Below are 72,089 nucleotides of genomic sequence, written 5' to 3'. Positions count from 1 at the left end.
TTCTTTGGTTTTCTTGCTCCTCTCAAACTCAGTGGGACAGATGGGAAATTACCATTGTATTGTTTGTTTTCTACCAAGCAGATGATGATTATAGGAATTAGTTTCTGAAATGAGAAGGGAAGATCACCATCATCCCAGAGAACAGTAGGCCACTCTGTTATTAGGAGGCCATGATAGCTGGTGAGTTTAATTGCACTAAAGTGGCCTGAGTCAGTATTGAACATATGCAGTAGGCTTTATTTTGCTTCGCAAACCAGCCATCCAGCCAATTGAGTTAACCAACCCCAGCTTAGTTTCTCAAACGTATAAACCCTTCATTATTCAGAAAGGTTCTTTTTCCTAATTATTTCTCAATATATCCCATTTATAACCACAAATGTTCCATAAACTGAGAATACTCTGAGATTTGTCGAAACCAGTAGAGCATCTTTTTTATTATAGATATTTTTATTAGAAATTTAACATTTTTACAAGTTTACAAAAATAAACAAAACTCTCAAGTACAAACATTGATATATAATTAAATCATAAATATAAAATAGCCAAAATTTAACAAAAGAAAATATACCGAGAAAGAAAAAAAAACAAAACTCAACTAACTACTAATCTAACCTACAACTAACCAGAGTGTATATTTAAATCTCTTACATTATTCAAATAAGAGAGCGAAAAAAAAAACAAAAGAAAACAACAAATAACATAGAAATTGGATAGTGAGATACATGCTCGGAATGTGTTAACATCAAATGTAACAAAACCCGTATTCGTGCGGGATTCCTCTCCTAAGGGGCCCCAGACCAACCAGGTTCGTAATCTCAATTAAATAAAAGCCCTTGTTAGGATAGCCGAAATATCTGTATTTATGTAATTCAAGAAGGGCTGCCATATTTTATAAAATAATTCGGTCTTTCGGTGCACCACATTTGTAAGGAAGTCAAGGGGAATACATTCCATAATTAATCTGTGCCAATTTGAAAGTCCAGGGGGGGCCTTCAGCCACCCAAAATATTTTGCCAAAATATTTTTCTTTGCACTGAAAGAGAGAATAGAAAATACTCTCTTCCCGTGCATGTCCAGGGAGGGAAAGTTCGAAAAGCCCAAAAGGAGAGATACAGGGTCCACTTTAATTTCCGTTCCTAGAATTTCTGTCAGGGTACTTGCTACTTTAGTCCAATATCTACGGATCTTATGACAGTTCCATAGACAATGTACAAGAGTGCCCACCTCTATTTTACATTTGGGACACATTGGAGATGCTCCTGCCTTAAATTTTGCCAATCGATCCGGTGCTATATGGGCCCTATGAAGTATCTTCAGCTGGATAGCCTGAGTTCTGTTACAGATGGTAAATCTTCTAGCATTTTCCCAAATATCATTCCATGTTTCTACAGAGATTTCTAGTCCCAAATCCTGATCCCATGTTTTAAGCAGATTGTCCATATCTCCCAATACTTCATGATGTAGTAAATGATAAATAGTACTGACGGAAGATACCCCCAATTGGTCGTAGCACTCTACATTCTCTATCTGATCTATAAAGACTATCTAATAACATAGTCTTCTTCTGTATATAGTCTCGAATTTGGAAGTATCGAAAGAGGTCTCCATTAGGTAATCCGAATTTCCGACGCAGCTGTTCAAAAGACATCAACACCCCATCTTTAAATAGGTCCCCAAGAGATGAGATACCCCTGGATCTCCAGAGTTTAAAAGTGGCATCTGTAAACCCCGGTTGGAATCCCCATGCTCCCACTATCGGCGCATAGGGGGATGTTTTATGTGAGTTGCCCTCATTTTGTCGCATTATATTCCAAGCTTTAATTGTGTTTTGTATTATAGGGTTTTTACAGTGATCCGTAATGATTTTCCTCTTGTCTGAAAATAAAAGGTTAATAAGTGGGTATTTTACTTGAGAAGCCTCGATGTCCAGCCAGATTGATTGTGGATCAGACAAGACCCAATCAGCTATGTAACTTAATAGGGAACTTAACTGATATTTCCTAAAATCTGGGAAGTCCACTCCTCCCCTTGCCTGTGGAAGCTGTAGCTTCTTCAGCTTAATGAGGGGCTGTCTATGATTCCAGATAAAGGAACCCAACCAGCCATATAATTTACGTAGTGCCAGCCTCGGCAGCATCACCGGAAGCATTCTCATAGGGTATAGGAGACGGGACAGGACATTCATTTTAATTAGTGCTATTCTACCCAGCCAGGAAATTGGAAGGTCTCCCCATCGCTGGAGGTCCTGCCTTATCCTTTCCAGTAAATGCACATTAGCCTTGTACAACTGACCAAATACTGGGGTAATAAAAATGCCTAAATATAAGAAACCCTCCAATGAAAGGGAAAAAGGGATCCGATTTTGAAAAATTAATTTTATAGCCTGAGAATGCGCTAAATGTATTAATAACTTGGATTAAGCGAGGTACGGACATCAGAGGATTACTGAGGAATAGAAGAACATCATCTGCATAAAGGGTAATTTTATGTTTACCTGTACCAATCCTTGGGGCCGTTATATTAGGGTCAGCCCATATAGCTTCTGCTAGTGGTTCAATTATTAGCGTAAATAACAATGGCGAGAGAGGACATCCCTGACGGCAGCCCCTACCCACACTGAAGCTATCCGAACCTAATCCGTTGGTAACCACAACTGCTTTGGGATCACTATACAATGTTGAGACCCATTTGGTAAACACCTTTCCAACGCCAAACCTTTCCAATGTGTAAAACAAATATGACCATTCAACCCTATCAAATGCCTTTTCCGCGTCTAATGAAACTACTACTCCTGGTATATTTCCCTGATGGCAGGCTTGAATCATATTCAAAACCCTTCTAATATTATTGGATGATCTACGGCCCTTAATAAACCCCGTCTGATCCTCCTTTATAATATGTGGCAGTACCCTTTCTAGTCTCAATGCTAACGTTTTAGAAAAGATTTTAAAATCTACATTTAGCAAGGATATTGGTCTGTATGACGTACAAATTTCTGGATCCTTTCCTTTTTTAAGGATAAGAGAGATATTTGCCTCTTTCAGCGAAGGTGGGAGACAACCCTGACTATATGCATAGTTATACATGTCCATAAGTGGACCAGCCAATATTTCTGTAAATTCTTTATAGAATTCAGCTTGAAAACCATCTGGGCCCGGTGCCTTACTGCTCTGAAGTTGCCTGATTGCGTCAAGTATTTCTGGGACTGTTAGGGGAGCATTTAAGACCGATACCTGTTCCGGAGTTAGGTCCGAAAAGGTCAATTTTTTTAAAAATGATGGCATCCTCCTAGTCCTGTCTTCACAATCCTGCGATTTATATAAATCAGAATAAAATTTTCTAAAGATTGCATTAATCTTGTTATGATCATGAGTCAAAATACCCGTACTTTCCTTGATAGACGTAATAGTTTGAGGGGCCTTTTTTTTCTTTGCAAGAAATGCTAAGTATCTACCCGGTTTGTCGCCAAATTCATATAACCTTTGTTTTGCAAATAATATTTCCCTCTTAGCCGTTTGGGTAAGCGTAGTGTTTAGAGCTGTCCTAAGGGCTGTAATCCTTTGCAATTTAATCATAGAAGGTCTATCAGCGTATGCTGTTTCAGCTGCTTTTAAGCGAGCTTCAAGCAGACGCTGTTGTTCTCCCTTTAATTTTTTCTGGGTCACTGAGTAGGTGATGATCAAACCTCGCGTGTAAGCTTTGATGGTCTCCCACATCATTGATGGGTTGCTAGCCGTACCTAAATTAATTTCTAAAAAAGTTTTAAATTCTTGAGAGAAGTACTTTACAAATTTACTATCTTTCATTAGGAAGGGGTCCATACGCCAATGCCGAGGGGATGTTCCGTTGTTCCTCGCCTTGGTTTCCATATATACAGCAGCGTGGTCGGAAATTGCTATACTACCTATTTTACAGGATGAAATGGAATTTTAAAAATCGAGGGGGCAAAAAACATATCAATTCTGGTATGACATTTATGTGGATTCGAGTAAAAAGAAAAATCTCTGCCCTGTGGATGAAGACATCTCCATACATCTACTAATCCTGATTCTTTATTCAGATCCACCAATTGTCTGGATCTGGGAGATACTCCTGCAGTACTCTTGGGAATCCTATCTATTTCTGGATCCATAATACAATTAAAGTCTCCCCCTATAATTGTATGACGGGCACCAAAAGCCATCAATTTTGAAAAGGCTTCCGTTATAAATTTAAAGGGGTGCGCCGGAGGGCAGTACAAATTTAAAATCCCATATTCCTCTCCATTTATAAGGGCTTTAATCAAAATATATCGTCCAGATTCGTCTTTTATCTGATTTAGGATTTTCAAAGGGAAATTCTTCCGAACAAGAATAACAACGCCCCTACATTTTGAGCTAAAAGAAGAAAAAAAGGCCTGATCAAATCCACCCTGTCGTAATTTCAAGTGTTCTTTATCCAACAGGTGTGTCTCCTGTAGGAGAGCTATACCAACTCTTTCCTTCTTAAGATTTGATAATATTTTCTTCCTTTTGACTGGCGAATTACTCCCCTTGACATTCCAGGTGCACCACTTAACCGACTGATCAACCATAATCGTCTGGGCAAATCTGAGACCCCTCAGGACGGGAAATCCTATCCAGAACATCCCGAGCATAGAGCATATAAAATTCACAAAAATAAAGGCTCTCTAATGCACTCACAACAATATAATTAAAAACTATTTCTAAATAATAAAAAAAATATAAAACATATTTAAATGGAGATTTTCCCCCTTGTTCCCAGGGGGTGTCACTTCCTTTCCAAAGGTCCATCATATCCTCTCCTAACCAATGCCCCACCCTTGACCCAGGCGCTCCTCAATAGAATGAGGAGAATTCAGATATAATACAAAGCTAGAGTTAACAGTGAGCACCCTACCCCCACACCCCCCCCCACCCCCACACCAACACCTGGATATATTTGGTAGTGTTAATGCCATGTATAGACATATATAATTATAACATTTAAATTACAACCTCAACAAATAATAATTAAATAGAATAATACAAAATAACAAGGGAAAACAACCCTACTCCTAGAGACAGAGGTAAAATAGAATAAGGTAACCACCTCCCCCCACCAACGTTAATTAAAGCCCCCGGCTTTTATATATATAATTTTTAAAAAACAGCCCCAAGTGGGGGGAGAAAATCGTTAAATAGAGAACAAATAAATAAATCCCTCTCCCCACCCCCCAAGATAATATTAAACGGTAAGGTAAGAAAAAAGAAAAAGTGGGGGGATATAAACCGGAGTGGGGGAAAGGCAAACCAACATCCATTATCTTTTACAATTCATCTAAGAGAGTCCAAAAATTCTTTAGCCTTTTCTGGCGATCCGAAGTTATACATGGATCCCTCATGGTTAAAGCATAGCGTCGCTGGGTAGCATAAGGAGTACTGAATATTTAAGTCCCTTAAACGCTTCTTCGCCTCATCGAATGCCTTCCTCTTTCAGACCAGAGCTGGGGAAAAGTCCTGGAATAACATGATCTTGAATCCTTTATAGATCATAACTTGGGAATCTTTTCCAAGATTTCTAGAGGCTTCTAGGAGTATCTGCCTCTCCTTATAGCCTGCAGCCGGAACAGGACCGGGCGGGTTATCGAGGTCATCAATGTGATTCTCTAAGGTCCGGACTCGCTGTTCGAGAGTCCGGACCTGATCCACGGCCGATTGCGCTGTAGTTTCGGAGGTCACGGCCTTCAGCTCCGCCCCTCCGACTCAGAGCTCGATTTCTTTAATGTCTCGGTCGTGCTTTTGCAGCGCGGCCGAGAGTGAGTCCCATCAACTTCGGGATTCTTCGATGAAAGCGTCGATCTTCGCATCCAGTTTGGAGATCATTTCTACAAGGCTCGCCACTGCGGACGCCTCTGCTGCAGCTGGAGAGGGTGGGGGAGGGGTTCCTGTTTGCTGAGAGCTGCGGGCTCCCTTCCCTTTGGTCATTTTTACTAAAGATTAGATTGTTCAAATTTAATACTAAGCAACTAATTAAACAGCTATTTTGAATGATTTGGTGAGTGTGGTCGGGGTGGGTGACCCACTTTACCCAAGTCTTGGGAGGAGCACTATAGACTCAGACTTGCTGGGTCGCCGCCATCTTGGATCCCCCAGAGCATCTTTTTGATCTGCGTGTTCAATGAGACTGTAGTTGAATGTTGTAACAGATAATATTTTAAAGGTATTTTATAAACGTTTCAACACAATTTGCAGAACAAGTTGGTAAGTCCCAAAATTCATCTCCATGATTGTAACTTGGCTACAAGCAACCCTGGCCTCTATTACTGTGTAGATGTTCTCAGTGCACTCCATTGGGCTGAGTACAATTAGTAAGAAAATATACATTCTGGGCAGCTGTTTTTAAAGCTACAGTCACTATAAAAAGCAAGTTGCAGCAATAAACAGCTGTTTTGTTACCATTTCGGGAGAAGCTGCAGCAAGGGAAAGAGGAGCTTTTATGATGCCCTGGATCCAAACCAAGAAATAGAAGGCTAAATTTTCCTAACCCCTGAACAACTTGAACAGTGGGAAGTGAGTTGTGAAAATGTGGCGAGAGAAATTAGATTCTTGACATTGAAAAGAAAAAGTCAAATTTTCAACCCAAACTTTGAACAGTGAAATGAGAATCTCACCAGTGAAAAGCGAGGACAATTTGCGTGCACTAATATCTCATTATTACCTATTCTTGCCTCATATTTCAGCACTTCACTATTCTTCCATGCAGCAAAGAAAAGCTAGATAGTGACAATTTCATCATGGCACATCTCTGAATTACTTAGTGTACAATTTTCCATTTCAATACTGCACTTTGGTAGCTCTGACACATTCTATTTTAATGCGTCTGCCAAGCCACTTTGTCCATATGGACTCGACTCCAGTCTCATGGATTGGAGTGGGGTGTGTGTCAGGGCTTCTCAGCTTGCTCTCTTTCTGCTCACTCACTTTGCACCTACTTGGATTTTCCCAGCATGTTTGCCAGCAAGGATCAGTCAAGGGAATGGACATGTTGCTGGATGGCATTGTACTGTGTCAATGTGATGCCTGCAGCATCTGCCAGCAGCTTACATGACAAATACTGCATATACTTCAACCAAATGGCTATGTCTCAAAAACTAAGGGAAGTAGTCTTCAGTCAGGTCAAGGGGGATTGTCATAAGTCAGGAGACACTGACACAGTATGTCAAAGTCCTTGATAGGTCCAGAGACTTCATAGCCATAGTCAGGCCAGAATAATGACAATAAATTACTGTCATTTCTGGATGTTAGGGAAAGAATGGCATCTCCTTAGTCAGGCCTTTAACATTGTACAGTGTTCAGGGTGAACTGCCTGTGTAGCTGCTGTTATAACAACCATTGATCAGACAGATAATGATGAAAAATGGCAATATATTTATAAATGGAATTATACTTCCAATGACATGTTACCCATTCTATCTATGTATTCTCAGAAGTTTTTCTTCTTCATTTGCCTCCCACTACATGTACTATGACGGTCTAGTTGTGGCTGGCAGCAATTGACTTGATGCAGAGGAAGGCACTAAATATGGAACCGGCAGCAGAAATCCCAGGAAGTCCTAGCAGTGCCGAGTACCACTGCTGCAAGGCAACATGAGTGGCGCAATAGAGGCATGTGCATAAATAATGAGGTGAACAGCATAGCACTGCATCAATTACTTGCTGGTGCTCACAGGGAGAAACCCTCCATGAAATTCTCCAAAATTGTCACTTGGCCAAATTTTGGTTACATTCAGGCACATTTTTCCAGAAGGGAGCAGAAAGCTTAATCCTAGAAAGGATGGGAGTAAGTGGCAATAATTATCAATGCCCAGAGCATAGTAGCATGAAGCTGGCCACAGTGCCATATAATGTTCTGTGTCCTTATTTAAGTGGTCAAAGTGCATGGATGCACAATTAATCTCTCAATCCGCTCAATTACGGGTATCTCCATCAGTCATTAATAACAATCCCTGATAATCATAATGAACTTCAAACTTCCTTACAATGCATACAGCTCACCCTCTCATATTACCAATACCACCAACTACGTACCTCTCACTGCCTCCACATGCTTCCACCATGAGGCAGGCACAAAGTTAAAAATCACACAACACCAGGTTATAATCCAACAGGTTTATTTGGAAGCACTAGCTTTCGGAGCACTGATCCTTCATCAGGTGGTTGTGGAGTATAGTTGAAACTTTATTGCTGGAACAGCACAGCAGGTCAGGCAGCATCCAGGGAACAGGAGATTCGACGTTTCGGGCACAGGCCCTTCTTCCCTGTGCCCGAAGAAGGGCCTGTGCCCGAAACGTCGAATCTCCTGTTCCCTGGATGCTGCCTGACCTGCTGTGCTGTTCCAGCAATAAAGTTTCAACTTTGATCTCCAGCATCTGCAGACCTCACTTTCTCCTCGAAGATTTCAACCTACTGCGAATCCTCTTACAAGGATGCCTTCCTTGAAGAAGCTCTCTGCCTCTCTCTACAAAGATTTCAGTGAGTCCCTCTCTCACTGCACACCCCAGGTCATCTCCTCTGCACAGAAGCTCTTCAGCCACATTCTGAAGCAGACTCGTTACCACAGCCATATCTCCTTTCTCAGCACCTGCCTACGGAACCGACTGATCCCCCATGGACTCCAGATCACCTTCCGACCAACACAATTTGGACCCTACCAGGGAAGAAGGGCCTGTGCCCGAAACGTCGAATCTCCTGTTCCCTGGATGCTGCCTGACCTGCTGTGCTGTTCCAGCAATAAAGTTTCAACTTTGATCTCCAGCATCTGCAGACCTCACTTTCTCCTCAAAGGTTGTGGAGTATAAGATCAGAAGATGCAGAATTTATAGCAAAAGTTTACAGTGTGATGTAACTGAAATTATACATTGAAAAAGATCTGGATTGTTTGTTAAGTCTCTCATCTTTTAGAATGAACATGTTGGTTTCAGTTATTTCATATGTAAATTGCAGAACTTTTTTAAAAGTTACATTCTCAAGTGAACTTTAACAATTGGTGTCATGTCGGCCCAGATAATGCAGTTAAGGTGTGAGCTGCCCCGTGTGAGACTCTCTGTGCCACAATGTTCAAACTGATTCTAATCTAAAAAGCTGGATTCATGTAGTTTTTGAGCAAAATAAAATGTAATTCTGCAAGTACAAATTCACCCTTCAAACTTATATGTGTATGTGTGCATGTAGGTGCGTGGGGGGAGTGGGGTTATGAGTGTCCGTGAGAGAGTGCGTTTATGTGTGTGTGAGTGTAATGGGGTATAAGTCTGTGAGAGGGTGCATTGTGAGTGTGAGAGTATGTGTGACGTATGAGAGAGAGTCTGCGTAAGTGTATGGATCTGTAGGTATGTGTGTATATAGTGCATGGGGTCACCTGTAGTGTGACATGAACCCAAGGTCCCGGTTGAGGCCATCCCCATGGGTACCGAACTTGACAATCAGCCTCTGCTCAGCCACTTTTCGTTATTGCCAGTCCCAAAATCCGCCTTTGTCACCCGAAGGTCCAAGGTCGAATGTCCCAGACCACTGAAGTGTTCTCCAATGGGAGGAAATACTCCTGTCTGATTGTTGTGTGGTGTCCATTCATCTGTTATCATAGCCTCAGCTTGGTCTCGCCAATGTCCTATGCCTCAGGGCATTCTTGTCTGCAGCGTATGAGATAGATAATGTTGGCTGACTTGCATGAGTACTGCCACATACATGGTGGGAGGTGTCTTCACACATAATTATGGTATCTGTGTCGGCACTCTGACACGTCTTGCAGCATCTACCGTGACAAGGTTGTATGGTGTTGTCCTGAAAGCCAGGCAGTTTGCTGCGAACAATGATCTGTTTGAGGTTTGGTGGTTGATTAAACGTGAGAGGTGGAGGTGTGGGGAAGGTCTTGGCGAGGTGCTCATCCTCATTGATAATGTGTTGCAGGCTGCGTAGAACATGGCGTAGTTTGTTGGCTCCTGGGAAGTACTAGACAATGAAGGGTACCCTGTCAGTTGAAGCTTGTGTCTGTCTCCTGAGGAGGTCATTACAGTTTTTCGCTGTGGCACGTCGGAACTGGTGGTTGATGAGTTGAGTATCTTACCCCATTATTATGAGGCCATCCTTGAGTACTTCCATGTGCCCATCACATTCCTCCTTATCTGAACAGATCCTGTGTATGCGTAGCGCTTGTCCATAGGGGGTGGCTGTTTTAATATGTTTCGGGTGGAAACTGGAGAAGTGCAGCATCGTGAGGTTATCAGTGGATTTGCAGTAGAATGAGGTGCTGAGGTGCCCATCCTTGATGGAGATGCATGTGTCCAAGAATGAGACAGATAATGGAGAGTTAGATGGTGGGATGAGACTCGTTGATATCACTGTGTACTTGTTTCAGTGACTCCTTGCCATGGGTCCAGAGGAAGAAAATATCATCAATGTGAAGATCTCGACCCACGGGAGGGGTCTCTCGGTTCCGCGATCAGTCAAAAAACACGAGCAATTCAGATTGGTTCTGCAAGATTTCACACTATTGTCACGGCCGGGCACAGATTGTCCAACAACACGAAGGTTAAACACTACTATGTTCTAGGAGAAAGCTGCGCACACAGCTTAAGACAGACACTTTTATATATTTTTTTGAAAAGAAGTACAGCCATGGTTACAGAACAGATTCAGATAATTACCAATCAAATTTAATAAAATGACATTATTGACAGCAACTTAGCCCAATGTTATTTCCCGGGAACCAACTTTACTTTCCATATTCAAGCACCTTATCTCACAAAACTGTTCTTTGCACCTGCCTTTACAAGGTCAGTTAGGATTGCTAATAATGTCTTTTCTAGTCTAGTTACTTCTATGCTATAAAGAAAGCATTGTCTGCTAATCTTTGTTAAAGCACACTATGATTAATTTAGAAATGCAGCTTTTATCAGGGTTAAAGCCATTTTAGGTCGAATTGTCCCATTTGCAGCCTAGAAGTCATTTTGTCATGTTACTTGCATTAAGAAGCCATATTGTCGCTGCCTATATTAGTAAGAGCATATAATAAATGGGTGATCCTGACAACAGCCTGTACTCAGATTTCAGATCCTCAAATGTACCTGGTGTACAGTGTTGGTTGGAGGTCCTGCTTAGAGAAGAAGTCTCGTTCGAACCTGTGCATGAAAATGTTAGCATATTGGGGTGCAAATTTGGCCCCTATGGGTGTTCTGTGTATCTGGGTGAAGAACTGGTTGTCAAAGGTGAAAATGTTGTGGTCAAGGATAAAGCGGATGAGTTGCAGGACAGTGCTCGGAGGTTGGCAGTTGTTGGTGTTGAGTACTGAGGCTGTTGCCGCAATGCCATCATTGTGGGGGATATTGGTGTAGAGTGCTGAAATGTCCATTGTGACCAGGAATGTTCCCAGTTTGACTAGTCCGTGGGTGCTGAGTTTCTGTAAGAAGTTTGTAGAGTCGCAACAGAAGCTGGGGTTCCCTTGTACAAAGAGTTTCAAGGTGCCTTCGACATAACCAGAGAGGTTCTCACACAGGGTCCCAATGCCTGATACGATGGGACATCCTGATGTGTTGGCTTTGTGTATCTTTGGAAGGCAGTAGAAGTCGCCTACGCGAGAAGTACATGGGATGAGGGCGCGTAGGGAACTCTGAAGGACTGGATCCAAAGTCCTGATCAATGTGTTTAGTTCACAGTGTGCTCTTTGGTTGGATCAGCCAGTAGTTGCCTGTAGTGTTCTGGTTATTCAGTTGGTACAGTTCCTTGCAATAATCTGTTTTATTCTGAATGACGATGTTTCCTCCTTTATCTGCTGGTTTGATGACAATGTTGTGATTGGTTTAGAGAGCATGAATGGCGTTGCATTGTGATTGGGTGATGTTCTGCTCTACCTTGTGGATGCGGCGAAGGAATCTGGCATTTATATATTTCCTGACAGTTTGAGCATACATATCAAGCCCAGGGCACTGGCCCTCCAGTGGGTCCAAGTTGGCCCACTTTGGTCGCTCCTCTACAGATCCCAGAGATGACTGTTCCGGTTCCTCACTGGGTTCATTGGGATCACTAGTGGCATCTAGAAAGAATTCCCAGAGTCTCATTCATCTGATGAATTCATCTGTGTCTACTGCAAGAACCATGGGGTCCATTTTGGTGGTGGGACAGAAATTGAGACCCCTGCTAAGAACTTCAATCTCTTCTGGTTGAAGGGTGTGGTCTGATAATTTGACGATCGACTTCCCTGCGGTGATAACGTTAACCACTGTGGTGTCAGGGTGGGCTTGGCTACTGTTGTTGGTGTTGCCAAGTTTCTCCAGTTTCTTGTTCTTGGTGTGCATGTACATGGTGTAGTTTTGTCACCTTGCCTGTTTGGCAATATCCCGTAACTGTACTGCTGTATCCTGAGTGCAGGCTGAGAGTGTGGATTCTATCTTAATTTCAAGGTTGTGCCATCTGCTGTAGAGTTTGTGCACAAGATGATTGAGGAGTTTGCGAGAGGTGCGGTGGCAAAGTCTCTCTGCGTAGTTTTGTGTTGTAGGTCGACTTGAGCGGGTTCGTGATCCGTAATCCTTTTGGGATCTTTCCTGCATTTCTGTAGAAACTTGATGTCTGTGTCGATATGTGCGATCTTCTTGGAGATCCTCTCCACTTTAAGCTGGCAGTTAGTGGTGTTGATGGTAGTCATGATTTGGAGTGTTCATCTTGTAGGGGGATTCATTGATGAAAGGTCATTGTCTCACAGACTCAATCTTGAACTTCTTGGTAGGTTTTAACCCAATATTTTACTGTAGAAACATTTGAGAATTGAACTATTTATGCTGATGTAACAGTGATAATGCCTTGTGATAATAGTGTTGTGAGAACCAGAATGGAAAAGAATATGATTGAAATTGTTGTAAAATACAGTTAACAATTGTATGTTATATATCTTGTTTCTTTTGTTCCTTGGTTTTGCGATTATCTTTCTGTCTGATAAGAAAACAATTGCAGAAAATGCCTCTCCTAATTTTCTTTACCATGCTTGTGACTTCCTGCAAGGAGTTTATGATTTAAAATTCTTTGCTGTTGAAGTCTCCTCTAGTCTTGCAACCCAAGGAGAACTTTTGATTTTTTCAAACTGGGTCTAGCCTCTTGAGCACTGATTTTATCCTGCCCTCCATTAACTGTGGTGTCTTCATCTATCTAGGCCCAAAAATCTGGAATTTCCTCTCTAAATTCTGTGCCTGTAGTTCACTTCTGTTTTTAAAACCTCCGTGGAGCCTATCTCTTTGTTAAACATTTCATTAGTTTATCTCTCCTGTCAAACAAGTGTTCCATTTTGGATACTGATGAGGGGGGTGGCCCATCAGGTGACAGCAGCAGCCAGAGCAGAGGTGCCATGGCTGACCCTACTGTACAAAGGGGAGGAACAAAACACAGTCGAGCAATAGCAATTGGAGATTTGATAGTCAGGGCCATAGATAGACACGTCTGTGGCCATGAGAGACTCCAAGATGGTATGTTGCCTCACTGGTGCCAGTGTCATGGAGGTCTTTGAGTGGGTATGGGGCATCCTGAAATGGGAGGCTAAACAGACAGAGGTCATTGTCCATATTGGCACAAATGGAATAGTTAGTATGACTAATAAGGTCCGACAATGACAATTCAGTGAGTTAGGTAGTAAACTAAAAAGCAGGACCTGTAGTATAGTAATCTCAGGATTACTCCCCATGTCACATGGTACTAAGGCTAGGAACCGAGACAGAGTATGATTGAACACATCGCGAAAGAGTTGGTATCGGAGGCAGGGTTTTAGATATGTGGATCTTTGGGTTATCTTCCAGGGAAGATGGGACCTGTACAAGAATGACAGATTAAAGCTGAACTGGAGGGGCATCAATATCATGGCAGGGAGGTTTGATAGTCCCACTCAGGAGGGTTTGCACTAGTGTGGCTGAGGGCTAGGCCACCAGAGCAGCAAGTCAGTAAATATAGAGACTGGGGAAGAGCTTGAGTCTAAGGCAAATATAGTTCAGAGGAAGAGCAGTCAGGGAGAGGTTGCTCAGCTTAGTGGAATAGAAGGCTTGGACTGTATTTGCTTCAATTCAAGAAGTTTAACAGGTAATGCGAATGAAATTAGAGCCTGCAATTATGATGCATTACAGAGACTGTGTTGAAAGAGAGATACGACTGGCAGCTTAATGTTACAGGCTATCAATGTTTTAGATGAGACAAAGGAGAAAGCCAAAGGGGTGGGGCACTTGCATGACTGGTTAGGCAGCATATCACAGCTACGTTGAGGGAGGGCATCCAAGAGGGATCTTGCAGTGAAGCATTTTGGGTGGAGCTCAAGAACAGGAAGGGTGCAATCACAATGCTGGGATTATACTACAGAACGCCGAGCTGCTAGAGCAAGAGATATGTAGTCAGGTTCTGGAAAGAATACTGAGATAAGTACACGAATAGGAAAGGTCTGGAGGGATATGGGTCAGGAGCAGGCAGATGGGACTCGTTTAATTTGGGATTATGTTCAGCATGGACCAAAAGGTTTATTTCTGTGCTGTAGGACCCTATGACTCTATAAATGCATTTGTGTAATGTACACTTATTTGGCATTGTTATATGCACTCAGGTGTAGTTGCTGTTAATATAGACAGGGAAACTATTGAATCTTGCACAGGAACATTCCAGTACAAACAGGCCAGCAAACAAAGAGAATGCTCAACAACAGGCAGGCAGCAATGGAGAATTATCCCTGAAGTAGTATCTGTGTTCTCATTTGGAGCTATTGATCCTAATTCCATTTCTACAGGAGCAAGGAAGTATCATGTAACAAAATATTCAACAAAGAAGTTAATCTACCTGTCAGGTTCCATTTCAGCAGAAGGGAAGAGAAGGTTTCACCTTACCAAACATATTAATGTTCATTATATCAGATACTATTACATCGGTTCATGCAAGCTCTTTTACAGGCACTCTGATGAACTTTAAATCTAAAAATGTAAATCCAGGAATGTATTGTATTCATTTAGTTAGCAATACCAGTGATTGTAATACTTTTGAAAAAGGGCTCTTTAAGCAAAAAGATTTGAGAATTGCTACATTACTAAAGTTAATACTGACTGGTTTGGGCAGTAACGTTTGTGTTCAACACAAAGTATCAAAGCAACTCCAATGTAAATTAATGCCACAGTCGGATAGGTGGGGATGCATTAAGTTATTCTGGGAGGTATATGTCAACATCTTTAAGACAAATGGTCATAATAACATCACCTTATCAGCATGTGACCTGAGAGCACAAACGTATTCCATACGTACTCAAATTCCATCATATCTGGGGCCATATGCTGGCTGTTTGGAACCGATTAGTATTAACCGAGGCACTCGTGTTTTACTGTATGTATACATTAGGATCTGTAATAAACAGGTTTGAACTTTCAGTGCAATGCACCTCATGTCCAGTTCTTATGTAATTGGAACTGGCATAAGTATTGCCTCACCAGGTACAAGTACACTGCTATGATTCCACATCACAGTAACAGATCAATTCCGAAGTCTCTTGTGCCATAGACTTTGTTACAATGATTATTTGGTACAAGGTTTGTACTAATTCAATGTGGGCCTGGATTTCATCTCTAGGTGTAATATTAACAGCAAATATTGTAGATGTTCATTGATCTTAAGAAGAGCTGAACCTTTAAACTCATGAAACAGGAATTAAACGGAATGAATTCACTGAGTTAACACCTTCATTGTTGAAGAACCATCGGCATATCATACATGATCATATATTCCTAACCATCTGTTTTCTGCACAGCCTGTTCATGTTTCTAGCTCCTGTCTCCATCGCAGGTAAAGAAACTGACTTGGGGATTGCTGAACTCATTCAATGTTGTTACAACCCACTTGGGAGGGTGCTCTGATTCTTAACCCCAATATTCCTGGAGTCACCACAAATGTTCATGATTTAATTAAGTTACACAAAAAGCCAAATTTTTCAGGATAACAGAAAACATTGGCCAGGTTCCTGTACTGAAGAAAAACTGCTATTTAATATAAATAAATTCTTGTCTACTGATAAATGGAATTATAAACTATCAACATATCACTCCATTGAAACTTTAACCCTCTTTTAAATCTTACACATTTAGACAGACACAAACAAAAAATGGGCATCATGACTGGAGGCAACAAAACTGGGGAAACGTAGTTCAATAGCACCAGTTTACAGAGTTCAATGACATAGAGTCATACAGCATGGAAACAGACCCTTCAATCCATCCAGTCCATGTCACTAAATAGTCTCATCTGCCTGCTCCCAGCCCATATCCCTCCAAACCCCTCCCATCCAGGCACATATCCAAATGTCCCTCAAATACAATTGTATCCACAACCACCATGTGGAATTTTTGCCCCTTATGTCTCCCCCAAGTCTCTCTCACCTTAAAAATGTGCCCCCAGTTTTGAAATTCCTCATCCTGGAGAAAAGACAACAACCACTAACTCCATATATATGTGTCATTACTTATAAACCTCTATCAAATTGCCTCTCAAACTCCTACACTCCAGCGAAAGAAATCCTAGCGTATCCAACGTCTCCCCACAACCCAAAACTCCCAACACCCTGGCAAATCCTTCCTGAACCTGCCCAGCTTGATAATATCCTTTCTCTAATTGGGCGACCAGAACTGGACACAGAACTCCAGAAGAGACCTCACCATTGTTCCATACCACCTCAACATGACTTCCCAACTCCCACACTCAAAGGGCTGAGCATTGAAGGCAAGGATAGAGGTGAGTACAACCACACCAATCAGAAGATATCTGGACAGGTATGTGGACCAGGAAGGCTTAGACGGATACAGGCCAAATTTTGGCAAATGGGACTACATCATTTATTCATCATCTTTAGTCCTTTACTCACCATTGGAAGGCTACTTCACCTTATGGAGCAATTTTGAATGAGATGTCATAGGATATGGGGTAGCAGATTTCAAACAGAGATGTGGTGAAATTACTTCCCTCAAAGCGTCATTAAACTGTGAAATTCACTCCCACAGAGTTCACTGGATGACAGGACATGGAGTAAGTTTAAGGCAGAGATAGACAAGATTTTTAATTAGTAATGGGTTGAAGGATTATGGAGGGTAGGCAGGAAAGTGGAGTTGAGGCCAAGATGAGGTCAGCATTGATGGGATTAAATGGCTGAGCAGGTTTCAGGGGTCTGAATGGTGTACTCATACTTCGAGCTGTCTTCTAAATGAGTTGACTATCGATCTTCCTGCAGTGGTAAACAAACTCAATTTCCTAACCTGGATATAATAAATGTTGTTCATCGGCTTCTGTGGATCATTTAGAGTCATAGAGATGTACAGCATGGAAACACACCCTTCGGTCCAACCCGTCCATGCCGATCAGATATCCCAACCCAATCTAGTCCCACCTGCCAGCACCCGGCCTATATACCTCCAAACCCTTCCTATTCATATACCCATCCAAATGCCTCTTAAATGTTGCAATTGTACCAGCCTCCACCACATCCTCTGGCAGCTCATTCCATACCTGCATCACCCTCTGCGTGAAAAAGTTGCCCCGGAGGTCTCTTTTATATCTTACCCTTCTCACCCTAAACCTATGCCCTCTAGTTCTGGACTCCCCAACCCCAGGGAAAAGACCTTGTCTATTTATCCTATCCATACCCCTCATAATTTTGTAAACCTCTATAAGGTCACCCCTTGGCCTCCGACGGTCCAGGGAAAACAGCCCCAGCCTGTTCAGCCTCTCCCTGTAGCTCATTTCAGAGGAATAAAAATTCTCGCTGACCCTCCCACTTCATCCACTGTCAAGAATGAACACGGTTCAGTCCTGGATGTGAATCTTAGCAAACAAAAACAACAGTGGAATCCAACTGCTGTTCTTCACTAATGAACACTCTGGTGTCTCAGCAGTTTACATGACTGAATAAATCCTCTCCCCACCACACAGCAGGTGAACGGCTTCTCCCGAATGTGAATTTGCTGGTGTTTCAGCACAGTCGATGAATCTCTCAATTCTTTACCAGACATGTAGCTGGGGAATGGTTGCTATGAATGTGCTGGTGGATCAACAGTCTGGCCGACTGAACGAATCCTTTCCCACACTCAGAGCATTCCATTTGTTTCCTGAAATCTTCTGTTGTTTGATCTCCTTTTTCAAAGTTCCCATTGTATCTTTGCAGGAGGCACATGGCAATTGGTACACTAATTACAAAGTCTCTTAGTTACTGGTAAAGGCAACAGTTGAGATGGAATAATTGGCTTTCACCAGGCTTCAGGTACATTTACTGCAGAGAGAGAGAGAGACAGAAAACCACATAACCTGTTCTTTGTGTAATCCGGAAGTTTCTCCCCATTTAATAAAAACCCAAACTGTTCACCTGCACAGGAGCCAATCAGAGAGCTGTTGTCGGGCTGCTGACTTCCAACATTGACATTGCACAAAGCAATCAGCAATCTGTTGCCAGCCAAATCTCACTGTGAGCACAAATCCTGTGTAATACCATTTTATTACATAATCCCAACCGAACAACTAGGCAGTGTAAACAACTCAAAATGACTCACAGGAACTTACATTCAAAACTACAGCAATTCCTTTCACAGTCCCTGATTTTGAAACATCCTTTTTCCATTTCAGTCAACTTTCAAAAATAAAAAAGTCTTCATATTGTGTTTCACTTGTTCTGCTCAAGTTCAGATTTTCTATCTCAAGATATGGCTAACGCCTGACGAGACAGGACAACAGAGGTTTAGTGATGAGGCAGTAAATTGAAATCGATGGAAAGGCAGCCTGAATTTTCAAAATATTCTGACAGAGAGAATCTAAACAAATTCTAAATGCCTGTTATAAATCGTACAAAAGTAAACAGTATCATTCTAGGATTTTTTTGTTTATATTTTAGAATAGCAGCACAGAATGAGACCATTTGACTCTAATTAATCCATTCACCTGTACTTTCCCCATAACTCTGCAAACGCTTCATTGTCAAGTATTTGTTCAATTGTCTTTTTAGGGTTACTATTAAATCTGCTCCTGTGACCCATTGGGCAGTGTATTCAGAATAAGTCGGTGAATGAAAAACAATTCTTATGTCTATTCTGGATGGAGCAAGAAATGCTGAAATGCTGTGATGACTAGGAGGTGCCGGTGTTGCACTGGGGTGGACAAAGTTGAAAATCACATAACACCAGGTTATAGTCCAACAGGTTTATTTGGAAGCACAATTTATTGTGTGTTTCCTTTCTTTTCAATGATTGGGCTTTGTTAGGCCCAAAAGGGGGAAAGTGTGTCGAAATTTGATGTCTCAGAAATACAAAAAGCCAGAGTCTGATCCGATGGTAGTGGGCTATCATTGCTATTTGCTTACAAAATGATAAAGTGCTGAGGGCTCCTGTGGTGCAGTGGTAGTGTCCCAGGAGACTTGCTTTCAAGACTCTAGAAGTGTGTCATAATATCTGAGCAGGTTGATTAGAAAATATCCATCCAGGAAAAGATGAAGACAACTTATTTCTCGCGATGTTTCAACGCCTCATTTTGCTAATAGTAGGTAGAGTATTGAACATTGATGGTTTGGTGTGATGAAGCAATCCTGATCCCGCCCTCTGGCTCTCTGCCCCCCCACTCCCTATAAACACAGCCAGCACTAGCTCAGGCTGCTCACAGTGGCTGCCTGCTGTTTGCTCTCGGGATGGCTGTCCTTTTTGCAGAGAGTCTGGGGGCGATCCGGGCCGCTCTGTCCGACCAGACCTGGATCCTTCTCATCACTTTCCTGCTCCTGCTGGCCTGGTAAGTGTCTGCGGGATCTCTTTATCGCCTCGTCCAGCTTCCAACGATGGGACAAAACAGTCACAAAGTTCAACTGCAGTCGCTAACGGGGACGGGGAAAGTTTGTCACCAGGTGGTCTGTGTGTTTGAACTCTGTGTGTGAGGCGGAGAGAGGGAGGGGGCTCTCCTCAGCCTCTGACCGCACTCACCCTGCCCGGGCAATCGATGCTGATTGTGGGGTATTTTCCCTTCCTCCTGCCCCCAGCCCTGAGGTCCCAGGCTCTGGCTGAATGAGGCTGGTCCCAGGATGGGAGAGAAGCTGATCCTTGTGAGATCCAGTTTCGGGTGGGGGCAAAGGGGGGTCGGGGGTGCTGGAGAATGTCTGGTAGTGAAGAGACAGTCAGACCTGGGAGTGTGTGAGAGGAAGCCATCCTCCTAACGCTGCGGATTCCTCCCTCCCTCCCTCCAGCGTTTTCGGTTGAGGATGAGAACAAGCTGAATGTCTGGGACAGGTGAGGTTGACAGTCCTCTGTTTTGTGGTTATCCAGAAGTTAGACAGGACTGTTTTAATTGTTTATAGGGGTAGGTCTATTCTGCCTATTATAATCTAGATCTTGTTTTAGAGCTAAACAGTATTTACAATGGTATGGGAACCAGATCTTACATTTCCAGAAGGGCACACAACTGAACGATTTCTTCTCTATCAAATCACCAGTGGGATTTTGTCATCTATTAACCACCACCAGTAAATCATCCATGTTTTCCAATTGATTGATGTAGTTGCAAAGCCCATTAAGGGCCATGCAGTCCATGTTGGGGGGAGGGGAGGGGTTGGGGAGTGGAGGTGAGGCAAAAGGGGTTGGTAAATCAAAATGGAGTTGGAAGGGGAGATAGAAAGCCAGTTCTTCTACCCAAAAGTGCGTAATCACACACAAGTAAGCGTCTTCCCACCACCAAAAGCTCCATGACTTTGTTGCTTTTAAACTAATAACCAATAAAACACCCGTGTAGCCATTTGAATATTTACAGGCAATGCCTGTTAAGGGCAATGCAACCCATGAAAGGTTGGTGGGGGCAAGGAGTGGTTCCGGAGAGCAAGAAGGGACTACATCAAATTGGTATTAGATTAGATTACTTACAGTGTGGAAACAGGCCCTTCGGCCCAACAAGTCCACACCAACCCTCCAAAGAGCAACCCACCCAGACCCATTCCCCTACATTTACCCCTTCACCTAACACTATGGGCAATTTAGCATGGCCAATTCACCTAACTTGCACATTTTTGGACTGTGGGAGGAAACCGGAGCACCCGGAGGAAACCCACCCAGACACAGTGAGAATGTGCAAACTCCATGCAGACAGTCGCTTGAGGCAGGAATTGAACCTGGTCTCTGGCGCTGTGAGGCAGCACTGTTGGATTGGGAAATAAAGTACTGAGGAAACCATTTCTTCATTATATGCTGCAAGTAGTCTCAGCAGCGGTTAGTCATACCTGGAAAGGATCCACACTCAATTACTTCAGCATTTGCAACATTAGCCACTTTTAGAAGCAAATACAATGAATGCTGGAGAAACTCAGTAGAACTGAGTTTAATTTAAATAAATGTGAGGTGCTGCATTTTGGAAAGGCAAATCAGAGCAGGATTTAATGGTGAGGTCCTGGGGAGTGTTGCCGAACAAAGAGGCCTTAGAGTGCAGGTTCATAGTTCCTTGAAATTGGAGTCGCAGGTAGACAGGATAGTGAAGAAGGCATTTGGTATGCTTTCCTTTATTGGTCAGAGCATTGAGTATCAGAGTTGGGAGGTCATGTTGTGGCTGTGCAGGACATTGGTTAGGCCACTGTTGGAATATTGCGTGCAATTCTGGTCTCCTTCCTATTGGAAAGACGTTGTGAAACTTGCAAGGGTTCAGAAAAGATTTACAAGGATGTCGCCAGGGTTGTCAGATTTCAGCTATTGAGCTAGACTGAATAGGCTGGGGCTTGCTTTCCCTGGAGCATCGGAGGCTGAGGGATGACCTTATAGAGTTTATAAAATCATGAAGGGCATGGATAGGGTAAATAGACAAAGTCTTTTACCGGGGGTGGGGGGAGTTCAGAAATAGAGGACGTAGATTTTCGGTGAGAGGGGAAAGAATTAAACGGGATCTAACGGGCAACGTTTTCACTTAGACTATGGTGCGTATATGGAATGAGTTGCTAGATGAAGTTGTACAGGCTGGTACAATTCCAACATTTAAAAGGCATTTGGATGGGTATATGGAAAGGTATAGAAGGATATCGGCTAACTACTGGCAAATGGGATATATTAGGTGAGGATATCTAGTCGGCGTGGACAAGCCGGACTGAAGTGTCTGTTTCCGTGCTGTCAATTTCTATGACTCTATAACTGACTGTAATTGTGAAGTGAGAAACAGAGCTAAAGAAGAGTCACATTGGACTAAAAATAATAACTCTGGCACTGTCCTGTGGAAAGAGAAATAGATTTGCAGAGTGTTTCCAGCGTCTGTTGTACTTTGTTTTTATTGATATGTTCAGGTTTGGTTGTTGATGAGATAGTCATTCACTTTGCAGGTACAGTGTTTTACCATTTGGGTTATTTAAACGCATTGGAGTTCCAGGCCCAAGGCCACTGCCATTCATTGGAACATTTCTACATTATAGAAAGGTATGTTTGGTTGTTTTCTTTCTCAATTCTGTCAAGAAATTCAATTTGAACTTTGCCTGTTGTGCTTCCTTTGACCAAGGGCTGACGGAGATTCCTCATACACATTTAAGGGTAAAGGCAAATCTGGAGGTGCTGGCTGACTGTCATCATGCTCTATTTAGTGAACTAGCCACAATCTGGTGGAATTCTCCCACAGGACTGTCTCACTGGATGTCTGTAGAAGTGAGTTTGAACTTGTACTCTGTGATTGGCAGTGCTAGTGCTTCAACATTGGACTGACTGCAGTAGTATAAAATAACTATTTTAACAGCATGGGTAATGAATGCAAGTTTTTAAGATAATCTCAGTTAAAAATGATAAGCAAGAGTGGACACAGTACCAATCCCTGTAGAACACCGATGGTCGCAGGACTGCAGTCTGGGAATGGTTATTACAACAGAACAAAAGAAGCCTCCATGTAGTTCCTTGCCCAACCTCAATGCCTGCTTTCAGCTTCATGTGCATTAGGGCTGGAAAAGGATCAACAACAATAAAGAACTGATTATCTGACTTGGTGATTTAAGGTTGAGGGATAAATATTGCCCAGATAAATACTGCAAGCAGTAATTGTGCATATCTTTGAAATAGTGCTGTGGGGTATTTCACATACACGCGATAAAAGGAAGGTGAGGCCTTGAGTTAACCTGTTGTCAGAGGAATACTGTTCACAAGAAGCTGTCTTCACCCGATCACCTCAAACAGTTGATGGGATGAGGCTGCTGTAGCTCCATGTCCTTCTCTCATTCTCAGTCTGGATGAGCAAGGTTCTGAGGTACATATACCTTGGTCATGGACATGTCCTAGAGGGAGTGAAGACAGAAGTTAGGTATCTCAGATAGTAGTGGGACGAAGGGGGGATGTTGAGGTGAATAGCACAAGGGGCAGTTAAGGGGAAGCTAGAGGAACACACAAAGGATAAAGAGATTAAAAGGGGCCCCAACGGGATAGATGGAGTCTTGTGCGGAGCATAAATTCCCTGAATACAACTACTGCCTCAAATGGCCTGTCTTCATCTATGAAAGTGATTTCAAACTGTCTGCTGTGTTTGGTTCTGTTGAGGTGACATTAAAGTATATTTGCCAAATACCAAAATGGAATGGAATTAAAAAGGTGCATTTAGTGGTGGTTCCAGAAGATTCTTTTGACTAGAACATTTGTAAGAACTCCCAATCTAGGACATTGACTGCAAATATTGGCAGGAATGTGTTTCTGTGGAGTTCAAGAGGAACAGTGCTCTTTATATTGCCCCCAATTTTATATCTTACCTCCTGTCACTTGTTGGTGTTTTTGCACCAACCCTTAGAACTCACCCACCACGCAACCGCACGGACTTGTACATGTAATTTTCCTTCTACCTTCTTTGAGCTTTGTGATCGTTTTTGTTTCCTTCCTGACTAGGGTATGTTTCGATTTGACACGGAATGCTACCAGAAATATGGAAAGATATGGGGGTAAGTGCATTTAATCAACCAGTGACTTATGTGAAGTTTTAGATTTTTATCTTCTTCAGAAATCCATTCTACCTCAGTCATATAGTGCAGTTTAAGTGTATGTGGTAAACCCAGTTTAAGGATCATTCCAGTCTTGACATTGATTCTGTTAATACACTTCACAAAATTTGTGCACTGTTGACATAGACACCTTCAGTTTTGACTCAAAAGGATGTTTTGAAGTTCTTGTGGAGGGTTGTTCAACCTTCATGTACTTTTGTTCATTCTGAGAAATGTCTTCAATGGTGCCTTCACATTAAGCCTGACATTCACTCTGGTTTGATTCAAACACAGGTCGTACACTCTCCATCTGACTCACCATAATAATGAGGTGAAGTTTCAATCTGCTGGAAATTGACCTATTGCTACTATTTCCAGGAAGTCTGGGAATGGGTTGGGCTGAATTCTGTCCACACTTTCTATAGGAGAGGAGCATTTCTGGGGGAATGTCCTTGTCTATCGCAGAAATTCCATTTGCTGAAAACTGGGCAAGCGTCTGGGAAATGTTCCACTTGTCCCTGAAAGTTTATTGATCCCAGAGGTGACCTTTGATAGGCTGAGAATGTTTAAACTCTCACTTCCCTCTGGATGAGAATGGGCAGGTGGATGGTGGTGACTAATTCTCTCGCAGGGTGGTGGTGAGTCACAGGGTGAAAGGCTTTAAGGATTGATTCAACATGCTTTTATTTATGTTTCATGTTTGGCAGGATTTCCTAGACCTGAACTATTCCAATGCTATCCTGCCCATCTCCTATTGCCCCCACTTCATCTCAACCCTCCTCTGCCATTGCTACCTCAAATTCTCCATCCCTGATGTCTACTGTAGGTTGGTGGCAGAGCACTCACAGACTTGACAATTAGGCAAGTTCTCAAACAGCCTTCCTTTCAGCAGGGAAAACTGATTTGCATTATAATCTGCATGGTGTCTGTGAAACCTGCACATCTAGGTTTTCTGTGCCCAACTCCTGCTCACATTAAATATTAAGCCTGGGTTTTCTGTCTGACCCAGTTTTGAGTGAGTCGGGCGGTGGTGAGGATGTGTTGATATGTCTGTTTTAAGACGACAGCAGTGGAGACCTGGCTGTCTAGAGCACCTCAAGTTATTGCAGTGCAAAGAACAAACAAATAGCCAAGAAAATTACAGCACAGGAACAGGCCCTTCGGCCCTCCAAGCATGCACCATTCCAGATCCTCTATCTGACCCTGTTGTCTATTTTCTAAGAATCTGTATCCCTCTGCTCCCTGCCCATTCATGTATCTATCTAGATATATCTTAAATGACCTATCATGCCCGCTTCTACCACCTCCGCTGGCAACACCCAGCACCCTCTGCGTAAAGAACTTTCCACACATATCTTCTTTAAACTTTTCCCCTTTCACCTTGAACTCGTAAGCCAGCCAAGTGTCCCAATCAGACATCAAACTTTACCTGAAGTTCAAATTCATTTTAGAACATTTCTACCTTTTTCCCTTTAGGATTTATGATGGGCGGTTACCCATTCTCTCAATCTTGGATCTTGACCTCATTAAAACCATCTTTGTAAAAGAATGCTACACTTTGTTCACCAATAGGCGGGTATGTATTGGACTGCACTGAAGGTTATTTGCTTTTTTATTAGTTCTTCTCACAACTGGAAAAAGCCCTTGTTTTCTTTACCTGAATGTTACAATTGCTTCAGTGGTTCATCTGAAATGTAATTTGATTCCCATGTTTTCTCTACCTGATATTGTGTACAGTTCTGGTCACCGCATTATAAGAAGGATGTAGAAGCTTTGGAAAGAGTGCAGAGGAGATTTACTAGGATGTTGCCTGGTATGGAAGGAATGTCTTACAAGGAAAGGCTGAGGGCCTTTAGGCTGTTCTCATTAGAGAGAAGAAGGTTGAGAGGTGACTTAATAGAGACATACAAGATAATCAGAAGGTTAGATAGGGTGGACAGGGAGAGCCTTTTTCCAAGTATGGGAATGGCAAATATGAGGGGACACGACTTTAAAGTGAGGGGAGGTAGGTATAAGACAAATGTCAGAGGTAGTTTCTTTACTCAGAGAATAGTAAGGGTATGGAATGCTTTGCCTGCAACGGTAGTAGATTCGCCAAGTTTAAGTACATTTAAATCGTCACTGGACAGTCATATGGACGTACATGGAATAGTGTAGGTGGGATGGGCTTCAGATTAGTATGACAGGGTGGCGCAACATCGAGGGCCGAAGGGCCTGTACTGCACTGTAATGTTCTATGTTCTACGATAAAAGGTATACCTTTCCAAGCTTTATCTATCTTGTTGTTTGGAACTTGCAATCCTCACCTCAGAGTCTGTAATTATTTTGAATTCTGAGAGGATTTCTGCATCCTGGTTGATGTCATGCAGCAGAAGGAATCAGTCATAGAGTTGTCCAGCATGAAAACAGACCCTTTGGTCTAGCCCATCCATGTTAACCAGTTAAGCTAAATTAATCTAGTCCCATATGCCAACATTTGGCCCATATTCCTCTAAACTCTTCCTATTCATATATACGTCCAGATGCTGTTTAAATATTGTAATTGTAGCAGCTTCCACCACTTCATCTGACAGCTTATTCCATACACGCACCACCCTCTGCATGAAAAAGTTACCCCTCAGGTTATTTTTTAAATCTTTCCCCTCTCACCTGTTATGACACAGTGTAAACCCCTCTGCTAATTTAAACCAGACACACAGAGAAGCTCACCTCGTGCTGCAATCTGTTAAATTTCAAGTGGCAAAGAACTACCCCAAATATCACTATTTAAAAGAAAATTTAACAACATTATTCTTTAAGACCAAAAAACAACATTAGACAACAACTATATACAACTTTTTTCCCTTAAACCCATCTTTTACCTTCCACTTTACAATATTGGTCCGATTAAAAAATAAACCTATTAAGATTTTCAAAACAACTCACATTTTAAAACCAGCCAGCTGTGTAGACTTGCCTCTGTAGATTTTCCTGGGTTGTCTTTTCTTCGGTCTTCTGCTGTACAACTCTCTTATGGAAAGGTACCTTTCAGAGAGCTATTCTGCTAGCAGTTGGTTGGTGCTTGGCAGCTCTTTGCCATTCTGGCCAACTGTTCAAAATACCCAATTTTATATACCCCAAAACGTCCGACTGTCTCATTGCTTTGATGTCATCAAAGCATTACAATTCAGATTTGATTAGATTTTGGTATCTTCGGGCCTAATTTAAACACATTGGCCAAGTTCGTACTTGCTGTGTACCATGGCAACATAGCTCCAGCTATTTGTTTCCCAACCAGATGTTACATTTTTAATTTGTTCAGAACACTCTGTGCTTTCAGTCAGTCCTTGCCAGCTTTCACTCTCTTAATGGTACAGTGCACACCTACACGTTCATAACACCTTAAGAAAAAAAAATGAACCATCATAATGAAAGGATGGCTTCATTTTTTTTCTCTATTCTTTAACCACATTAGCGTGACATAAATATGACTTTAATCTAAGTTCATATTAACTTCTTCCCATATATATTACATTGAATGGATACCAATTTCTACTATACTTTATCAATTAAATCCGTGATAATGCATCTGTGATTATATTGTTATGACCTGCAACATGTACGATTTGTAAATTAAAAGTCTGTAACATCAGACTCCAATGAAATAGAATCCTATTCTTGTTTTTAAAGCATTCCAAGAATTTAAGAGGATTGTGATCTGTGTCCACATCCGTCTCCGACACATTGTTCATGCCATACACATTAAAATGTTGTAAGGCCAGCACCAAACTCACTAGTTCTTTTCAGTCATGGAGTATTCTCCATGGTGGATGCTGAGTTTCTTTGAAAAGTTACCAACTGGCAGTTCAATCCCATTATCATCTTCCTGTAGCAGTACAGCTCCAACTCCTATGTCACAAGCATCGACAGCAACCTTGATGGGTTTTGAAACGTTTGTTGTAGCGAAAACTGGTATAGTGGTTAATGTTGCTTTTTAAATGATCAAATGCTTCCTGGCATTGTTCTGTCCACTGAAACTTTGTGTTGTTCTTCAGCAAATCTGTTAACGGTGCCATTACACTGTTGAAGTTTGGAACAAACTTCTCATAGAGTCTGCTTCGTCCCAAAAATTGAAGCCCGTCTTCGAGGTTCGTCGTGGAGATTTCTCGATGGCTTTCGTCTTTGCGTTCCGTGGGGTCAACCTTCCATGACCAATGCTATGTCCCAAGAACTACACCTCAGCTTTCACGAATTCAGTTTTGTTTAAGTTTATTGCCAACTGTACCATGTGATCTTTGTAGGACTTACTAAGGATCACCATATCATCCAAATAGACTGCACAGTTTGTTAACTCAGCCACAACTCTGTTCATGAGTCTTTGGAATGTGGTGGGTGCGTTCTTCATTCCAAAGGGCATCACTTTGAATGAATATAGCCCATTTAGGTTAGAAACGCAGAAATTTCTTCAGCTGTCTCTGATAATGTGTGGTTATTGGCAGGTACCTTTAAGTCCAACATGGTGATGTAACTGGCTTCTCCAACTTTTTCTGTACAGTCCTCCAATCTCGGTACTGGATACGAGTCCGATTTTGTAGCGGCACTGACCTTCCAATAATCCACACAAAATCGTTGAGTCCTGTCGGGTTTGGGAACTAAGATGATCGGTGAACTCCACTCACTGTGGCTCAGTTTGACGATATCCTTGTTGAGCATGACCTCCTTCTGGATCTGTCTGGCTTTGAAAGGATTAAGCTGATAGGGGTGTTGTTTTATCAGAACAGTATTCCCTACATCTACTTCATGTACAAAAGCATTAGTCCTCCCATCTTATTCTTACGTATGTCCTCATATGGCAGTAACAAATCTTTCAACTATGTTCTTTGCTCTTGAGACAGATAGTTTACTTCCAGCTCAGCACTGTCCCCATGACTTGTCCTACCTGCCTATCTTCTTTTCCACCTATCCACTCCACCCTCCTCCCTGACCTATCACCTTCATCCCCTCCCCCACTCACCTATTGTACTCTATGCTATTTTCTCCCCACCCCCACCCTCCTATAGCTTATCTCTCCACACTTCAGGCTCTCTGCCTTTATTCCTGATGAAGAACTTTTGCCCGAAACGTCGATTTTACTGTTCCTCGGATGATGCCTGAACTGCTGTGCTCTTCCAGCACCACTAATCCAGAATCTGGTTTCCAGCATCTGCAGTCATTGCTTTTACCTAGTTTACTAATCTATCCCAGTCCTCAAGGACGACTTCAGTTTTTAACATATTTTGAGGCACATCAAAATTCACAACATCTGGATTTGATTCCTCACTTTGCGGGGCAGTAACTAACACCTGTTTCGACCAGTTTCAACATGTTGACATGACATACGCAATACAGGCTTTTTTTAAATCTAGCATCTTTACCAGATAGTTCACCTGACTCAACCTTTTCTCAGCTTGATAGGGACTACTAAACTTGGCTTTGAAGGGATCTCCTAACAGTATTAACACGTCATCCCCACTGGAAAACGTCTGAGTCTCAGAGTTTTTATCTGCCACCTGCTTCATTCTGGACTGTGCCCTCTTTAGGTGCTGTTTACCTAACTCACCTACTTGATTTAATCTCTACCTCACCTCTGATACATAATCTAAGTGTGAGATCCCCAACTTTGTTCATGTCAATTTCTCTTTGATTGATTTCAATGAGCCTCTCACTTCAAGTCTGAATATTAACTCGAAGGGAGTAAACTGAGTAGATTCATTTGAGGCATCTCTAATGGCAAACGATGCGAATGGGATACCTTTATCCCAATCATTCAGGTAATCCTGACAGCATGCTCTCAACATGGTCTTCAAGGTCTGATGCCACCTTTCTAAAGCTCCCTGGGATTCAGCATGATACACACTGGATTTAAAGTGCTGGATACCTGAACTATCTATGACCTCCTTAAAAAGCCGACCAGTAAAATTAGACGTTTAGTCCGACTAAACACTCTGGGTAGCCCATACCACATGAAGAAAGCTACTAACTCCTCCACCACCCTTTTTAACTTAATACTCCGTAATGGAATTGTCTCCAGAAATCTGGTAGACACATCCATTATGGTTAACAAGTACTGGTTCCCACTTATAGTTCTCAGAAAGCGACCTACATAATCAATTATAACCTGCGTGAAAGGTTCTTCGAATGTGGGAATTGGCAACAAAGGTACTGGTTTTACTACCATCTGTGGCTTACCTGCTATTTGGCATGTATGACACGTACAACAAAAGTTAACCACATCCTTGTGCATTCCAGGGCAATAAAAATGTTTTTGTACCTTCGCCTGAGTCTTTCATACACCTAGGTGACCTCCTGCAGGTAGTTCATGTGCTACTTGTAACACCTCCTGTCTGTATGCTATCGGCAACACAATCTAGTGCACTTCAGCCCATTTCTCCTCTGTGCTAACCTGCCATTGTTTCCATTTCCATCTGAGGATTCTATCTTTCAGATAATAGCCGTCAGGAATATTCTCTGCCTCCTTTTCGGAGTATGCATCCACATTATTATCTTTTATCGTCTTGTCTTTTTGTTACAAGTCCATTAGGAGTAAACACTTCTGTCTGACCCTCTGCCTGTTCAGGTTTATCCTGCACCATTACATCAAAGAGGGTGTCTGTGTTAACTGAACCTCAACTCCTTCATCATTCTCTTTAGTTTTTGCTTCATGCTGTGGCTTAAGATAGTGGGATCTTGTTACTTCTGGGAAAATACCAGGATATATTTCTTTTAACTCCTCAGTTTCTTGAAGTTCCTTGGGCTTTTCCACAACAAGGGGTATCACTCCCACCTTGGACCCTGCTAAATCATTCCCAGGAACAAACTGGATTCCTGGAACTGACACTCTGTCAATCAAACCCACTGTTACTTCCCCAGCCTTGAGTTGGCACTCCAACCTGATCTTACATAGGGGAATACTAAATTTCTGTCCATCTATCCCACAAATTCCATACTCTCTGGTAACAGATTAGAAAGAGTGTACATTCGCTCATCTCTTACTATTAGAGACTGGTTAGATCCTGTATCGCTCAAAATTATAAGTTTTGCCCTTCTCCCCATGTTCTTTCTGAGTAAACTTTACCCATAGAGGCAAATTCTTTATAGAGATCAGGCACTAACTCCATACCCAGCCCTTGCCGAGGCATGCACTCTCTTGCAGCTCCTTGCTTTTCTTGGGGTTCCCTTTACTACTTTCACTAATGCCACTGGCTTAGCTTCTTTTACCACATGTTTTCCCACAATGCCCTTCTTTAATGACCAGCACTGTGACTTTGTGTCCCACTTTACCACAGTGGAAACACCTGAGGCCTTTCACCTCCTTTCCACCACCTTGGGCTTCTTTCTAACCTGTGGTAAACACTTACCAGTGCTCTCTACCCTTGGTTTCATAGTGTAGGATCTCCCCTTCTCCCAACTTCTATCTCTCACAGGACGAAATTCTGGCCGGAAGCTTGTCTTATGCACCAACATTTATTCATCTGCTAACTCTGCTGGACTTCCCACTTCCTGAAATTTCTGTTCATTCATGCTAATTCTTACCATTGCTGGAAGTGTGTTTTTAAACTCCTCCAGCAGAATAATCTCTCTCAGAGCCTCATAGGTCTTATCTATTTTTAAGACCTGCACCCGTCTATCAAAATGACTATGTTTAATTCTTTTGAACTCAACATAAGTTTGACCTGGTTCCTTCTTTATGTTTCTGAACCACTGTCTATACGCTTCTGGTACCAATTCATAAGCACTTAAAATAGCCAGTTTGACCCGTCCATAATCTCTTCACCCCTCATCTGACAGCGTGGCAAGTACCTCACTAGCTCTGAACTAGCATTACCCATAAATCCTCGGGCTACCCCAACTGCCCAGCCAATTTTTCAAATGAAGTAAAGAAGGCTTCAACATCTTTCTCGTCAAAATGTGGCAGAGTTTTGACATATTTGTATATATCACTACCTTCTCTTTCAACCTCCATCCTGTTAACTTGACTTTGCTGATGAAGCTGCAACTTCACACTTCTCTCTTTTTGCTCACCTAAGAACCTTCTCTCTCTTTTTCCTCTCCCTCTCTCTCCCTCTCTCCCTTGGTACTCTTACTCTTTCTCTCTCCCTTTCTCTTTCTCGTTCCCTTTCTTCTCTCCTTGCTCAGCTAAGAACCTTCTCTCTCCTTTTCCTCTCCCTCTCTCTCCCTCTCTCCCTTGCTACTCTCTTACTCTTTCTCTTTCCCTTCTCTCCTTGCTCAGCTAAGAACCTTCTCTCTCTTTTTCCTCTCCCTCTCTCCCTTGCTACTCTCTTACTCTTTCTATCTCCCTTTCTCTTTCCTCTATCTCTCTCTGTTTGTTTATCTTCTAATTCCATTTTCCTCAATTGTAATTTACGTTTTTCTAACTCTGCATTTGTATGTTTCTCTGACGTTCCTAAATGTTTGAGTGATTCCCTTACAATTTCGGCTTTACTTTTGTCCTTGGTTAACTCACTTAGGGATGGGCAATAAATGTTGCCTAGCCAGTGGCACCCTCATCACCACATGAATGAAGAAAGAAAGAAAAATCCTGAGAGTGGATATGGAAAAGATGTATCCACTCGTAGGAATGACTAGGATCCAAGGGCATGGCCTCAGAATGTAGGAGCGTCCCTTTAGAACTCAGATGAGGAGGAATTTCTTCAGCTAGGGGGTGGTGAATCTGTGTAACTCTTACCATAGAGGGCTCTGAAGGTCAAGTCATTCTGTGTGTTTAAGATAGAGACAGGTTCTTGATTGATAATGGGAATCAAGGATTATGGGGAGAAGGCAGGAGGATGAGGTTGAGAAACACATCAGCTGTGATCAAATGGCAGAGCGGACTCAGTGGATCAAATGGCTTAATTCTTTAATTCTGCTCCAGTACCTTAAGGTCTTATGATCTAACATATGAAACATTAACCCAATTTGGCAGGATTACATAGTTTGTTATGTGCCCCTCATTTCTTTGAAACTCAATATTTTCAACACAGAAGGAAAGAAGCCATTCAGTTCATTGCATCTGTACCTGCCAAAAAGTAACAAATTATCCAACTTAACTGGCATTCCAGCTCTTGTGGGTATGGGTACAGTGGGATGGCATTCTCCCAGTGGCTACCTTCCCTGGCAATGGGACATGAAGTTTGCTCCATTGGACGGTCTGTCTTTTTCCCATCAGCCACCTCCCGTGATTAGAATTAGAATGTGAAGCGGTAGATACGTGTGATGTTTCAGTGGAAAAGCTTTACAGTGGTAACACCTGGCCCTCCGTCAAACAGGGAGACATCACAGCCACGACGTTTCTGCACTGCCTTTAACATGAGAATTGTCGAGAACACTAATTACATTTGCATTTAAATTTAATTTGTATGTTACATTAAGTCGGTTTCACTTAATTCACATGCGCATCTCCATTATTTATTGAAAATAGCTTAATGAGAGAGCAAGATATACTGGCACACATCTTGGTTGGCACGTGGATGATAACAGGGGAGTAGGGAAAAAAACAACACTTTTGCTTTGTTTTTTATTAAATACAGAGGCACCGCAATTATCCGGAAATCAATTATCCGAAGGAGATCTTGAGGTCCCAATAGAAACATTACATCAAAGATGTGTTTCCAACACTGATCACATCTTTTGTTTACAATGATTAAACAGGCACCGTCTCCAAATGACTGACCTCCCGTCCTCTCTCTCTCCCCAGACGTTCCCTGGAGTTCTACAGAGGGGAGTACCCTAAACACCCCTTTCCTAGATAATCTCTGCAACATTGTCCTGTACAGGGCAGAGTGGGAACTTGTCAAAAAGGTGTATGTGTGTGTGTGTATCGCTCCCACAAAGGCAGCAACAGTCTTGTTGGTGTACAGTCTGGCTGCCCCAGAGAGAGGGCGGCAGGCGGGGGCAATGTTGGACAGGGTTGGGGGGCAGGAGGTGGGGGGAGGGGCGATGTTGGACGGGTTGGGGGGCGGGCGGGGGCTCGTGTGCAGTGTGCTGCTGCCTCATCTCCTGATCGGGGAGGAGACTTAAAAAGCTCTGAGCCCCAGAGGAAAGGCATTTAATCGATTAACCAAATAATCAATTATCCAAACAAAATAGTGCCTGCCCATCTCGTTCAGATAATCAAGGTTCCTCTGTATTCATGTTAGTGCCCAATGTTATACTCACGAGGGGATGTGGCTGAAAATGCAGGCTCGTCTTGTGTGCATGGTAAGAAAGTTTATCTAACAGAGCTTTTCGATTAATATAAGGCCCATTTTTGGTTTTGAAACTGGTGATATCCCCAGTGGGTTACATCCCAAGAATCCACCCCAAATTGTACCTCAGACTTCAGAGGAATAATTCTCATCTGTTGCCAGAAAGTTTTCCAAAGGCCAAAAGACCAGTATCTCCAGCAGTGACTCTTGGATGGTTTGGGAAGTGGTCTGGCAGGGTTAATGTGAAAATCTCTTGAACCTGACATGTCATCTTAATTTCTTTTATAGGACTTTGGTCTGAATGGACCATTGACTGAGTCCATCCTGGTGATCGAAGATGACCATTGGAAGAGAATCCGAAGTGTGCTTTCACCAACTTTCACCAGCGGGAGACTGAAAGAGGTAATGAACCTCCATCCCATTCTCCAATAAATGAATGGCTTGTCTCTGTCTGTACTTGTACTTGACATGCAAGATGAGCTACATAGAAATTATATGCAAAATTGCACAATAATAAAAATTGGATATTTTTAAATGTTAGCTGTAGCTGATACTCTTTGAGGACCTATAATACAAGTGAAAATGCAAAGTAATTGAAATACATTTTATTAATATCCACAAGGTCCCAGGCTCCATCCAACCTTTGTCAGATGTAATGTAATGTTGGAAAATGTCGTTGCCCATTTTGGTATGAAGAATAGAAAAACATTATTTAATTGGAGAGAAACTGTGGTAAGGAGGGATCTGGGTGTCTTGTACATGAATCAACTTTGACATCCACACCTTGTTTGCCCTATTTCTTTTTCCTTCCCAGATGTGTCCAATCATCAGTCACTATGCAGAAAATCTTGTAAAGAATGCAAAAAAGAAAGCAAAGCTGAATGAATCTGCTGACATGAAAGAGTGAGTAACCTGTCTATAAGATTGGGCTTTGGCCCGAAACGTCGATTTTCCTGCTCCTTGGATGCTGCCTGACCTGATGTGCTTTTCCAGCACCACTCTAATCTAGATTCTGATCTCCAGCATGTGCAGCCCTCACTTTTGCCTGTAAGATTACACATCCTGTACCACAAACCCTTCCCAGCCCAAGGACTTTCTGATTCTAACTGGTTTCCAAATGGAATTTCTGTGATATTCGCTAATTGTTCAGCCTGTCATGTTCATGCTGATACTGTACAAGAGCACTTCAGTCTCATTTCGCATTAGCCTTGTACAGTTCTTGCTCAGATATTCATCCAATTTCCTCTTTCAAACCACAATCAAATCTTCCTTCCCCACCCTCTTTGGCAGTGCATTCCAGATCCTAATCATTCACTGCATGAAGAAAGAATTTCCCATTCACTTTAAACCAGTGTCCTCTGTATCCTGACTCTTCACTAACACAAAGTTTCTCCCTATCTGCTCAAGTAGATGAATTCCCACCATCTCTCTGAATTGTTTCTAAATTAATTGTTGTGATGGTTGCAATGAATTATTCTTCCCCACTACAGTCAGATCCTATGCCATGCACAGATGTAGACAATAGTTGTAAAATGCCAATAAGAGGAAGGTGGAGTCAAAGTGGTCATGTCAGTGGGTAAGTCATACAGAACCCCAGATAAACCTGTGTTTGAATCCCACCACAGCAAGCAGTGAGATTTGAATTCAATAAAATCTGAAATAAAAAAGCTGGTCTAATGCAACTCTCAATTATTGTAAAAACCCACTGGTTCAGTAATGTGCTTTGGAGAGAGATCTGCCATCCTTATGAGGTCTAGACTACATGTGACTCCAGACACACACACATCTGGTTGATTCTTCAAAGCCCTCTAGGCAATTGGGGATGAGCAATAAATGCTAGGCTCACCAATTATGCTTCATTCCATGAAGAAATTAAATTTAAAAATTGCACTTCAGGGTGCTGATTTTTTAAAATTTAAATCCTATCAAGAGCTGGCACAGACAGGATAAGCCAAATTGCTTCCTTCTGAGCTGGGACAATTCTGTGAAAAGAACAAGCCAGAGAACAGGGTGTTGGATTATCTCTCCTCCTTCAAGAGGCAGGAGGTGACTTCTCCCTTTTTGAGTTTTGTTGCAGTCCTTGCAGAGAGCCCCTAATAGTGGATGGCTGTTTCCCTCTGTATTTAATTTCAGTCCAGATAATGTCAACGTACAAAAGGTAGAGAAGCTGTGAAATTGGACTCCTCAGTGCCTGAATGCATAAAAAGATGTGGAGCACCTTGCTAGCCCCCACCTGTGTGCTACCCAATCCTGCTCAGTGTGCAGGAAATGCATACGTTAGCACTGATACATGGAGCTGCCGTGTGTACCATTTACAAGATGCACTGCAGAAATTCATCAAGACTCCTGAGACAACAGCTTCCAAACCCACAACTGTTACCATTTAGAAGAACAAGAATAGCAAATACATGGGTACATCACAACCTAAAATATTCCGGTCCGTGCCACCCATTGTCCTGATTTGGAAATATTGCCGTTCCTTCACTGTCAGTGGAAGTCCCTGCCTAACTTTGTTGTGGGTTTACTTACTGCATAGGCATCCCAGTGGTTCAAGGAGGCAGCACACCACCAACTTCTCTCAGGGGGGACCGAGGGGTGGACAATAAATGCCAGATCAGCCAGTAATACCAACATCACATGAATAGTTTTTTTTTTCCAAAACTAAGCCTCTTTCAATATGGATGATGATGGCACTGCCAATGTCATTAAGCATCAGTGTGGCTAGATTCTGGCCATTCTCATCTGAAGGCATGTCCAACATCTCCCATTACACTGACCATAGATTCATCTGGAAGGTGACAGAGGCCCTCTATCTTAAGCAAGGGGATTGCATTGTGTTCACTTCAAGGAAGAAACAGAATGGATTGGCACCTGGATTTGCCATGTCAGCTCGATTCTTAATGGTTCAGAAAGCTATCGGCTGCAATTGGCTATGAAGCTGTGTCAGTCCTCTCTGAGAATTGTGAGGGTTATAGAGTCATAGAGATGTACAGCATGGAAACAGACCCTTTGGTCCAACCCGTCCATGCCGACCAGATATCCCAACCCAATCTAGTCCTACCTGCCAGCACCCGGCCCATATCCCTCCAAACCCTTCCTATTCATATACCCATCCAAATGCCTCTTAAATGTTGCAATTGTATCAGCCTCCAGCACATCCTCTGGCAGCTCATTCCATACACGTACCACCCTCTCACCCTAAACCTATGCCCTCTAGTTCTGGACTCCCCGACGCCTGGGAAAAAACTTTGCCTATTTATCCTATCCATGCCCCTCATAATTTTGTAAACTCTATAAGGTCACCCCTCAGCCTCCGATGCTCCAGGGAAAACAGCCCCAGCCTGTTCAGCCTCTCTCTGTAGCTCAGATCTTCCAACCCTGGCAACATCCTTGTAAATCTTTTCTGAACCCTTTCAAGTTTCACAACATCTTTCCGATAGGAAGGAGACCAGAATTGCAACAGTGGCCTAACCAACGCCCTGTACAGCCGCAACATGACCTCCCAGCTCCTGTACTCAATACTCTGCCCAATACCAAACGCCTTCTTCGCTATCCTATCTACCTGCGACTCCACTTTCAAGGAGCTATAAACCTGCACTCCAAGGTCTCTTTGTTCAGCAACACTCCCTAGGACCTTACCATTAAGTGTATAAGTCCAGCTAGGATTTGCTTTCCCAAAATGCAGCACCTCGCATTTATCTGAATTAAACTGCATCTGCCACTTCTCAGCCCATTGGCCCATCTGGTCCAGATCCTGTTGTAATGTGAGGTAACCCTCTTTGCTGTCCGCTAGACCTCCAATTTTGGTGTCATCTGTAAACCTACTAACTGTACCTCTTTTGGTCACATCCAAATCATTTACGTAAATGACAAAAAGTAAAGAGCCCATCACCGATTTTTGTGGCACTCCACTGGTCACAGGCCTCCAGTCTGAAAAACAACCCTCCACCACCACACTCTGTCTTCTATCTTTGAGCCAGTTTTGTATCCACATGGCTAGTTCTCCCCGTATTCCATGCGATCTAAGCTTGCTAATCAGTCTCCCATGGGGAACCTTGTCGAACGCCTTACTGAAGTCCATATAGCTCACATCTACTGCTCTGCCCTAATCAATCTTCTTTGTTACTTCTTCGAAAAACCTAATCAAGTTTGTGAGACATGATTTCCCACACACAAAACCATGTTGACTATCCCGAATCAGTCCTTGCCTTTCCAAATACATGTACATCCTGTCCCTCAGGATTCCCTCCAACAGCTTGCCCACCACCGAGGTCAGGCTCACTGGTCTATAGTTCCCTGGCTTGTCTTTACCATCCTTCTTAAACAGTGGCACCACGTTTGCCAACCTCCAGTCTTCCGGCACCTCACTTGTGACTATTGATGATACAAATATCTCAGCAAGAAGCCCAGCAATCACTTCTCTAGCTTCCCACAGAGTTCTCGGGTACACCTGATCAGGTCCTGAGGATTTATCCACTTTTAACCGTTTCAAGACATCCAGCACTTCCTCCTCTGTTATCTGGACATTTTGCAAGATGCCACCATCTATTTCCCTACGGTCTATATCTTCCATATCCTTTTCCACAGTAAATACTGGTGCAAAATATTCATTTTGTATCTCCCCCATTTTCTGTGGCTCCACACAAAGGCTGCCTTGCTGATCTTTGAGGGGCCCTATTCTCTCCCTAGTTACCCTTTTGTCCTTAATATATTTGTAAAAACCCTTTAGATTCTCCTTAATTCTATTTGCCTAAGCTATCTCATGTCCCCGTTTTGCCCTCATGATTTCCCTCTTAAGTATACTCCTACTTTCTTTATACTCTTCTAAGGATTCACTCGATCTATCCTGTCCATACCTGACATATGCTTCCTTCTTTTTCTTAACCAAACCCTCAAATATCCGCCACAGATTCACCTGCACCTCCACACACATCATCTATTGCATTCTCTGCACCCGATGTGGCCTCCTCTATATTGGGGAGACAGGCCGCCTACTTGCGGAGCGTTTCAGAGAACACCTCTGGGACACCCGGACCAACCACCCAACCACCCTGTGGCTCAACACTTCAACTTCCCCTCCCACTCCACCAAGGATATGCAGGTCTTTGGACTCCTCCATCGCCAGACCACAACAACACGACAGTTGGAGGAAGAGCGCCTCATCTTCCGCCTAGGAACCCTCCAACCACAAGGGATGAACTCAGATTTCACCAGTTTCCTCATTTCCCCTCCCCCACCTTGTCTCAGTCAAATCCATCGAACTCAGCACCGCCTTCCTAACCTGCAATCTTCTTCCTGACCTCTCCACCCCCACCCCAGTCTGACCTATCACCCTCACCTTGACCTCTTTCCACCTAACGCATTTCCAACGCCCCTCCCCCAAGTCCCTCCTCCCTATCTTTTATCTTAGCCTGCTGGACAAACTTTCCTCATTCCTGAAGAAGGGCTTATGCCCGAAACGTCGATTCTCCTGTTCCCCGGATGCTGCCTGACCTGGTGCGCTTTTCCAGCAACACATTTTCACCTCAATTTCTTTAGTCATCCAGCATTCCCTATACCTACCAGCCTTCCCTTTCACCCTGACAGGAATATATTTTCTCTGGATCCTTGTTATCTCATTTCTGAAGGCTTCCCATTTTCCAGCCATCCCTTTACCTACAAACATCTGCCTCCAATCAGCTTTCGAACGTTTTTGCCTAATACCGTCAAAATTGGCCTTTCTCCAATTTAGGACTTCAACTTTTAGATCTGGTCTATCCTTTTCCATCACTATTTTAAAACGAATAGAATTATGGACGCTGGCCCCAAAGTGCTCCCCCACTGACACCTCAGTCACCTGCCCTGCCTTATTTCCCAAGAGTTGGTCAAGTTTTGCACCTTCTCTAGTAGGTACATCCACATACTGAATCAGAAAATTGTCTTGTACACACTTAAGAAATTCCTCTCCATCTAAACCTTTAACACTATGGCAGTCCCTGTCAATGTTTGGAAAGTTAAAATCCCATACCATAACTACCCTATTATTCTTACAGATAGCTGAGATCTCCTTACAAATTTGTTTCTCAAATTTCCCTCTGACTATTGGGGGGTCTATAATACAATCCCAATAAGGTGATCATGCCTTTCTTATTTCTCAGTTCCACCCAAATAACTTCCTTGGATGTATTTCTGGGAATATCCTCCCTCAGCACAGCTGTAATGCTATCCCTTATCAAAAATGCCACTCCCCCTCCTCTCTTGCCTCCCATTCTATCCTTCCTGTAGCATTTGTATCCTGGAATATTAAGCTGCCAGTCCTGCCCATCCCTGAGCCATGTTTCTGTAATTGCTATGATATCCCAGTCCCATGTTCCTAACCATGCCCTGAGTTCATCTGTCTTCCCTGTTAGGCCCCTTGCATTGAAATAAATGCAGTTTAATTTATTAGTCCTACCTTGACCCTGCCTGTCCTGACTGTTTGACTCACTTCTGTTCTCAGCTGTACCCGTATAGGAACCACAAGATGTACCATTCCGTCAGTTTAAGTTCATGTGTCATTCATAGTACATTATGCAAACATGATTACTGAAACAATGCTGTCACTGTCTGGGCTGTTCAAAGAAACCCTCAGTCAATATGGGAGCAAGTTTGAGTTGATCGGCTATGACCTCCACTGTATCACCATTGTGAGGACACAGCCAATGATACCAGGAATTCAGAGGCTAACTTGAGAGCAGGAGGAGTAAGAAAAGGAAGAATTTAAGAGGAGGAGAAATGGAATTAGAATATGAGTCACTTCATCTCTGGAAAGGCTGAAAAAGTATACTTGCCTTTACCACCAGTGCTCCTTTATACCCAACTTTGGTATCAATCTGAGATACTCCATCCCAGCGTCATTTTGGGACAGGAATCTACAATAAATGCCAGCAGCAAAACCCTTCCCAAAACATTCCAATTTACACAAACTGAGATCAACTAATCTCCCTAATGCATTTTATCAAGTCAAACAGTCCAAAAACAGACTCTTTGGTCCAACTCGATCATGCCAACAAGACATCCCAATCTGACCTGCTCCTATTTGCCAGCATTTAGCCCATGTCCCTCTAAACCTTTCCTATTTATATACCCATTCAGTTGTATTTTAACTGTTGTAATTGTACAAGCTTCCACCACTTCCACTGGTTGTTGGATCCATACAGGCACCATCCTCTACTTGAATAAGTTGCCCCTCAGGTCCCTTTTAAATCGTGCTCCTTTCACCTTAAACCTATGCCCTCTAGTTGTGGACTTCCCCATCCTAGGAAAAAGACCTTGGCTATTCACCCTATCCATGGTCCTCATGATTTTAGAAACTTCTATAAGGTCACACCTCAGGTTACAACACTCCAGGGAAAAATACCCCAGTCTGTTCAGCCTCTTCTTTTCGCTCAAACCCTCCATTCCCACCAACATCCTTGTAAATATTTTCTCCACCCTTCCATGTTTAACAACATCCTTCCTGTAGGAGGGAGGCGAGAAATTCTAAAAGTGGCCAAACCAATGTTCTGTACAGCTGCAACGAAGTGGCAACTCCCATTCTCAATGTTCTGACCAATGAAGGCAAGCATACAGAACGCCTTCTTCACTACCTTGTAACTCCACTTTCAAGAAACTATGCATCTGCACCCCCCAGGGCCATACTATTAACTGTATAAGTCCTGCAAGGTTTGTGAAGGTTTGTAGCTCAGGTTGAGATTTAGGGTGTAGGTTTGATATCCAGACGTTTCATTACCTGGCTAGGTAACATCATCAGTGGCGACCTCCAAGTGAAGCGAAGCTGTTGTCTCCTGCTTTCTATTTATATCTTTCTCCTGGATGGGATTCCTGGGGTTTGTGGTGATGTCATTTCCTTTCGTTTTCTGAGGGGTTGATAGATGGCATCTAGATCTATTCTCAGGCATGCCTTTGCTTAGTCTGTCCTAGAGGCCTGGCTCTAGGAATTCCTAGAGGCCTGGCACTCCAACCACAACGCCATAAACAAACACAGATCTGGATGCCATCTATCAACCCCTCAGAAAATGAACAGGAAATGGCATCACCACAAACCCCAGGAACCCCATCCAGGAGAAAGATATAAATAGAAAGTTGGAGACAACAGCTTCGCTTCACTTGGAGGTTGCCACTGATGATGTTACCTAGCCAGGTAATGAAATGTCTGGATATCAAACCTACACCCTATAAGGCCTGCCCTGGTTTGCCTCACCAAAATGCAACACCTCACATTTATCCCAATCTGACCTCAACCCATTTGCCAACATTTGGCCTATATCCCACTGAACCCTTCCTATTCAGATACCCATCCAGATGCTTTTTAAATGTTGAAATTGTATCCACCTCTACCACTTCCATCTGCCTATTGGTTCATCTGATCAAGGTCCCATTGTACTCTGAGATAGTCTTCTTCACTGTTCACGATGCCATCTATTTTAGTGTCATCTGCAACTAACTATGCCTCCTATATTCAGATCCAAATCATTTATATAATGACGAAAAGAAGGGACCAAGTATCGATCCTTGTGTCACCCTGCTGTTCACAGGCTTTCGGTCCGAAAAGCAACTCTGTACCACTACCCGCTGTCTCCTACCTTCAAACCAATTTTGTATCCAATTGTCTAGCTCCCCCTGGATCACATGTAACCTAACCTTTTTAACCAGTCTACCATGTGGAACCTTCTCAAACATTTTGCTGACATCCATAAAGAAAACATCTACTGCTCTGCCTTCACCTCTTTGTCACCTCTTCAAAACTCAGTCAAGTTTATCTTGTGGGTGCCTTTACTTGTTTACCATTGTGGACAAAATGTATTGTATTGGAAAGCTTTTTTCAAATAATTGTTATCAGTGAGATCACTGCTTCTATTGCTGCTGTCATGATCAGGCAATGGGATGTGAATAAGACACAAAATTAGTCATGGTATGGAGGATTATATAAATGAACTCACCTTGGGGTTGTGAGTTCTTGTGTTGTAGGTTATCTTTATTAACTCACTCACCAGCTCGCTATATTCATTAATACCAGGTTCCTGTTCATTTATTCATAACCCTTTACTAACCTGTTATTTATTATTACATGGTTTCATTCATTCATAAAACCATAATTTGTAGTATATTTACGATTATAATATGGACTAAAATTAAAACATCCCCTTCTCCCCAAACACCTCAAACCATTATCAGGCCTATTTCTACATCAAAAACGATCTCTGAATAGGTGTCAATATCATAAAACAATACCATCCCCATCAAGTCTCCACGAAACATTATAATATCAATCAGCCCTTTCCAACTGTGTCTCAGACCTGAAACACCAAACAGTTTCTCCAATTGGCCTGTACTTGTTGAGTACCTTTTAACTGGGCCACTATCCCCTTAACTAACAAAACAGCGCTTCCATGAAATTGCGTGAATGAATGAAACTCACACCGGCAAATAGTAAACAAACCTCCCAACCCAGCTGCGGTAATCAGTTTAATATCCTTTACTCTTTTATGAAGTACAGGTACAATTTCTAACTTACTTAGAGCATGTAGGCCTAGTATTTTTTATTAACATTTATTAATTTAAAAGACAAAAGGACTAACACCTCTCAATTATACAAGCAGACAGGACAGACACCTTTAATCCTATCAGGAGTAGCAGCCAGCACTTGTTTTAATCCATCTTCTGTCTCCCAGACTAAAACTAGGAGACACATCCTAAGAATAAGAGGTTTCACTTTTAAGCCAAGGATGAGAAGAATATTTTCCCCACAGAGGGTTGTAGTTCTGTGAAACTCCCTTCCCCAAATGTATCGGTGCAGACCGAACGTTAAATTTATTCAAGGCATTAGATTTTTGCTGGACAAGATGATCAAAGGTTATGAGGCAGATAGCAGAATGGAGTTGTGATGGCAAACAGATCAGCCGTGATCTTACTGAATGATGGAGTGGGCTGAATGATCTACTCCTCCTAAGTCCTCTATTCTTCTGCATTAGAGTTACTCCATGATGTCACCCCAATGCCTGTATTACAGCTGGTGGAAGGTTGCTGACTTTCACTGGGGAGACTGCAGACACCCTGCAAATGATGCAGCCAAACAATGCATGGGACACAGTGAGCTGCAAGCTGGAATCATACAAATGAGGAAGCAGTGTGAAGTTGTTATACATCCAGCTTACATAGGAACAAGCGAAGGCAGACTGCCATTTACAACATTGAGATGTGAACAAATCTTTCGTCATAGAGCTACTAGCTAACAGCTTAGAGAAATGATATCAGAAGTAAGATTTTCCATTCCCAGAATCACAGAAGGCCATTCAGCCCATTGTGTCCACACTGGCTCTCTTCAGCATTTTAGTTTGTTGCCGATTTCTAGTCTTTTTCCCATTAATCCTCTACATTGTTTGTATTTAAATAATCATCCATGCCCTTTAGAATTCCTCAACTGAGCCTGCCTCCACCACACTTCCAGGCAGTGCATTAGAGACCCTAACCACCCACCATGTGATAATGTTTTTCTCACCTGACCTTTGCTTCTTTAAAGCTGCCCTCAGGTTCTTGATCCATTTACAGATGGAAACCATTTTTTAATATAGGGAAAAACCTGAAACAGTTTAATTTCAAAAAAAGCAGATGAGGGGTAAACAGGAACCTTTAACATTCTGCAGGCATTTGATGGGGATAAACATGGATATGTTTTCATTTTCAGGGAAGAGCAAGGATAAGGACAATATAGTTAGCAATAACTCCAGTGAGAAACTTGCTTGTCAATTAGTATTCACATTGTGGAATTTGTTATCCCAAACAGTAGAAGCAGCTGGCAGAGAGAGATTTAAGTGAAAGCAAATTGAACATATGAGGGAGAAATGAATCGAAGATGTTTATAGAATTAGGTGAAAATGGGTTGAAAATGGTTTATGTGGTGCTCAGATGACCAACTAGACTGAATGGTTTATTTCTGAACTGTACATTTGATGGAATAGTTTATTGTGCCTCAGTTTCACATGACAATAAAAATGTTTTTTTCAGCTGCTAACCAGTTGTAACAAATGCATTTCTCTTCTGCCAGTTTCTTTGGAGCATACAGTATGGATGTGATTACCAGCACTGCATTCAGTGTGGATGTCGACTCGATCAGCAATCCAAATGACCCATTTGTAAAAAATGTCAAAGAATTAATAAAATTCAGCCTCTTTGATCTCAGCATTATCTTTTCTGGTAAGTCATTACATCTTTTTCCCTCTCCAGTTGGTTGCTGTGTCACTCATGTCATGTTGCTCTCATTGCAAAATTTTAGCAATATTTTGTAAGAAAATCCTATTGAGCAAAAGATGAAGGGATAGGTCCAACAGCAGACCCTATTGAATAGCCTATCAAAACTAAACCTGACCCAATGAGTTTTCTGTGTGCACCCATCTTTATAATTCTACATTTGAGTGCTAGGAGACTTTTTCTCCACAGTTTCTTCAAACAAATTACTGGGAATGTCTTGGGGCCATTGAAGTTCAGAATCAGTCAGTGGGTGCAGTGATTGTAACGAGATCATACAATATGAGTTCCCTGATTGGGGCTGTTAATCTATTCCAATCAGGGAGCACTGGCTGACTGATAATAATAGGAGTGTCAGATATCCTGTTACTCTGAGAGCTGGTTCTGAGGCAGCTGGATCAGTTTCAAGGACTTTCCAATAAAGTGTAAATAAAGGGTGACTTGATGATGAGGTACCTGCCTTTGTGGAGTTATTCAGTGGGTGTCATGTTTACTCCAGCTTTAGAAGATGATGGGTTCAAACCCCACTCCATTGAACACACCATCCAATTAATAATCAGTGCAGAGCTCATTAGCACTGCACTGTCAAGAGGTACAATTGTTGAAGAAATAGCAAATTATTTTTGCTCTCAGATGGGTGTAAAAGATCAATTTTGAACAGGGACAGTTTTCAGTTTCTTGCCAATAATTTATTCCTCAAACAGCATCACCTGAAATCATTTCTGTTCATTATTATTTAATTCTGTGTAAAAGTTGATTGCTAAATTTCCTATTTTGCATTTCCAACATTTGATTTTGCTGTCAAGTAATGTGTAAGGATGTGAAAGTTGACTCGACACAACTTTTTTTCCTTCTTGCTGTATCTCCCCCACCCCCCTACCCCTCCCTCTGTTCCCCATCTGCTCTCCATGCTTTCACTCTTTTCCTCTCCCTCACTTTCTCTTCTTCACCCCCTGCCCCATTTCCCTTTCAATACTCTCTCTTTCTCTCTCTCTCTCTCTGCACTCACCCTCTCTTTCCTCCCTCTCTCTGGTACAGTATCCTCCTTTCTAAACCTGTGCAAATGGTGTTATTGACCATCTATATGACTTAGCTTCTTAAATTCCAGTTATCTTTCCTTCCATTATTCCGATCCTGGAAAAAATGGGTGTCAGCTTCTTCCCAAAAGATGCAAGCGACTTTTTCATGAAAGTCATAACAGATTTGAAGGCAAAGCGACAAAAAGAAGTGCACACTGTGAGTGTTAAAGTAATCATTGAAATGGTTCCAGTTCCTGCATGTGTTTCACCACCCTCAATGCTGACCCTCTCTGAAAGGGATGTAGCAGTAACTAGCGGAGACTGATGCTTAGCAGGCCATTATGGAGTTGGTGTTCAGTCTGATTGCAGACAGCTGTGCCGTCTCACCCAAGGATTCGGTGTAATCCAAGATGTAGGTCAGGAAAAAATTGTGGCTGTAAGAGCTGCTCCTTTTTTTTTGAGGTATTTTCAGTGTTGGAGCTGAATTCCTTGAATTCCAGGAGCAGTAATTACTGTTTTATAAGCTCTTGCATTGTTTTGAAACTTTGGGGAGAAAAGGTCAAAACAACAAGCAAAGGAGACAAAGGCAGTGACCATGTGGTGGGAAGTGAATCAATGGTGAAAGAAACCTGCATTGCTGTCTGACCCAGTAGTGAACTTGCATAGCCACTGCCTCTGCTGTTTGATTCTCAAGTATCTCTGGACATCAGAGTTTGTTTAAGAAAAATAAACAAGCAGCGAAATTCACAGCTGACTCTGGAGAAACCTGTGGGAGAGATCGCAGCAGGGGAGCAGCTAAGTGACCAGTTTTTTCTTTGTAAATCCACACTAGTGAGTAGAATGGATTCTTTTTGATTGTACATTTTTATTGAGATCTGTTTCTTGATTAAATTTTAAAAATATAAAACGTAGGTATTAAGTTAGCCTGGAGCAGTGTTTTTTAGAGTAGTAAGACTGTGCTATTTTCAGGGTCTGTAGGTTGTTAAGGTGCAAAGACGGACGGGTGACCTCCAGGAAAGGTAAGAGAGGGAAGCAGGGAGTGCACGAGTCACCTGTGGCATTCCCCATCTCAAACAACTATGTTGTTTTGGAAAATGTAGGAGGTGATAGACTCTCAGGGGAATGTAGCACTGACAGCCAGGTATCTGATACTGAGACTGGCTCTAGTGTTATGAGAGGTACGCCTGGTTCCATGCAATTGATTGTGATAGGAACTCTCTAGTCAGAAACACAGACAGATGTTTCTGTGGCTGGCAGTGAGACTTCAGAATGGTGTGTTGCCTCCCTGGTACCCGGATCAAGGAGATCTCGGAGCGGATGCAGAATATTCTCAAAGGGGAGGGGGACGAGCATGAGGTTGTTGTACACATTGGAACTAACAACATAGAAAGGGATAAGTACGGAATTCCAAGAGAAATAGGAAGTTCAGCAGGAATTTAAAAAGGAGGCCCTCAAGGATAGTAATATCTGGATTACTCCCAGTGTCACAAGCTAGTGATGGCAGGAATAGAAGGATAGAGCAGATGGATGCATGGCTGAGGAGTTGGTGCAGGGGAGAAAGATTCACATTTTTGGATCAGTGAAATCTCTTCTAGGATAGAAGTGACCTATATAAGAAGGATGGATTGCGCCTGAATTGGAAGGGGATTCGTATAGTGGCAGGAAGATTTGCTAGAGCTGCTCAGGAGGATTTAAACTAGTAAGGGGGTGGTGGGGGGAGGAGGAGCGTGGAAACATAACCCAGGGAGATAGTGAGGAAAGAGAGTATCTGAGACTGATACAGTTGGGAAAAGGAATAAGTCAAACAGTCATGGCAGGCAGGAGCATAGTAGAGAATGAGGTAGGACTGATGAATTAAACTGCATTTATTTCAATGCAAGAGGCCTAACAGGTAAGGCAGATGAACTCGGGGCATGGTTTTGAACATGGGACTGGGATATCATAGCAATTACAGAGACATGGCTTGGGGATGGACAGGTCAGGCAGCACAATGTTCCAGGGTATAGATGCTAAGGAAGGATAGAAAGGGGGCAAGAGAATAGGGGGTGGTGTTTTTGATTAAGGATAACATTATTTAGGGGGGATATTTCTGGGAATAAATCCAGGGAAGTTTTTTGGGTGGAACTGAGAAATAAGAAAGGGATGATCACCTTACTGGAATTGTACTATAGATGTTACCCCCCCCCCCCTCAATAGTCAGTGGGAAGTTGTGAAACACATTTTTGTGGAGATCTCGGTCATCTGTGAGAATAATAGAGTGGTTATGGTAAGGGATTTTAACTTTCCAAACATAGACTGGGACTGCAAAAGTGTTAAGGGCTTGGAGGGAGAGGAATTTATTAAGTGTGCAATACTGATTCAGTATGTGGATGTACCTACAAGAGAATGTGCAAACCTCGATCTATTCTTGAGAAATAAGGGAGGGCAAGTGTCTGAGGTGTCAGTGAGGGGACCGTCTCCATAATTCTATTAGTTTTGGAACAGTGATGGAAAAGGATAGACCAGATCTAAAAGTTAAAGTTCTAAATTGGAGGAAGGCAAATTTTGATGGTGACAGGCAAGAGCTTTCAAAGGTTGATTGGGGTCGGGATGTTTGCAGGTAGAGACGGCGAGAAAGTGGGAAGTGTTCAAAAATGAGATAATGAGAGTCCAGAGACAGTATGTTCCTGTTGGGGTGAATGGCAAGGCTGAGAGGTGGAGGGAATGCTGGGTGACTGGAGAAATTAAGTTTTGGTCAAGAAAAAGAAGGGAACATCTGTCAGGTGTGGACAGCAGAGAATCAAGTGAATCCTTAGAAGAATATAAAGGGAGTAGAAATATACTTAAGTGTGAAATTAGGAGGGTAAAAAAGGGACATGACATAGTTTTGACAAATACGGTTAAGGAAAATCCAAAGGGATTTTACAAATACATTAAGGACAAAAGGGTAACTAGGTAGAGAATAGGGCCCCTCAAAGATCAGCAAGGTCACCTACATCTGGAACTGCAGGAGATGGAGGAGATACTAAACAAGTATTTTGCTTCAGTGTTTACAGTGGAGAAAGATATGGATGAGCTAAAACGTGGTGAAATAAATACTGACAATGAAAAATGTCCATATTACAGAGGAGGTGGTGCTGGATGTCTTTAAAACACATAAGGGTGCATAAATCTCTGGGCTGATCAGGTGTATCCTAGAACTCTGTGGGAAGCTAGGGAAGTGATTGCTGGGCCTCTTGCTGAGATAATTATATCAATGATAGCCACAGGTGAGGTGCCAGAAGACTGGAGGTTGCCTAACATGGTGCTACTATTTCAGAAAGGTGGTAAGGACAAGCCAGGGAACAATAGACCAGTGAGCCTGACATCAGTGGTGGGCAAGTTGTTGGAGGGAATCCTGAGGGACAGGACGCACATGATTTGGAAAGGCAAGGACTGATTAGGGATAGTCAGCATAGCATTGTATGTGGGATTTCGTAACTCACTAACATGATTGAATTAATGAAGTAAAAAAGAGGATTGATGAGGGCAGAGCATTTGATGTGTTCTGTATGGACTTCAGTAAGGCATTCGACAAGGTTCCCCATGGAAGACTTGTTAGCAAGATTAGATCACACAGAATACAGGGAGAACTAACCATTTAGATACAGAACTGGCTCAAAGGTAGAAAGCAGAGGGTGGTGGTGGATGGTTGTTTTTCAGACTGGAGGCCTGTGACCAGTGGTATACCTCAAGGATCAGTGCTGGGTTCACTGCGTTTTGTCATTTCTCCAAATGATTTTGACATGAATACAGGAGGTATGGTTAGTAAGTTTGCAGATGACACCAAAATTGGAGGTGTAGTAAACAGTGAAGAAGGTTATGTCAGAGTACAACAGGACCTTCATCAGATGGGCCAAGGAGTAGCAGATGGAGTTTAATTTAGATAAATGTGAAGTGCTGCATTTTGGAATGGCAAATCAGGGCAGGATTTTTGCAGTTAATGGTAAGGTCCTGGGAAGTGTAGCTGAACAAAGAGACCTTGGAATGCAGGTTCATAGCTCCTTGAATGTAGAGTTGCAGAAGAAGGGGTTTGGTATGCTTGCCTTTATTGGTCAGAGCATTGAGTGTAGGAGTTGGGAGGTCACATTGAGGCTCTACAGGACATTAATTAAGCCACTTTTGGATTTATGAGGAGAGGTTGGATGGGTTGACCTGGACTCAGTAGAGTTTAGAAGAATGAGAGATGACCTAATTGAAATATGCAAGATCATTAGGGAGGTTGACAGGGTAGATGCTGAGAGGTTGTTTCCCCCTTGTGGAGAGTCTGGGACCAGAGGATGTCTTCTTTCAAGTAAGGATTTATCTGCCAGAGAAGTGCAGGAATTTTTTATTTTCAGGGTAGTGTATCTGTGGATTATTTATCCACAGAAGGCTGTTTAAGCTGGGTCATTAAGAACATTTAAGGCTGAGGTAAAGTTTTCCTAAGTCAGGTAATCTAGGGTTAAGGGGAAGAAGGCAGGAAAGAGACATTGAAGATTATCAGATCAGCCATGATCTCCTTGAATGACACAGCAGACTTGCTGAGCCAAGTGGCCCACTTCTGCTCCTGTGTTTTATGGTCTTACATTTGGGTGGGATTTCAGAGACTAGGAAGTTGCTTCTAAGGAACCTGTTCCTGTGCTGAGCCCTTGCATTGTTTCATTCTCAGGATCGAGTCGATTTTCTGCAGCTGATGGTTGATTCTCAGGTGACCAAGAAGCAGAACGCTGACAGCAAGTTGACAGACAAAGGTATTGTCAGTAAAAAGCTGCTCATTCCCTTCATCGTTGTTTCTGTTCCTGAACAAAGAAAATTTACAGCCCAGGAACAGGCCCTTCAGCCCTCCACAACTGTGCTGATCCAAATCCAATGTCTGAATCTATTGCACAATTCCTAAGGATCTGTATCCTTCTGCTCCCTACCTACTCATGCATCTGTCCAGACGCATCTTAACTGAATCTACCGTGCCCGCTTCTACTACCTCTGCTAGCAATGCATTCCAGGCACCTATCACCCTCTGTGTGAAGTACTTTCCGTGTGTATCCCCCTTAAAGTTTTCTCCTCTCATCTTGGACATGTGACCTCTTGTTATTGAATCCCTCACCCTGGGAAAAAGCTTACTTCTTTCCACCCTGTGTATACCCTACATGATTTTGTAGACCTCAATCAGGTCCATCCCAATCTCCTCTTTTCTACTGAAAACAATCCTAACCTACTCAACCTCTCTTCATAGCTAGCACCTTCTATACCAGAGGTTTATCATCCTCATAAACCTTCTCTGCACCCTCTCCAAAGCATCCACATCCCTTTGGTAATGTGGCGATCAGAACTATACGCAGTATTCTAAATGCGGCCGAACCAAAGTGTTGTACAATTTTAACATAACCTGCCAGCTCTTACACTCAATACCCCGTCCGATGTCTTCTTGACCACTGTATCCACCTGTGCAGCCACTTCAAGGTACAATGGACCTGAACTCCCAGATCTCTCTGCTCATCAACTTTTCCCAAGGCTCTTCCATTTACAATATACTTCGCTCTCGAATTAGATCTTCCAAAATGCATCATCTCACATTTGCTCGGATTGAACTTCATCTGCCACTTCTCCGCCCAACTCGCCAGTCTATCTATATTCTCCTGTATTCTTTGACAGTCCCCTATGCTTTCTGCTACTCCACCAATTATCGTGCCATCTGCAACTTACTGATCAGACCACCAATGCCCTCTTCCAGATCATTTATATATATATATCACAAAGAACAGTGGCCCTAGCACTGATCTGTGTAGAACACCACAGGTCACCTTTCTCCATTTCGAGAACTTCCCTTCAACTACTACTCTCTGTCTCCTGTTGCTCAACCAGTTCTGTATCCACCCAGCGAGAACACCCTGCACACCATGTGACTTAACTTTCTCCATTATTTTACAATGGGAAACCTTATCAAACTCCTTACTAAAGTCCATGTATATGACGTCTACAGCCCTTCCTTCATCTGTCAACTTGGTCACTTCCTCAAAGAATTCCATTAAGTTGGTAAGGCACAATCTCCCCCACACAAAACCATGTTGCCGATCACTGATAAGCCCATTCTCTTCCAAATCTAAATAGATCCTATCTCTTTAGTACCTTCTCCAGCAACTTTCCCACCACTGACATCAGGCTCACTGGTCTGTAGTTACCTGGAATATCCCTACTACCCTTCTTGAACAGATTAGATTCCCTACAGTGTGGAAACAGGCCCTTAAGCCCAACAAGTCCACACCGACCCTCCAAAGAGCAACCCACCCAGATCCATTCCCCTACATTTACCCCTGACTAATGCACCTAACACTACGGGCAATTTAGCATGGTCAATTCACCTAAACTGCACATCATTGGACTGTGGGAGGAAACCGGAGCACCCAGAGGAAACCCACGCAGACACAGGGAGAATGTGCAAACTCCTTACAGTCAGTTGCCCGAGGTGGGAATTGAATCCGGGTCCCTGGCACTGTGAGGAGCAATGCTAACCACCGTGCCACCCTGCCGAACAGGGGGACAACATTTGCAACTCTCCAGTCTTCCGGCACTTCACCTGTGTTTAAGGATGCTACAAAGATATCTGTTAGAGCCCCAGCTATTTCCTCTCTCGCCTCCCCCAGCAATCTGGGGTTGATCCAATCCAGTCCTGGGGATTTGTCCACCTTAATATCATTTAGCCCACCCAATACATCCTCCCTCCTTTTCTCAACGTGATCCAGAGTAAACAAACTTCTGTATCTAATCTCAACATTCATCATGTCTGTCTCCTCAGTGAACACTGATGTAAGTGTTTGTAGAGGAATAAGACGGTGTTATTTTCTGAACCTGTAGATTGCGAAGGAGCAAAAATAGTCTTTGCAGTGATATGTACTTTCTGTCAGATGTGGGAGTTTAAAGAGAGTTTAAGGGTTACTGCGGATTATATCTGCCATAAATGCTGTTGGATGCAAATCTTATCAGATCGAGTGGGTCGGTTGGAAAGACAAATAGAAGTGATGAGGAATTTGCAACAGCAACAGTATGTGATGGATGGCAGTTATAGAAAGGGGGGAAAGTCTCAGATACAGTCACATAGATGGGTTAACTCCAGGAAGGGTAAGAGAGGTAGGCAGCTAGAGCAAGAGTCTTGTGTGGATATACCCATTTCAAACAGGTATGCTGGAAAATGTAGGGGGTGATGGATTCTCAGGGGAACGTAGCACAAACAGCCAAGTTTCTGGTATTGAGACTGGCTCTAATGCAACGAGGGGTACGTCGGCTTCCAAGAGATCAATTGTGTTAGGGGACTCTGTAGTCCGAGGTACAGACAGACGTTTCTGTGGCCAGCAGAGAAAAAGCAGAATGGTGTGCTGTTTCCCTGGTGCCAGGATCAAGGATGTCTCAGAGAGGGTGCAGAATGTTCTCACAGGGGAGAGGGGCCAGCAAGAGGTCATTGTCCACATTGGAACCAACGACATTGGAAGGGAAAAGGTTGAGACTCTGAAGGGAGATTACAGAGAGTTAGGTAGAATTTTAAAAAGGAGGTCCTCAAGGGTAGTAATATCTGGATTACTCCCAGTGCTATAAGCTAGTGAGGGCAGGAATAGGAGGATAGAGCAGATGAATGCATGGCTGAGGAGCTGGTGTATGGGAGAAGGATTCACATTTTTGGATCATTGGAATCTCTTTTGGGGTAGAAGTGACCTGTACAAGAAGGATGGATTGCACCTAAATTGGAAGGGAACTAATATACTGGCAGGGAAATTTGCTAGAACTGCTTGGGAGGATTTAAACTAGTAAGGTGGGGGGGGCGGGGGGGGAGACAGGGAGATAGTGAGGAAAGAGATCGATCTGAGAAGGGTACAGCGGAGAACAGAAGTGAGTCAAACAGTCAGGGCAGGCAGGGACAAGGTAGGACTAATAAATTAAACTGCATTTATTTCAATGCAAGGAGCCTAACAGGGAAGGCAAATGAACTCAGGGCATGGTTAGGAACATGGGACTGGGATATCATAGCAATAACGGAAACATGGCTCAGGGATGGGCAGGACTGGCAGTTGAATGTTCCAGGATACAAATGCTACAGGAAGGATAGAAAGGGAGGCAAAAGAGGAGGGGGAGTGGCATTTTTGATAAGGGATAGCATTACAGCTGTGCTAAGGGAGGATATTCCCAGAAATACATCCAGGGAAGTTATTTGGGTGGAACTGAGAAATAAGAAAGGGATGATCACCTTACTGGGATTGTATTATAGACCCCCCAGTAGTCAGAGGGAAATTGAGAAACAAACTTGTAAGGAGATCTCAGCTATCTGTGAGAATAATAGGGTGGTTATGGTATGGGATTTTAACTTTCCAAATATCAACTGGGACTGCCATAGTGTTAAAGGTTTAGATGGAGAGGAATTTCTTAAGTGTGTACAAGACAATTTTCTGATTCAGTATGTGGATGTACCTACTAGAGAAGGTGCAAAACTTGACCAACTCTTGGGAAGTAAGGCAGGGTAGGTGACTGAGGTGTCAATGGGGGAGCACTTTGGGGCCAGCGTCCATAATTCTATTCGTTTTAAAATAGTGATGGAAAAGGATAGACCAGATCTAAAAGTTGAAGTACTAAATTGGAGAAAGGCCAATTTTGACGGTATTAGGCAAGAACCTTTGAAAGCTGATTGGAGGCAGATGTTTGCAGGTAAAGGGACGGCTGGAAAATGGGAAGCCTTCAGAAATGAGATAACAAGAATCCAGAGACAGTATATTCCTGTTAGGATAAAAGGGAAGGCTGGTAGGTATGGGGAATGCTGGATGACTGAAGAAATTGAGGGTTTGGTTAAGAAAAAGAAGGAAGCATACGTCAGGTATAGACAGGATAGATCGAGTGAATCTTTAGAAGAGTATAAAGAAAGTAGGAGTATACTTAAGAGGGAAATCAGGAAGGCAATACGGGGACATGAGATAATTTTGGCAAATAGAATTAAGGAGAATCCAAAGGGGTTTTACAAATATATTAAGGACAAAAGGGTAACTAGGGAGAGAATAGGCCCCCTCAAGGATCAGCAAGGCGGCCTTTGTGTGGAGCCACAGAAAATGAGGGAGATACAAAATGAATATTTTGCATCAGTTTTTACTGTGGAAAAGGATATGGAAGATATAGACCGTAGGGAAATAGATGGTGACATCTTGCAAAATATCCAGATTACAGAGGAGGCAGTGCTGGATGTCTTGAAACAGTTAAAAGTGGATAAATCCCCAGGACCTGATCAGGTGTATCAGAGAACTCTGGGAAGCTAGAGAAGTGATTGCTGGGCCTCTTGCTGAGATATTTGTATCATCGATAGTCACAGGTGAGGTGCCGGAAGACTGGAGGTTGGCAAACGTGGTGCCACTGTTTAAGAAGGATGGTAAAGACAAGCCAGGGAACTATAGACCAGTGAACCTGACCTCGGTGGTGGGCAAGCTGTTGGAGGGAATCCTGAGGGACAGGATGTACATGTATTTGGAAAGGCAAGGACTGAATCGGGATAGTCAACATGGCTTTGTGCATGGGAAATCATGTCTCACAAACTTGATTGAGTTTTTTGATGAAGTAACAAAGAAGATTGATGAGGGCAGAGCAGTAGATGTGATCTATATGGACTTCAGTAAGACGTTCGACAAGGTTCCCCATGGGAGACAGATTAGCAAGGTTAGATCTCCTGGAATACAGGGAGAACTAGCCATTTGGACACAGAACTGGCTCAAAGGTAGAAGACAGAGGGTGGTGGTGGAGGGTTGTTTTTCAGACTGGAGGCCTGTGACCAGTGGAGTGCCACGAGGATCAGTGCTGGGCCCTCTACCTTTTGTCATTTACATAAATGATTTGGATGCGAGCATAAGAGGTACAGTTAGTAAGTTTGCAGATGACACCAAAATTGGAGGTGTAGTGTACAGTGAAGAGGGTTACCTCAGATTACAACAGGATCTGGACAAGATGGGCCAATGGGCTGAGAAGTGGCAGATGGAGTTCAATTCAGATAAATGCGAGGTGCTGCATTTTGGGAAAGCAAATCTTAGCAGAACTTATACACTTAATGGTATGGTCCTAGGGTGTGTTGCTGAACAGAGAGACCTTGGAGTGCAGGTTCATAGCTCCTTGAAAGTGGAGTCGCAGGTAGATAGGATAGTGAAGAAGGCGTTTGGTATGCTTTCCTTTATTGGTCAGAGTATTGAGTACAGGAGTTGGGAGGTCATGTTGCGGCTTTACAAGACATTGGTTCTGCCACTGTTGGAATATTGCGTGCAATTCTGGTCTCCTTCCTTTGGAAAGATATTGTGAAACTTGAAAGGGTTCAGAAAAGATTTACAAGGAGGTTGCCAGGGTTGGAGGATCTGAGCTACAGGGAGAGGCTGAACAGGCTGGGGCTGTTTTCCCTGGAGCATCGGAGGCTGAGGGATGACCTTATAGAGGTTTACAAAATTATGAGGGGCATGGATAGGGTAAATAGACAAAGTAATCATTGAGAACCTCACCGATTTTCTCAGGTTCGACACACAACCTTCCTTCCTTATTCTTTAGTGGACCAACCCTTTCTTTAGTTACCCTCTTGCTGCTTATACATGAATATAGAGGATTCATGAACTCTTTTAGCCCACTTTATTCCTCGTTTAAAATTGGTCCTACTCTCTTAATCGTGCCTTACCAACTTAATAGAGTTCTTTGAGGAAGTGACCAAGTTGATAGATGAAGGAAGGGCAGTAGTCAGATGTCACATATACATGGACTTTAGTAAGGCGTTTGAAATGAATGCTTCATGTTTAGTTTGTTTTTTGTTTATCATTTTCTGGTGTCCTTGTTTAACTACCTGGCTGACTGTTCAGTCACCTGTTCCCAGCTCCTTTAAATATTCTGAGGTTCTGAGTCAACCCCTCTGGAAGCCATATGTTTTAAATTTCCTCCTTTACATTTACCCCCTTATTCAAAAAGGGATGGAGACAAGAAAAAAAAAATTATACCAGTCAGGTTTAAATATTTTTCCCCAAATGACAGACATTAGACTGTTATCCCTTGCTGGGATATTTTTGCTTATTACCAAGGTAGGAGTTGCCCACTCAGTGATTCCACACAATCATGAGCCTGAGCTCAGTTGCTCAGTTGTACAGTGCAGGGAAATCTAAACACGCTATTGTTCTTGGAACTTATTCAATACTAAATGGTCTTAAAATATTTGTATTGAAAACGCAACATTTTGAGTTATTGTTCTTGTACCTTATCTAGTAGAAAATGTTCTTTAAATACTTGTCTTGAAAACCCATCATTTGCATTTGCTCAGTTGTAAAGTGGAGTTTTGATCATTTCTGGTTCTGATTCTCTGCAGCTCTGACTGACACAGAGATTTTGGCGCAGGCTTTGACCTTCATCTTTGCTGGGTACGAAACCAGTGGTACTACATTAGCATTTGCTGCATATAATCTGGCGATATACCCCGATGTACAGAAGAAATTGCAGCAGGAAATAGATGAGACTTTCTCTAACAAGGTTAGTACCTGAGAAAAGACAGGAAAGAACTTGAATTTTTGTCGTACCTTTCCTGCTCTCGAGATATCTTCTATCCCATTTTACAGCAAATTTATGAATTCCAGTTACTTTTGCAATGTAAAGAAATTGGCAGCCAGTTTGGACAACAATGTGAATCAACAGTCAGATATTTGTGAGAACTTCCTTGCTGTTCAAAAATCTGATGTGTGCAATTGAATTTTCCCATTCTATCCCAGCGGTCATCAGGTTTTTATGCGACTGGTTGCTTCTAAGGCTCCACTTGGATCTTTCTGGGATCTCTTAATCCTCCAACCACAAATGAATCAAGGTTGTTCCTGAGGAAACCTTGTGCCAGATCATACTGCTTCACATTTCTCCCATGAAAAGCTCAGTGCTGCAACCCAGGCTGTAGGCTTTGCCAACATAGCTGGCTTCCCCCAGATGCAAGATGCTACTTGCATTGTGTTGTGATGAAAATTTAAAATATTTTGTCATAGAGGAAGTTAAATATTTGATCATTTTATGTCAGTGGAAAATGTTACCCACTTGAGGGAGGCCATATATGGGATCACAAGTACAAGATCGTCACGAGCAAATCCAGTTGGGAATTCAGAAAGAACACCTTTCCTCAGTTGTTGTAGCTATGCTCAAACTCAGTCAAGGGCTTGCAGAGGGTAGCCCTCGTCTCCTAGTAACCGTCCTTGTAAAGCATCCAGCTCTTGAAATTAAGACAGGAACATGTGATTTTATGGATATAGGCATAAATTGATGGAAGTTAATTACATTTTGATGTGACCATATGCATGTAGAGATCCCAGAAGAGATCCCAGAAAGATCCAAGTGGATCCTTAGAAGCAACCAGTTGCATAAAAACCTGATGACCGCTGGGATAGAATGGTCACCCTCACTAAGAGGAAATAGTGGCATAATGGTACTAACATTGAACTCATGATCTAGAGACTTAATCATTCAGAGGCATGGATAGAAATCACATGGAAACAACCAGTGCTATTTAGATGCAACTAATACGTCTGGAATATAAATCTAACCTCTGTAATAGCAACTATCATCAATTGTTATTTTAATAAAAAATCTGGTTCACTAATGTCCCTTACAGAAAGAAATTTTGCTATTCCTATTTGGTCTGTCCACTCACCATAATGTGGATGAATCTCTACTCCCCTCTGAAATGGTTTTGTAAGCCATTCGATTCAACAGTAATTGGGGATGTGCAACAAATTCTAGCTTTGCCTTTAAGCACCTATATTTCATAAATGATCAAAACTAAAGCTTCTTGTTAATTGGTAAAAATGTTCTTATCATACAAAGGCTCCTGCCACATACGATGGAGTGATGCAGTTGGAATATATGGACATGGTGATATCTGAAACCCTACGAATGTTCCCCCCTGCCCCCCGTCTTGACAGAGTGTGCAAGAAAGATGTCCAGCTCAATGGGATAACTATTCCAAAGGGGACTATCGTCATGGTTCCTTCCTACGTCCTGCACCGTGATCCAGACTACTGGCAGGAGCCTGAAGAGTTTAGACCTGAAAGGTATGGAGTAATGATTTACATTTTCACTTTTCCTGCATAACGCAAGGAATCCCAAAGCTTTTGAATTTGATGATGAAGCAGCTTCTGACGCATTTGAGAATTTGTTTGTCATCTCATTGTGAAACTGCAAGAAAACGCTGGGCTAATTATTGCCCTGTGCCCTGGTCTGTAGAGCTAAGTTTAAGCCCATCAGTGAAGATCTGGTCATTCAGGTGAATATCCATTTTGTCAGTCAGCATATAGTATATGCCTCACCCATCAGAGAGTCACCAGTACTGAGCAGGATAATGTCATGAGACACACACTCATACCGGATTTCCAGCAAGAAAAGTGGTCAGAAGCAGACACCCCCCGATGATGATTTATTAATTATATTCCACTGCAATTTAGCGTTACAACTCTATCATTACTCTGCAACCAACCTAACACTGCACTGAGTGGTCACACATACTGATCTTTGCTGTAAAGTAGATGAGAAGCTGAATTGTCCAGGACGTCTGGATATTGTTTATCTGAATCTGTCGTCTGGTTGCACATTTATCTACACGTGCAAAAGTCCTTTGAATTGTTGGAAATGGTGTATTTCTCCAGCTTAGGAAGAACTACATATAAATCAAAATGGATTTACCACCTCGGGATAACCGGTTGTGATAGCTTGGATATCAGAACAGACCACTGTTGTGTAATGATAGTATGAACACAAACCATGGCTAAAACACATTGAGATGGATGAGCCACTTCTTGAATTGCTGCATCCATCATGTAACATGAAGCTAGACCAGGAAAGAATTGTAGATCTTTTTTCCTTAATGAACATTGTCGTAAAAAAAATTGGTTGACCAATATAATGCTTCCATGATCATCATTATAGAAAATAACCTTTTTACTCTCTATGCATTCATTGATTTAAATTCCCCAGTTGAAATGCTGGGACTTGAACTTGCTTCTCTGGAGTGATATCCTGGTGCTCTAGTGTCAGTGTTACTGTTCACCTTTTGTGATCTAAATGGGAGGTACTTTAGCATCAGTAGGTGTATTGGGATGGGCCAAACAACTGTGTGCTCACCTCCATCTTGTGACCAGTGGTGGTATTTGAATTCCTACAGACCACCTTCCTTTCAAATCATCTTTTCTGAGGGTCCCTTAGATGCTTCTTGATGTCTCAGGGAACCGGATGATGAAGAAAATTGAAGCACTGGATTAGAGATACAGAAATATTTTGACTGAAAATTTGTATCACCTGTAAATCAATGCAATGTTCAAAAGGAGAAGACTTCATTTTAGGCTCATTATTTCAATCCATTATAAATGTTAGGCTACTGCCAGTCTCAGAGACCCAACACTGTGTTTAGCAATTTTGTACCAATCAGTGTTCACTGACATGATAATTACCATTCTGAATAGATCTGTTCACCGCTAGTGTTCAATGTGGAGAGGATCCAGATTGGCTATCATCCACAGTTCTCCACAGTTGATTAGTCTGACTACATCCAATAGTCGTAACTTACACATCAAGACTGACATGCGAAGCCTGTGAAACACCAACTTGAAATATCAGTAAGCGAAGGAGTCATTGAACAAGACCGTAGCTTCTTACAGTCGTCTTCTCTATCTATCCAGTTAGAAAATTTTGCAAAGATGTCATTCACTAGTTTTGTCTCTCAATATAATTAGATTCAGTGAAGAGAATAAGGAGTCTCGGGATCCTTACACCTTCCTACCATTTGGAGTGGGCCCTCGGAATTGCATTGGGATGCGATTTGCTCAACTGGCAATGAAGATGGCACTCACTTCTGTCTTACAACACGTGACCATTGTGCCTTGTGAAGAGACAATGGTGAGAATTATTTTTTATTGAAAAAGACTTTTATTTTTTACAAAATTACAAAAGAGATAGTATAACAATCTTATGGTACAACAACAATAACAATAAACTGACCAGCACTCTATTTTACAAAACAAATCAAAAATACCAAAAAAAAAAACAATCTTCCCATACTGCAATTCAGTAAATAATTAGACATTATATAAGTTAAATTAAATTAGGTGGAATTGAGCTAAACTAACTTAAATTACTCAGCGCCACCCCACCAAAGCTCCCATCATCGGGAGTATCAATTAACATGAAGGGCTTTTGCCCGAAACGTCGATTTTGCTGAAGCTCCTCGGATGCTACCTGAACTGCTGTGTGCTCTTCCAGCACCATTGATCCAGATACCCATATTTATTCGGGATTTTTCCTCTCAGGGTCCCCGGCCTGCCAAATACAATCTTTGTGGCTGTACAAAGGCCCTAATCAGTATGGTTGATAAATCTGCATCTATGTGATTCAAAAAGGGTTGCCAAGTCTTGTTAAAAAGTTCCGTTTTCTGGTGCACCATACCTGTAAGGAAGTCTAGGGGAACATACTCCATCACTAACCTATGCCATTCTGACAGGCCCGGGGGATTTTCCGAGATCCAGCTCATCAGAATGTTCTTCCTCGTGCAATATGTAAGAATGTGAAACAGTTTCTTCCCATCGAGGGAAGGCAGACTCGGCGATTCCAGAGGGAGGGTTACCAGATCTCCCTTAATCTCCATCCCCAAGATCTCTTCCAGCACATTTGCTAAAGCGTCCCAATATCTACAAATCTTATGGCACAACCACAAGCAGTGTGTGAGATTACCAATGTCGGTTTTACATTGGAGATACTTCTTTTTGAAATTTTGCTAGCCACTCTAGGGCTAGATGGTCCTTCAGTTGCATGGCCTGCATTTTATTACAAATCAAAATCTTTTTCACATTCTCCCAGATATCCTCCCTCCCTTCTTGATGAGATTTCTGCTCCCAATTCTTGATTCCAGATTCTGTACGGCCTTTCAATATCTTCCGAGCCATCCCCTCCCTTTAAATGATAGAGGGTACTAATCGAGAGAGTGCCCATGGACATCTCCCCCTCCCATTCCCTTCGGAAGCTGCATCTTAGCAAACCTAGGGTGCCTTTGGTGCCAAATGAAAGATCCAAATCAACCATTAAGTCTCCGTAGCGCTTGCCTAGGTAGCACTAAAGGGAGCATTCATATGGGGTATAATAGGCAAGGAAGAACATTCATTTTGATCAGAGTTGTTCAATCCAACCAGGATATTGGTAGCACCTCCCAACGCTGAAGGTACTGTCTTATATTCTCCAGCAATTGTATAAAATTAACTTCTTACAGTGGTGAAAGGCGGAGGGGTAATGAAAATACCTAAGTATAGCAACCTCCCAGTGACCACCTAAAAGGAAATTGAGTTCCATTTTCAAGGTCAGGTACTCTCACAAGACCCCCCCCAATAGGCATGGCCTCCGATTTCATAAAAATCATTTTATACTCCAAAAAAGAACCAAACAAATTAATATTTTGTATTAAACAGAGCACAGATGTTGTCAGGTTAGCCAAAAAGAGAAGAACATCATCTGCATAGAGAGGGATTTTATGCTCTCCTATTCCCACTCCTGGGGCAACTATTTTGGGGTCTTTCCAAGTAGTCTCTGCCGGTGGTTCAATCACTAAAGTGAACAGCAGCGGCGAAAGGGGGCATCCTTGTCAGCTGCCTCTCCTAATACTAAAACTCTCTGATTTTATGGTATTCGTGAGAACCGCTGCCATAGGATCACTACACAACACTGACACCCACCTGGCAAAGACCTCCCCCACCCACCCTCAGACCAAACCATTCCAAAACATAAACAAAAGATACAGCCACTCCACCTGATCAAAGGCTTTTGCCGTACCTAGGGAGACTACCAAGCCCAGGATCAATCTTTGCTGGCACACCTGGACCATATTCAACACTCTTCTGATGTTGTTTGAGGAGCTGCAGCCCAAAATGAAACTGTATGATCCTCCTTTACAATAGAGGGCAATACCTTCTCCAACCTCAATGCTAACATTTTAGACAGAACTTTAAAATCCACATTTAGCAGCGAGATGGATCTATACGAGGCGCAGTCCTCAGGATCTTGCCCTGTCTTAAGAATAAGAGAAATAATAGCTTCTCTGATAGAGGGTGGGAGGTAGTCCTGACTGTACAAATGGATAAATGGTTATACATGCCTAACATTGGCTCGGCCAACACGTTTATAAACTCCGTATAAGACTTGGGAATCCAAGGTCCAGGTTCTCAAAAAAGGGCTCCATCTTTACCACCCCATCCTCACAGCCCTCCATTCAGTATAACTCTGCATAAAATTTCCTCGGTGATCTTTACGGACTCACGAGTGGGAGTACCAATATCCTCTCTAATGGATGTGATGGATTGAGGAGCACTCTTCTTCCTGACAAGATATGCCAAGTATCTACCTGGCTTATCACCATGCTCAAATAGTCTTTGCTTTGCAAAGGAGAACTCTCTCTTTGTTGTCTGGGTGAGCACGGAGTTCAGAGCAGCCCGGAGATCTGTAATTCACTGTAACTTAGTCACAGACAATCTGTCATAATATGCCGTCTTGGCTGCCTTCAACCGGGCCTCAAGTATACACTGTTGCTGACCCCTCTGTCTCTTCCAGGTCACTGAGTATGAGATAATTATACCCCTTGAATAGGCCTTGGCTGTCTCCCAGAGCACCGATGGGTTACTGGTTGCACCTGAATTAATGTCCCAGAAAGTCTTAAACTCCCTTGTGAAATACTCAATGAACTTACTGTCTTTCAAGAGAAAAGAATCCGTGCGCCAATGCCGCGTATCTATCCCGTTACACCTGATCTCAACCTCCAAATATACTGCCGCATGATCCGAAATGGCTATATTACCAATCTTACAGATTAGTACCGAATCCAGAAAAGTTGGCAGGGCAAAGAACATATCAATCCTTGTGTGGCACTTGTGCAGGTTGGAGAAGAAAGTAAAATCCCTTCCCTCAAGGTGAAGACATTTCCACATATCCACCAACCCCAACTCCCCACATAGGTCCACCAACTGTTTGGATTGCAGGGAGATGCCCGAAAGACCCCTTGGCATCCTATCCACCTTGGGATCCATAAGACGGTTGAAGTCTCCCCCTCTAATCTTGTGGCGCATTCCAAGGGCCATCAGTCTGGAAAATGAATCAGTTAAAAATTTGAGGGGGTGTGCCAAGGAGCAGTAGACGTTTAAAATGCCATACTCCTCCCCATTATTAGGGCTTTGAGGATCACAAATCGCCCATGCTCGTCCTTAATTTGGTCTATCAACTGGACTGGTAGATTCCTCTGTATTAGGATAGTCACTCCTCGAGAAAAACATCCGACCAAACCCTCCTGCTGTAACTTTAGATGCTCCTTATCATCTAAGTGTGTTTCTTGTAGCAGAGCAACATTAACCCTCTCTCTTCTTTCTGAGACTCGAGAGCACTTTCTTTCTTGTAACCGGTGAGTGACCCCCCTTTATGTTCCAGGTGCACCATCTAAATGAACAACTAGCCATTTGTGGGTGGCACGGTGGCTCAGTGGTTAGCACTGCTGCCTCACAGCGCCAGGGACCCGGGTTCAATTCCTATCTCTGGCAACTGTCTGTGTGAAGTTTGCACAATCTCCCCCTGTCTGCGTGGGTTTCCTCTGGGTGCTCTTGTTTCTTCCCACAGTCCAGAGATGTGCAGATTAGGTGAATTGGCCATGCTAAACTGCCCATAGTGTTAGGTGAAGGGGTAAATGTAGGGAAATGGATCTGGGTGGGTTGCTCTTCGGAGGTTTGGTGTGGACATGTTGGGCCGAAGGGCCTGTTTCCACACTGTAAGTTATCTATCTATCTATCCTATCTAACTATTTAACCGGTGAGTGACTCCCATTTATGTTCCAAATGAGCAACTAGCCATAACCATCTAAAGTGGCCTGTGACACCCCTGAGAGGAAGATCCCTACTCATAATGCACCAAGTGGAGACAACAAAAGATGCAAAAAATCTAAAAAATACCACTACAAACATTACCAAAGCAAAAATTCTAATAACTACTCCTAAAATAAACAAAAGACAGGGGGCACTTACCCTACCCACTAACACCTCTGGCTGAAGCCGTGCCCCAAACCCAGGCAAGACAGAAACCAAGAAAACATATATCTTATACACACGGAAATTAAAAGTGGACATCCAACCCATGCCACCCATACATCGACCCCACTTGTAATCAATTACAGAAATGACCACCCTAACCAAAAAAAAAGAGATAAAAGGGACTATCAAAAATAACGAAAGAGAAAGAAGAAATAACCCCACATATTACAGGAACAAAGCCAGGCAAACAAAGTAAACAACAGAAAGAGAACAAAGGAAACACTATTGTCCATAATATTTGACCCAACCAGACTATTTTAAAGTATCTAGGGAGTCCTTTGCCCTCTCTGCTGAATCTCTGCTGAATCAAATTTATGCACGGATCCTCCATGGCTGAAGTGCAACACTGCCGGGTACCTTACAAAGTATTGAATATTCAATTCTCTCAGCCTCTTCTTTACTTCATCATGAGATTTCCTCTTCCAGATCACAGCCCCAGAAAAGTCCTGAAAAAGTATGATTTTCGACCCCTTGTCAATCAGGGCCTGTTGAACTTTCCCAACATTCTAGAAGCTTCCGCAACCTTTTGTTTATCTCTGTAACACTGCAATCGCACTAGGACTGGGCAGGAGTGCTGGTCCGATCCAGGCCTGCGCACCACAATCTGGTGAGACCGGTCATATCCGGCCCTATTCAGCTCCCAGTCCCAGGAGCTGCAGGAGCCATTGCTCCAGGAAGCTGACCAGCTGATCTCCCTCCTCTTGTTCTGGCAACTCGATAATGCGGATATTTTTTCTCCGACCTTGATTCTCGAGGTCATCGATCTGCTCGATCAAGGCCCACACCTGTTTTTCCAGGGCCTGAATCCACCCCAGCGCGGTTCGCTGTTCCACCTCTTCCACACACTGCCCAAGATGTTAGATCTCCTGCTTATGCTTTTATGGCATGGCCAAGGTCGGTTCAAGTCTGGTCCGTGACTCCTCCAGTGCTGATTCAATCTTCTCTCAGAGTTTGTCAGACTCCGAGACCAAACTGTGCTGCTCAGGTAAGTTCAAAGGCGCCTCCGCGAGAGACAGCGTTGCGCTACAGGGGGGTGCCCTGCATGTTGCGATCCATTTGGACCTTTTCCTTTAGTCATCTATCCTAATCATTCAAAATGATATTTAGAGAATCTGGGGACTTTACATTGCCGATTTTTACAAAAATGGCTAGTAAAGGGAGGGTGAAAGCATCTCTTTGCCTGGATTGTGGTGTGGAGCTCAGCAAGGCAGACCTGTTAAATTGCTGCCATCTTGAATCCCCCTCCCCCCAAAGGTGTGAATTTAACCATTTCATTTCAGTGAATATTGAGGAATGGGAATAGTAGGATAAACAGAAGCATCTATTACTGTAATCAACTGTGATGAGTGATTCAAGCACACAGTTGGCACAAAGAGCATGAAGCAGGAACTCAGTCTTCCACTGGCATTGAATTTTTAAAACTTTGAAATTAAGACTAAAGCAAGAAAACAGAATTTACATTGGACTGAACCTGTAGCTCGCATCTTGGTTGCAGAATCATTTTGTCTCTTCCCTCCCTTCTCTTGACAAAGACACCCTTTCATTCTGAGAGAGGACACTGTGTACCTACTTCAAGCCATGTTACATAAATTTTGGTCACGTATTAACTTTGCTTTTTCTATTCCAGATTCCATTAGAACTAGATGTGACTGGAATCATGCAGTCTAAAAAGCCGATAATCCTGAAATTTGTGCCACGGTTGAATGCTGATGCAAAGGATTAAACAACTTGCCTGACGATGCTGACTCTTTTTAAAGGATTATCTTCACCTGTGTTTTTTTAAGAGGTTGTAAAGCAGAGGCACCAAGTAGTCCATCAGAACCACTGGAGTCAGCAGCTTGTGAGGCCTTGGGATTTTTAAACTGTCTGAATGGGTGTGGCTATCTCGTAGGGATCAGGATTTCTGAGTTTTGTTTTCTTCAGCATTCAGAAGCTATTTGGGGTCTCAAAAGATTTGGAAGCTTCACTGAATGTCTTTTGGCTGCTACACTCCCTAAATTTTCTCTTGATGTTTCTTACTCCTGGATTGGAGAACTGCATGTAAGAATCTGTGTCTGAATTGCCTTTTTGCCAAGGGGTTTATTTATGTGATGATAATGTATTGGAACAGTTAGTCCTAGGTACTTAATCTTTTATTTGTTTAAGTTTTCCAATGGTTAACTTTTTCTAAATTCCTCTCCCTTTTGTTTGTACTTTAACTATAGTGTTTTAATAAATGGTGTTTTGCTTAACGTCAAGTAGTTTGACCAGTTACATCACGTCTAGAACATACACTTCACATCTACCTTTTAAATAAGAAAAAGTTAGTGTCTGGGCTACCGTCTTAAAATAGTTTGATGGAGGACTGGTCTGGTCCATAACAAGCTGGGGCTCTTGTTGGATCAAAATCTCTCATTCAAAGTTGGGTTTAGGATTATTGGGTTCAAAGGCAGTGGCTGGTAGGTGTTAGTGTCTTTTGTTCCAGGTGTTGAATTTCGTTGGTTTAAACAGGGTGATCCTTTTATAGTAATGGCTCTTTTGGTCAGTAAGAGTTTTCTGGGGGTGGAAGAAGTGACTTCGGGAATTTTACAACAAGTGAGCAAAGCAAAGCTGTTGGAGTTGGCAGACAAGCTGGAGGAGGGAATGCCTGGGTCTCCTCAACTTCAGAAGTTGGCAATTAGAGAGGAAAGTCGACTTAAAAGGGCGAAGGTGAAGGTAGGAGGTAGGCTTAGTGAGGAGGATAATGATGATGAACTTTGTAGCCAAATACCTGATGGGGATCGATTTAAATATATCCAAGCATTGCCTAAATTCGATGAGAAGGTTTTAGATTAGATTCCTTACAGTGTGGAAATAGGCCCTTCGGCCCAACCAGTCCACACCAATCCTCCAAAGAGTAACCCACCCAGACCCATTTCCCTCCAACTAATGCCTAAATTTGATGAGAAAGTTGATCCAAACAAAGATGGTAGATACAACTAGTGAGGAATTTGCATCACTATGTGGAGGTGAAGAAATCCATCTTAAGTGCACAAGAGCTTTTGCCAGAAGCCTTATAGACAACATTTATCGAATCTAAGGAGGGACCCTGTTCAAATGTACATAGAGTTTGAAAGGATCAAACAAAGTAATTTTGATAAGTAGAAAGGGCATTCAAGTAGAGCAAACAAATGACAGTCTTAGAGGCACGATTATTTTGAATGAGTTCAAAAATTCACTTGCTGAAATAGTGAGAATGCATGTGGAAGAGCAGAGAGTTAAAACTGCAAGATGAGCAGCTGAAATGGCTGATGATTATGAGTTGGTTCATAAATTAAAGTTTGGCTTCTGACATCAATTTCAGTCTTTGAGGGATAGAAGTTCAGGAAGAGAGAAATCCTCAGGTGGTAAAGGGAACATGAGATGTTGGTGAAGATAATAAAGATAGTTTACCACAGGGTAAAAAAGAAACCCATGAGGGGGAAAGACAAGTAAAAAAAATTCAGGTGTTTTCACTGTAATGAAGTGTGTCACCTGAAGTCGCAGTGTTGGTGGTTTAGAAAAAGCATTGGGAAGACAGATGTGGGAAAACAAGATAAGTCAGTGAGTTTTGTATAAATGGTGAAGGAAAGCATAGTGGAAGCTAAGAAGTTGCACCAGAATGTACAACCTGGTCAGCGGTTTGTTGAGAAGAAAGTGCCAGATCTTCTTAAACCATTTACTTGTGATGGTAAGATTTACTTCATTATGCCAGGAGGAGCAGATAAAGAAATTACAATTTAAGAGAAATGGGAGTGTGTCAATCTTTATTGAGAGATGAGGATATATGCAATTCAGAAGGATTTTTGACAGAAAAGGTGGTAATATATGGAATTCATGGTGAGATGAGAAGAGGCGAGAAGTGCTCCATTATGTAAAGTAAGGTTGGAGTGTCCGGTGGAAAGTAGCAAAGTGGTGGTTGGAGTACTGGAGAAACTCTCAGCTCCAGGAAAAGAATTTGTCCTTGGTAACAATATAGCTGGATCATAGGTGGGAGTGCTGCCTACTGTGGTTGAAAAGTCCTGAAGTATTGCAGGAAGTATATCCTGGGATTTTTCCTGACAATGTGATAACAATGTCACAAAGCCTCAAGTTGAAGCAGAAGGAGAAATCAAGGGATAACAATAAGGAAATTGAAGTACAATCATCAGTGACCACGTTTGATCGAATAGTCGAGAAAAATCAACAAGTGAGGACAAAGTGAATATTTTTAGTTCAGAGAAATTAACTGAGTTTCAACAGAAAGATGAAAAACTGAAGCAGTTGTATTAAAAAGCGCACACAGGAGAATCTGAATGTATCCCAGAATGATTGGAGATGCCGGTGTTGGCCTGGGGTGTACAGCACCTTTAATGCCCATTCCTGGATTTGAGGAACCTTTCTCAAGGGTCTTAATTGATTGCATAGGACCCTGACCTAAAACAAAAAGTAGGAATTAGTATTTGTTGACAATAATGGATGTGTTCATTAGATTTCCAGAGGCCTTTCCATTACACACTATCACAGCTAAAAGAATTGTAGAGGAGTTACTCAAATTTTTCAATTAATAAGGACTATCCACAGATCAAGAGTCAAATTTTATATCAAAACTATTCAGGGAAGGTATGCATAGCTTAGGAATAAAACAATTCAATTCCATGGCATACCAACCAGACTTGCAGGTAGGGTTAAAACAATGGCATCAAACTTTAAAGACCATGTTGAGGGCATATAGTCAAGACAATCCTGATGATTGGGATGAATGAATTCCATTTGTACTTCTTGTAATTTGGGATGCATCAAAGGAATCTATCAAATTCAGTCTATTTGAAATAGTTTTTGGGCATGCGGTGAGAGGACCATTGAAATAAATTAAGGAGAAATTGGTGAGTCAGAGTTCAGAGACCACACAATTGGACTGTGTCAAATTTTAGGCAAAGATTAAATTGAGTGGGTGAATTGGCGGGACAGCATTTAAAGATAGCAAAGGATGTGATAAAACAGAAAGCAGACAAGAAATCAAAAATTCACAATTTGGCGAGTGGAGATAAAGTATTAGTGTTACTTCCAGTGATAAGTGACCCTTTTAAAGCATGGTTTAGTGGGACCTTATCAATTCGAATGGAAATTGAGTGAGGTGAATTATTTAATAAGAATGCCAGATAGGAAGAAATTTTACACGGTGTGTCAAAAGGGCAATGAAAGCAAAAGGAGAATGTGTTACTGGTTGCAACACCGAATAAAGAAGCAAGTTCCAAGGAAAATACATGGAAGCTTATAACTCAATATAATTCTATAGGATCAGAAAAAATCTATTAGCATATATTAGATAAATACATGAGTAGGAAAGGTTGGCAGAGATGATGGGCCATGAGTAGGCAAATGGTTGTAGTTTAGTTTGGGATTATGTTTAGCATGGACTGGTTAGACTGAAGGGTCTGTTTCTGTGCTGAATGACTATAAATGCATTTGTACAATGTACATTGATTTGGCATTGTTGTATGCACTTAGGTGTAGTTACTATTAGTATAGAGAGAGAAACCATTGAAGCTTACACATGAAATAGGAACATTCCAGTACAAACAGGCCAGAAAACAAAGAGAATGCTCAACAAACAGGCAGGCAGCAATGGAGAATTATCCCTGAAATAGTATCTGTGTCCTCAATAGGAGCTATTGATCCTAATCCCACTTCAACAGGAGCATGGAGATACCTGGTGGCAAAATATTCAACAAGGAATTACTCTACCTGTTGAGTTCTATTTCAGCTGAAGAGAAGGTTTCACATTAACAAACATTGATGTTCATTATATCAGATATCATTACATTGGTTCATTCAAGACCCTTTACAGGCACACTGATGAACTTTAAATCTAAAAATCTAAAACGCAGGGATTTATTGCAATCACTTAGTTGTCAGTGATTAGTAGCACTTTTGAAAAAGGGTCCTTTAACCAAAAAAGGTTTGAGAATTGTTGCATTACTGAAGTGAATATTGACTAGCTTGTGCAATAGTGTTTGTTCAACACACCAGATATCAAAGCAACTCCTCTGTCGCATTTCTTTGTGGGTGGAGTGAGGGGAGGGAGGTGGGTAGGTGGGTGCAGTACGCTATTCCAAGAGTGATATGTCTACAAAGGTCTCAAATTCCCACATGCCTGGGCCCATTTGCTGATGGATGAGTGTTCCTGTTTGGAACCAATTAGCTAAGTATTTATCCAGGCATTTGTCTCTGTTACTGTAACATATGTATACATCAGGATTTGTAATAAACATGTTTGAACTTTCAGGACAATTCACCTAACGTCCAGTTTTTATGTAATTGGAACTAACAGAAGTATTGCCTCACCAGGTTTAAGTCCACATCACAGTGACAGATCAATTCCAGAGCCTCTCTGTGCAATAGACTTTTTAAAAATGATTGTTTGATACAAGTTTTGGATTAATTCAAGATGGAGAAAGTGAGGTCTGCAGATGCTGGAGATCAGAGCCGGAGATGTGTTGCTGGAAAAGCGCAGCAGGTCAGGCAGCATCCAGGGAACAGGA

General features: G+C 42.4%; 1 protein-coding gene across 1 annotated transcript; it reads left to right on the top strand.

The window, feature by feature from the left end:
- The first annotated feature begins 19,639 nt into the window (after positions 1 to 19,639).
- Positions 19,640 to 67,799, top strand: LOC122560449 (cytochrome P450 3A21-like). Its single transcript, XM_087997711.1, has 13 exons — positions 19,640 to 19,790; positions 22,342 to 22,435; positions 23,873 to 23,925; positions 25,441 to 25,540; positions 34,455 to 34,568; positions 34,981 to 35,069; positions 45,232 to 45,380; positions 46,540 to 46,667; positions 51,120 to 51,201; positions 57,801 to 57,961; positions 59,291 to 59,517; positions 61,192 to 61,354; positions 67,196 to 67,799. The coding sequence occupies exons 1-13, from the start codon at positions 19,693 to 19,695 to the stop codon at positions 67,289 to 67,291; spliced, it is 1,554 nt and encodes a 517-aa protein (XP_087853837.1). The 5' UTR covers positions 19,640 to 19,692; the 3' UTR covers positions 67,292 to 67,799.
- The last annotated feature ends 4,290 nt before the right edge of the window (positions 67,800 to 72,089 follow it).

This window comes from Chiloscyllium plagiosum, unplaced genomic scaffold, assembly GCF_037043375.1.
Source record: "Chiloscyllium plagiosum isolate Xiang-an unplaced genomic scaffold, Cpla_swu_hap1 HiC_scaffold_20, whole genome shotgun sequence".
NCBI classification, from domain to species: Eukaryota; Metazoa; Chordata; class Chondrichthyes; order Orectolobiformes; family Hemiscylliidae; genus Chiloscyllium; species Chiloscyllium plagiosum.
The sequence above is the reverse complement of the archived record's forward strand: the minus strand, read 5'-3'. Positions and strand labels throughout refer to the sequence as shown.

Coding starts and splice junctions, on each gene's coding strand:
- LOC122560449 (XM_087997711.1), top strand. CDS start 19,693: ATGGCTGTCCTTTTTGCAGAGAGTCTGGGGGCGATCCGGGCCGCTCTG. Junction 51,202..57,800: donor CAGCAAGTTGACAGACAAAG/GTATTGTCAGTA, acceptor GATTCTCTGCAG/CTCTGACTGACACAGAGATT. Junction 61,355..67,195: donor TGCCTTGTGAAGAGACAATG/GTGAGAATTATT, acceptor TTTCTATTCCAG/ATTCCATTAGAACTAGATGT.